Source organism: Leuciscus leuciscus (genome assembly GCF_965113295.1).
Source record: "Leuciscus leuciscus genome assembly, chromosome: 3".
Taxonomy (NCBI): domain Eukaryota; kingdom Metazoa; phylum Chordata; class Actinopteri; order Cypriniformes; family Leuciscidae; genus Leuciscus; species Leuciscus leuciscus.
Genome location: NC_138727.1, coordinates 56,067,544 through 56,128,491, shown reverse-complemented (window position 1 = coordinate 56,128,491; position 60,948 = coordinate 56,067,544). Strand labels below are relative to the sequence as shown.

General features: G+C 38.4%; 1 protein-coding gene and 1 long non-coding RNA gene across 2 annotated transcripts; both read right to left on the bottom strand.

Moving 5' to 3' along the window:
- Nucleotides 1–542: 542 nt before the first annotated feature.
- LOC309493679 (GTPase IMAP family member 8-like) lies at nt 543–43,649 on the bottom strand. Its single transcript, XM_082162875.1, has 3 exons — nt 43,321–43,649; nt 40,080–41,150; nt 543–1,963 (listed from the first exon to the last, which is right to left on the bottom strand). The coding sequence occupies exons 1-3, from the start codon at nt 43,484–43,486 to the stop codon at nt 1,125–1,127; spliced, it is 2,076 nt and encodes a 691-aa protein (XP_082019001.1). The 5' UTR covers nt 43,487–43,649; the 3' UTR covers nt 543–1,124.
- Nucleotides 43,650–56,924: 13,275 nt separating this feature from the next.
- LOC309493908 lies at nt 56,925–58,507 on the bottom strand. The gene is made up of 2 exons (XR_014204079.1): nt 57,979–58,507; nt 56,925–57,465 (listed from the first exon to the last, which is right to left on the bottom strand). It is a non-coding gene; the product is annotated as an uncharacterized lncRNA (long non-coding RNA).
- Nucleotides 58,508–60,948: the final 2,441 nt, after the last annotated feature.

Below are 60,948 nucleotides of genomic sequence, written 5' to 3'. Positions count from 1 at the left end.
TATAATCCTCTGAATGCACACACTAGAAGATTCGTCCAGACCGTAAGACCACACACCTGTTGATTGTAGTAACATTAGGCTTGTTTGAGATGCGCCTCACCTCACCTGAAATTCATCCGAGAGTAGGCGGCTGCAGTGAGAGGAGGAGTGAAAAAATATATTTTTAGAAATATGACAACAATCACATAACCCACAGAAAGATCCCACTGTCAGAGTTTGGGAATATTAATATATCATTTATACACATAAACACGTGATATCAGAGTGTTAAAATCAAAACATTTTAAAAGAGAACAATACATCATGGTCGTTTAAATCAATGAGCATTAAGCTGTGTCGTCAGCAAGTCGTTTCCCATCATGCTTTTGAGTAACGCAGTCGGTGGAGAGCAACTGCGCTCGACTGCATAATCTGACATGGCAGCTTCGCCGTTGCAAAAGTTATGTAGGACACATCAGCATGACATCAAAGCAAGACAGCCCACACTCATGCATCTCATGGTGACCAGTTCTGTGCAGATTAACTTTACATTTTGTTTGGCTGTTGTACCTGAGTTATAACAGCCAGATGAACAAAGAGAAAAGGTGATCTGATGGTGTTGGTTGTGTTTTAACATAATTATTATTTCACAATTATTAGACCTGAATCACTGAACTCATACAGAGCCCAATTTCTGAGTGAGGTTTACTTTATTAATTATAGCAGCACTGTCCTTGTACAGCATAATATTTTTTGCCTTTTCAATGAAATTTTCTCTTAAATGCTCGTGGCTGCCAAGTCTCAGTCATAGAAGCACACAACATCCGGCAGGTGAAGCTCGCTCGCTCGCGATTGGGAGCAGTAAAATAATCGTACCCCGATCTCTTGGGGTGCAAATCTGGCTCAAAACAGGGCTAAATATCTTCAAATGTGTGGCCAGACTACAGGTAAGTTTACATGACAAAGATGTACAAACTCAAAATATTTGTAATTTTTGCATTTTATGATCAAAACAACAATAATGATAATCATATAAATCTGTAAGTAATCCCTTAAATCAGAAAAAAACATGAAAATCACAGAAATACATAAGACATAAACAACATACCAAAGGAAATAAATATAAGTGATCATTATAATGAGAATTAATCATCATAACACATGGAACTTCCCCTCTTTACCTTTCCCTTGATGTGTTTAACCTGATCTGCAATGGCTTTAGCAGCACCTGTTCCTCCTGTTAGAACTGCTCCTCCTGCTATTAAAGCTACAGGCAGTGCCACTCCACCAGTGGCAGCGACCAGTACTGCACCTCCTGCTACTGCTGCTCCTACACCCGCTACACTCGCTCCTACTAAAGCTGCGTCTTGAGCCTTCTTCATCATGATCTTTTTCTGGGCTTCCTTGTACATCTCATTTGTGTAATACTCTCCACCATTCTCCTTCACCATTATCTCTATCTTCTTTAACAGTTCAGTGACCTGTGATCGATTTTTTTCTTTGTTATTGAAAACATGATAACCACCTTTACACTGTTTGACTAGCTCATTAATCTGTTTGTTTTCAGTCAGAAACTGCTTTATAGATTTATCTAACTGATCTCCTCTAGTGAACAGAACGATGGTGTAACGAGCAGCTTCTTCTCCAAAGTTCTTCTGAATCCATTTGACTGTGTTTTTCTCCTCCTCTGTGAATCTCACGTCCAGTCTGATGACCAGCAGAAACACATGAGGACCAGGAACAGACATCTCAACACACTTCACTATTTCCTCCTTCACTTGTTCTTCACTGAGCAAAGTATCAAACTTTCCTGGAGTGTCGATCACTGAGATGTTTCGACCATCCGTTATCCTCTGATGTTTTTGGCATTCCTTAGTCAAAGATTCAGCAGAAAACCCTTCTTCAAACATGTTTTGTCCCAGGATGGTGTTTCCTGTTGCGCTCTTTCCAGCTCCAGTTTTACCAACCATCACAATCCTGAGATCTGACAAGATTAAAACATATAAAAGGATAGTTGTAAACATGTACCAAATAAATATTTGCTCATACAGTTTTAAATTAACACCCCTCAGTGTAGGGGAGAGCCGGGACGGTTGAAACACTTTTCAGATAAATGCCGTTTTCTAACAGAGGTGAAAGTCCAGGGGTCAGAAAGTAAAAGTCCTGCCATATGTTTATTCCACCCATGAACTCACACAGCAAATACTCCAGTGTTACATTAACTCTCCTGGGAGTTTATTTGGCTCCAGACTCAATAATAATTTAGTGATTGATTGAGTGATGATTGAGCATAATTGAAGACACCTGATGTTAACAAGCAGAATCACTGAAGGAGAAAATCTATTTTTTTTTTAAGTTACCATTATGGTGATCCGTGTTTTCTTTAGTTGGGCTCTTGACCCTTAAACTAATAACGTTTGATTTTGTTTGCCTGTTGTATCTGAGTTGTAACTAGTGATGAGTCGTTCATGAACATGTTCATGCGTTCATTGCGTTTGTCACGTGACAAATGAACGAAAGACTCGGAAGGTAAAGTCATTATTTATGTTCCCTGTAAATTATTTTTGACTGCATTATAATGATTTCTTAATTCAGGATATGATCAAGATTGCGTAGGTGGATGTGTTCGGGGAATTTGCCTGTTAAAATTATAACTTTTAAAGCCCCTTAAATGAAAGAAATGACTCGAAAAAAGATTCGTTCATTTTGATGAACGAGATCGAACAAGAGAGTCAGTAAAATGATCCGAACTTCCCATCACTAGTTGTAACTCTCAGATGAACAAAGAGAAATGTTTTGACATAATCATAATTTGACCTGAATCACAAAACTCATTTAGAGAATTAGGTTTACCTTGTTGATTACAGTAGCCTGCGATTCTACAGTATACTATTTTCAGCATTTTCAATATAATCAAAAATATTTCTTAAAAGTCGATCTGATCAAAAGACTTTGAAAAAGTATATTATTTGGACACACAGACATCAATAATCAGCCTGTGATTCTCAACAATGGTGACAATAATAAAGCATGTTGCAGTGCATTCTGGGTGCCACCTATCAAAACTCATTCATGGCTCCCATCATGCATTGCGGTATGAATAAATTATGATCTGAATTGTCTTAGTAATTTCCTTTTCCTAATTCTTTTTGTCACCATTGTTGAGAATCATACACTGAATATTGATGTATGTGTGTGCCTTAATGAAATGTCTATCTGTCTATCTATCTATCTCAGAACATCTTATAAGAAATGATTTGGATTATATTGAAAAATCTGGATCTTATTCTGTTGAATCACTGTGATGCTGTAATGACCAAAATACATTTAAGTCAGAGATTAGGCTCTTAATGAGTTCAGTGTTTCAGGTCTAATGGTGATTATGTTAAAATATAACCAACACCACCTGATCACCTCTTCTCTTTGTTCATCTGGCTGTTATAACTCAGATACAGCAGCCAAACAAAATCTAAAGTTAAACATTTAAAGGTCAACTAGCCAACTAAATCAAACACCAATCACCATAATGGTGACCAAAATTGTGCTTTTTCTCATTCAGTCAGTGATTCTGCTTGTTAACATCAGGTGTCTTCAATAACGGTCAATCATCACTCAATCAATCACTTAATTATCTCATTAACTTTAACTCTCTTGAGTGTTAATTTAACACTCATATTTTAACACGTTAACACTCTTGAGCAGAGTTGTATAGTCCAGGGGCCAAAGAGTAAAAGTCCTGCCATATGTTTATTCCACCCATGAACTCAGCAGCTGATTTCACTAATTAGTTCTCTCTCCTGCTGAATTAGCAAATCCAGGAGATTGGAACAAAATACTGAGGAGGACTTTTACTTTCTGAACCTGGACTTTACACCTCTGCATAGCAATGCCACATGTCAGCCAAGAGCAAATAAATAAACCAGAACTGGACCTTATCTGAGCCACAAAATCTAAATATGGAGTAATTTCAGTCTTAGATGAAATCAACTGAAGAGAAAAGAAGACATTAAATCTGTGAAGATCTCAGCAGAGGAGGATTAAACAACTCCACAAACAGCATTACCAGCTTCACTTATTACTAACCAGACTGACTTTATTCCTGTCAGACGTCTACAAAAGTATTTATTGAGAATTGACAGAGGTTTAACTCTGTTTAATTTGAAGTCACCATAACAGTGATTAGTGCTTCCATTAGTTGGGCTCTTAACTCTTATTATATCTGTTGTCTTCTTTGGCTGCTGTGACAGTGTGTTTGTCAAACACATTTGCAGCAGCAAAGAAAACTAAAGTGAAATGAGATCAGGTGATGATGGTTACCTGATGATGGTTTTATAATAATCATGAAAGAGATTGATTAAGTGAGATATTTTAATCTAATCCCTGTGTTACTGCAGCATGAGATCCAGCAATACTATAACAATAAGTTAGAAGACTTCAACAAACATGAGCATGCAAAAGTCAGTTTATTATGACACACACAGACATCATCAATCAGCGTATGAATCTCAACAATGGTGACAATCAAAAGTACTTTGCTGCAATGAATGCTGGGTACCAGCATAGTACAAAACTCCCAGCATGCATTGCAACATGAATAAATTATGCAGCTGAATTGTCCTATTATTTTGTTTGATTCTAAATATTTGCTTTTATTTTTTGCTGTTGTTTTTGTTGTGAATTAGTAGCTTTTCAGTGATGTTCTGAATTAATCTGTTTATCTAAATATTTGTGATTGTCACCATTGTTGAGATTCATACGCTGATTGTTGATATCTGTGTGTGTCGGTTAAGATCAGTTTTTTTTGTTTTTTTTAATCCTTGTTATAAGATTTAAACCGATTGTTATATTGCTGGATCTCATGCTGCAGTAACACAAGGTTTGTGACGTGAATATATTAGTGGAACAACATAATTGTTAGATTATAAAAGCCTCAGTGAATCAGTCTATTTCATGATGATTATAAAACCATCAACAGGAAACCATCATCACCTGATCTCATTTCACTTTAGCTTTCTTTGCTGCTGAAAATGTGTTCGACAAACACACTGTCAAAACGGTCAAAAAAGGCAAAATATATAATAAGAGTTAAGAGCCCAACGAATGGAAACACTAATCACTGCTATGGTGACTTCAAATGAAACACATTAGAGTTAAATCCCTGTTAATTCTCAATAAAACTTTTGTAAATGTCTGCCTGAAATAAAGTCAGTCTGGTTAGTAATAAGTGAAGCTGGTAATGCTGTTTGTGGAGTTGTTTAATCCTCCTCTGCTGAGATCTTCACAGATTTAATGTCTTCTTTTCTCTTCAGTTGATTTCATCTGAGGCTGTGACTGAAATTACTCCATATTTAAAGGGATAGTTCACCCAAAAATGAAAATTCTATCATTGTTTACTCACCCTCAAGTTGTTCCAAACCTGTATGAGTTTCTTTGTTCTGCTGAACACAAAGGAAGATATTTGGAAGAATGTTTGTAATCAACAGATCTCGGTCCCCATTGACTTCCATAGTAGGAAAAAAAATATACTATGGTAGTCAATGGGACCGAGATCTGTTTGGTTACAAACATTCTTCCAAATATCTTCCTTTGTGTTCAGCAGAACAAAGAAACTCATACAGGTTTGGAACAACTTGAGGGTGAGTAAATGATGACAGAATTTTCATTTTTGGGTGAACTATCCCTTTAATATACACAGATTTTTTGCCTACGATAAGGTCCAGTTCGGGTTTATTTCTTTGCTCTTGGCTGACATGTGGCATTGCTATGCAGAGGTGTAAAGTCCAGGTTCAGAAAGTAAAAGTCCTCCTCAGTATTTTGTTCCAATCACCTGGATTTGCTAATTCAGCAGGAGAGAGAACTAATTAGTGAAATCAGCTGCTGAGTTCATGGGTGGAATAAACATATGGCAGGATTTCTACTCATTGGCCCCTGGATTTCCCACCTCTGCTCCCAGGAGAGTTCATTTAACGCTGGAGTTTTTGCTGTGCAGCTGATTTCACTAATTAGTTCTCTCTTCTGCTGAATTAGCAAATCCAGGTGATTGGAACAAAATACTGAGGAGGACTTTTACTTTCTGAACCTGGACTTTCCATCTCTGTTTTCTAAGATAAGGTTACAGATAGATTTTTTATTTTTTTGTGATCAACAATTCACATATGTGTTCTCTTAGTAGCTTGTGTTATTTGGTACAAACATCAACTACTAAACCAAAAAAAAAAAAAAAACTGATGAGATCTTGAGAGAGATTTATTGTCTTTTATTTGCAGTTTATTTCAGGCTGTGTGGCTTTAAGTCAGTTGTAATTGTTGTGTTTCATTTTCTGAGAGTGTAAACATGATGTTTCACACAAATTAAAAAAAAAAAATCGCTTTTTTTTATCAGTGTAAAAGAGACTCATAAATACTCTGTTGACTTTGATTTTCCATAGGAGTTTCATACATCAATCGATCCTGTTAAGTCTGTATTATATAAGTGTGTATACTCACAATAAAAACAAAGTGTTGTGCTTTTTGCCAAATAAAGAAAAATAAACACGAAGCGAGTTCTGCTTTCTCTCTGTCAGTTAAGTCCATTCTGAAACGCGTCTGAAAATGAACCATAACTCAGCGAATACTCAGTCAAACAGTCACACAGGCATGCAGCTTGAATTTTCTTCTTTTAAATGAAGTAATTTTTATAAAAAAACAAATATTCTCAGTTTATGCAATCTGTATGAAAAGAGAGAGATGTCAGTCGTTCTCATCTCAGCTAATTATTTTTAATGTGACCCTGCTCACGGAGAGCGTGCGCTATTCAAACGCAAATGACTGAGGCAATCCTGCAAACGCCCCCATATCAGCTCGAGAAAACACATCAAGCTTATTCAGATCATTGTACTTGTTTACACTGTCTCGCAGCGCTGTGAGGAATAATAATAATGGAAAATGTACCTCAAGTGCTGGTATTTCGAGGACAACGGATCCTGAGCTATGGAATACTGTAGTAAGTTTTTTTTTTTTCATTCTCAAGTGAATTGCGTTTCTGTGTGTGTGTGAATGAATGAACGGTAGAGATGCGCGCTGAAAGACAACATTTTGTTGATTAGTTTTGGATAGATTATACATTTTTACTGTAAAATATCTGCCACCTCAAATAAGCTTTTGTTTGCCAATTTTTGCTCATATGTTAAATATAGTATGTTTTGTCAAAAATAAAGTAATCAAATAATATGTTATAGGCTAGTGTTTATTCCAATGTAGCCTAGGCTATATTCAAGTAATGAATCCTTAACTTTGAAATATGTATGATAAAATGTATACTTTAGTTTTTACAAAGAAAGATTACACTTGAATTGTTGTTGTAATTGTAACCTTTTTAATAAAAAAATATATTTACAAGGTAGATGTAAACTTTTCTTTAAATATTTTTTATTGTGTTTTATTAGTGACAAATTTGGGGAGAGGATACATATTCCAAAACTGAAAATACAGTATGAGAATTAACTGCACAATTACTAGACATGGAAAAATAAAATCTGATAAAACTGTGAACCAATTTGGTAGAATATATATATATATATATATATATACACACTGTGGCAGGATTTGCGAATTTTAATAGGTATTTTGAACGTACAAACACACTTCCGGATACATATGCACGCACACACATACATGGAAGCCCAAAGCGCAGAGGACGGAAAGGACGCAAGAATGCCCATATACGGGAAACAGCAATGTTACCAAAAAACCCCTCAGAGACAATGGATGGTTGATGTCGCAAGACTCTGTCATGAGACTGAGTTCCTCTGGAAAAAACCCAAGAAACTGTATTGGAACAATGTAACCCAGTTCTGTATAAATATGACTGCATTTTTACTGTTAAGGGCTGCATTTCTGATTTTGATGTCGGATTGCATCCCTAGAGAGGAATCGAATCTCTTCTAGTATAATCCTGGCTGAATTTCTTTTGGTTTGAACTGCTCTGCTATAATATTGTAACTTGATAAATCTCGGATGGGAACGAGTTCATATTTACTCGAAATTGCTTGAACTGCTGATAAGGTAATTAGTCTTTGTAATATTCACTCATACAGGACTGCCCTGTTGAGATTGAATAAGCTGAAGTTGTATATCCTGTAACATTTACTTTTTGATTTGCTACAAGTATTAATTTTTGTACTACCAGTGTTTTAATCTTTTGTATAAATAAACTTTTATTTCTAAAGACAATCACTGTTAAGTCTTACTTCAGCTTTTACAAACAGTTCTAAGAGCAAAAGACAGAGCAATACATTAATCCTTATTAATCGAAGATAACAAGGGTTCCAAGAGCGATTCGGCTGGAAGGTAAGCATGAATTTAATTCATATGTCTGGTTAGTAATGTCTATTATTGTTTCCTTGGGAGTGTAGGGACTACACCTAGATTTACTGGTATAAATGATAAACAAGCAAGTTGAGGGAATAATTCCTATTCTGACCTGACAGCAAAAGATCACCTAGACACAGTGATACTAGGGGTTAATCAGGAACGTGAGAGCAATACCAGATCTCACCACATGGGGGCTCGTCCGGGATTGGGTCAATTTCTAATTGCCCAATAATACCCACAAGAACCTAAGGGAATAATAGTTTAAGTACTAAGACGACGGCTAAATCCAAATGCAAAATAATGTCTCCATAGTGTATTGAGGAAGTTACAGGAACAGATACTTCCTCCTAACCATAGAAAGTATCACGGGGACGCCTGAGATAAAGTTCTATGGTTAGGCACGACAGAGGTAACAAGAGATCTCGAGGGCAGCGCTGTGGGACCATAGAGTACCCATTTAGAAACCTCATATAAAGAGATAGTTACCAAAATCCTCAGAGGAGAAGCCAGATTCACACAGTCATGGAGAGAATAACTAATATAATTTTGCTCCCACAAGATAAACTAAACAAGAAAAAAAAAAAAAAAAAAAAAAAAAAAAAAACGCAGGGCAAGTAGGCAATAAAGAACTACTGGCTACTGACGATACTTTATACACTTCTAATGAAGCTGGATTAAGTAAATTAGTCCAAGTCGTTAGCGGTAAAAGTCGAAGTAAAAAGGTTACTGTAGAAATTGGGGACAGTGATACCACCGTACCAATTGTTAAAGGAATAGACATAAGAGTAACTAGAAACGGCGTTACTGATCAGGAAGCTCTGATCACAGTTGAATCCCCCACCCCTTCAGAGTACACTGAAATGGAAGGGGCCTCAGGATGTGACTATGGTCAAATAGATTAAAAAACTATGAAAAAATGCTCTTAGAAACGGGAACGATTCCTAAACACAAAGATGTCGTAACCGGGTTCAGATCCCTGATGACAGGGGAAATATCAGGGGAAATAAGAGAGACAGGGTTTAGATCGTACAAAGCTTCAACAGGGAGAGAGTTAAACGATAATAAACCCAAAGTGCAGATAGGTAGAGAGCCTGATCATAGTTTCGGCTCAGAAAGTACAGAAGACGAGAAAATACCTCGCAGAGATAGTGCTAACAAAATCTGGAAGCCCGTCTAAAGAATGGAAAAACAGCTCGCATAAAAGAGAAAATAATACCAGGGGCGGTAGAACATTTCTAACTTGCACTGGTCAAGTGCTTAATTCAGTGAATTCACATTCAACAGCACTCAAGGGGCCAGAGCAGAAGTAATGCAGTTTGTTTATGAACTTACTGCTAATGATATCCTAAATATGCCGGGAACCAGCAAAAAAGTAAAATGTCACATGTTAGCAGAACAGCTAGATCAAATGCAAAACACATTGTGTTATATTTTATTAGATATGTACCAATGATGAAAGGCTTGTGAAAATTATGGGAGGCCACGCATAGCAAGGTTTCCTCCCATCAATAAGGGTAGAGTTCCAAGAAAACCGTAGAAAGCACCTAAAAGGAAAAAAGGAAGTATCACCTTCCCCTTTTAGTAACAGAGATCTAGCAAGGAAAGAGTATAGACGAGAGGTTGAAAAAGGGAGGGGAACCTTCTGATTCTTCCTCCAGCTCATACACCTCAGACTCTGATAAAGAGAAAAGAAAGCAGGTGCTCTAAGAAGCCCTTGTCAGTTAAAAAGGAGAGGACACAGTCAGAATTTGAATATGAAGAAAAAGTGGTCTCTAAACCTAGGCGCGGTCCAGCTAGACAGATTAAGGAAGACCGTTTTACAGTCATCCAGCTCCTACAAAATATGAAATTCAAAGGGGCAAAAGATAACAATATGATTAAGGCAAAAATGGTGGCTGATCTGGGGAAAACCCTAGGTGCCTCAACTAGCCTGGTAAGACTGATGATTAAATATCATACAGGAATATCCATGAAACTAGAAAACCTTAATGCATACCACTCCAAAGGGATAGGTATAGATAAGGAGACTGAATTACGGAAAAAGACAGAAGTGGTTAAAACCAGAGGCTGATGGCCATGTCTTTCCGAGAAAGCCCCCCAAGGGTGGACAAATGGAGGAGATTTAGCTAGACTTAAAAGGCTAGCCACAGTTACCAACTGGTCAGAAATGTCTAGTTTAGCGGACCTATATGACAGGGAAACGGTTAGAAGTAATAGGACCAGAGAAAGCTTAGGCCAAAACATAAATAAACCAATAGAGGGGGATAGGATGAAACGGGAAACTGCCTATCAGAAAACTAAAAGTAAATCGAAGGATAAAAATGAGGCTAGGACAGTAAGGTATGAACATCCTGAAACTTTATATAAAAAGTTAAAACCCCAGGTTAGGCCAGCTAAGAAGACCGGAAAAGGAACTAAATTTATAGAGCCTAAAGAATGGGCAAAACTGACTGAAGAGCAGAAACAAGCCCACATAAACAAACGAAACAAAATAGCAGAACCGAAAACTAGAAGTAGGGAAGTATAATCCCACTGCCTCTGACATGGGGAGACAAAAAATAAGGATTACATGTCCAATAAAAGGGAATCAAATTTATGTTAGATAACCTAGAAAAGGTATCCAGTGTAACGAAAGTTCCTAACGGAGCGATAAAATTTGAAGGTGAATATAATGATTAAGGTTTCAGTAATAAAATGAAATCAGTGACCAGAGATAGATATTCCTGGGAAGGATTGCAGTGTATAGTTGACAGCACAACTTTAATGCGTCTAAATGACAACATTCTAATTAAATAAATTAAGGAAAAAGATACTGATAATGATGAAACAATCAGATGGCCTAAAAAAGTCGGCCTGGATTCAGGAAATAATAGGGTTATAAAACAAGACCCTATTGACAAAAACTAGTTAGAAAAATTACTTGAAAAATATAAGCAATAAAGATTGTGGAAAACTATCAGATAAATATGAATATACCGTAATGGGAGGAATTCAGGTTCTGCAAAATCAATATCTGATAAATAAATCCGTGTATGAAGAGATAAAAGAAACAATAAAGAGAATTATCTAGAAAAGGGGTAATATTTAATTAATAGAGGCTTTATTAAACAGATATTTAATTAATGCAAGAAACGCGACAAATGGTTTAAATGATGATAAGATTTTGGCTAAAATCAACTAAAGAGGATCTCATAAAAAAAACTAAAAAAAACAGATAACCAAAAAAGACAGGAAAATGTGTTACCTGTAGATATATTAGCTATGGTAGCTAGAAATTTGCTGATTATTAAATCATTGGCTGCAGAAAAATTAGTAATAGTCATTGCTAAACGTGAAGGAATAGAATTATTAGCAAAATAATTTAGTGAATGAAAATAAGCGCATTCACACTTTTACTTGGTCTAAATGGACTAAATGAGGCTGATCTGTGACAATCAGATAGAATTTAGACATGTTAAAACTCCTAAAAAGGAGAAAAAGACCATAATAAATCAAGCACATTTGTGCTACTTTACTGACGGAAGTTCAGATAAAGGACAAACATGGTGGGGCTTCCTTGTTAAGCAGAGAGGTCAAATTATCCACAGAGAAAAAGGAAGATGACAAAAGTGCACAGGAAGCTGAAGTCACAGCGGTAGCGAAGGCATTGTTATTTATTAAAGAAAATAACCACATGGACTGTTTGTTAATAACGGACAGTGGTTTTGTTTAGCTATGATTGGTTGAACACCTGGATAGTTTCTATAACGCTAAAGGCAAACCGTCAGGTGGAACTGTGGAGGAGCATAAGCGAAAATTACAAGGTTGTGAAACCGAAAGTATTGCATAAGTCTAGCCACAGAATACAGGACAACGCCTGCGGCAGTTGGGAACAAGGAATTTGACCAATACATCCGCATACGAGCGATCACTAAACAGAGCGAGGGGGACTTACTGCAGAAACTGCATGATAAACTGTTTCACCCTCCAACGACGTATGTTGCGAAATATTGTCAGCAGATGGGCTTACATATTTCAGAACTTAAAAACTAATGATCAGAAAATTAAGTTAAATTGCCCTGATTGTAGGAAGGTTATAACCAGTATTTATATTGATTATGGGAAAAATCAAAACTGAGAAATAGAACGTTGAAATTAGTTCAGATTTCGCTAGACTAGTTTAGTTCTAAAACAAAAAAGGAAAAAAACGCTTACTTCCTAGTTATTGTGGATAACTGCTCTACCTTTATAGAGATCTACCCATTTTAACAGGCGACAGGTAGGCTACTGTTGTCCTGAACAGCCTTAAGAGGTTGATAACATAGCAGGGTTCGCACGAATGAGTTCGAGGCGATAACAGACATAACTTAACTGGCCATGAAGTGGAGACCTTTTGCAAAAAAGCAGGGTATTATTTTAATTAAGGCGGTTGAAAACCGACCATCCGAGTAGCGGATAAATACAGGGTAGCGGATTGGTTGTACGTGCAATACCTTTGTTTAAGGACTGATTTTTTGAAAAATCTAAATCTAGGAGATTTAGGGATTTAGATTTATGAACTTATTTCCTTAATTGTAGGATTTCGAAGACTGATCAAATTCCTAAATCGACCGACAAAAGCAAAAGCCCTAAGTCGAAAGGGCAAAACAGGTTTTAGTTATATTAAAACAAAAACAAGTACGTTTTCGTGGTAAAACGAGAACCGAAAAAGTAGGCCTAGTTGAATTAACTTCAAGCACAACCGTTAGGCTTGAAGCGAATTTGGTCAATTAGGAATCTTGTGGGGAGCAAAGATTAATATTCACGATGAGTAAGGTATACAGACCAAAAGTAAGTTTCCAGTCAGACGCTAAGTGTCCAGCAGAGGGCACTGTTGTAGTGTGTAAAGACTTTAGTGACTCTTTCTTAGTGAAGATGTGACATAAGGATTGTGAAGCAGGAACTGCGACAATCCGTAGGAAACCTACTGACTGTGTGATCTGTGGCAAACAGGAGATTTGTCAGCTCCTCTCGGAGGGAAGGACCTAGGGAGGTCGGAGTCAGCATTGGCTTAGAAGCCAAATGACAATTATACCTGAGTGGTATTTTTCCGGCAGATCAATGGGATCGTGCGCGGGCGGAGATGTGAGCATTTGTGGATTGTGCCGGTTGTCCAGACAACGCTGGTCAGTCTGGCAATATGAATTAACCACGGGGAATTGTGGTTGTAAAGCTTGCATAGACTGTAAGATAAAGTACAGTCTTAGAGGTCAAGAGTGTAGATGCACTCTAGACAACCAAGGGCAACTAAGTAAGTGCTCTAGGTGTAAGTTAATGATCGGAAAACGATTGTTAATACTTACAAGTCTGAAAGAATTTTGGCATTCTAGAAAAACTGAAACAAGTCTAGGCTGCTTAATTGATGATAAAATTATGTGTAAATGGGACATAAATCCCCTGGTTTTAGTCTGTGATAGCGAGAAAGCCTTTCTGTGGGGAAGGCTGCTAAGCTCAGGTGGCCCGATGCCATTGGACTCTGATCCAATGTTGAGGGGCAGTGTTTTAGAGGAAACACTGAAAAGAGATACTGACTTGAACCTTTGGAAAAAGGTTGTAAGGGATCCATTTCATGACAATGATTACTCAATTCAGTTTAAAGAGGAAGGAATGTATAAAGAAATAAATATGAATGACTTACTGGTTGAATTGATAACAAAAATGTCTTTTCAGGAGTAATATCCGATATACATGGCTAGAGAATATAGTCATTTTGTACGGGAAACCTCACTGACTGTCAGAGCAAGGTCACAACAGACATTCTCAGGGACAGAAAGAATAAAAGTCAAGCTAGATTCACATAGGACCAGTGAATTATGGCAGGTGAAAGTTTCTATCACCATGACCCCTGATTACCTAAGTATAGGCAAATCAATAGAGGGGGTCAAAGTTGAAAGGACAATTATCAGAAAACCTAACAAACTGAGCAGAATGACCAACGCATTCTCATCCTTGGGCGTCATAATACTGACGCTTTTGACATTTCGTCTACATCGAACGCACATGGCACCCTTTAGCGTCAATATGAGACGCACAGAGCTTTGTTCGGTTATGGGTAGGTTTAGGTGTAGTGTAGGGATAGGGTTAGACCGCTAGGAGGCGCCTTCTGGCCCATTTCTATCTGCGTCTCATATTGACGCTAAAGGGTGCCATGTGCGTTCGATGTAGACGAAATGTCAAAAGCGTCAATATATGACGCCTTGGGATGAGAACGGGCTGGAATGACCGCATGGATTATAGATCAGATAGGGAAAGCTTAGGAGGTTTTTGTGCATCTATATCTTTTTGTGTTTTTCAGCAACAGGATGGTGAAAAGAGGAACCGGACTAAAGGGGAAGTATCAGGAATTGCCTCATGACCGGAGTGAAGTAGGACTGTTACTGTTGGCCCTAATGATGGTTCTGGTAGTCTGTCTCTTTATAGTTGGATTTGGCATCACAGTAGAGAATCAAACAAATGAGGTAGGAGTAGCCTCCTGTTCTGTTGTTGAGAAAGTTGTAAGAAAAATCTGTTATAAGCAGACGGTGAATTTTGATGGTACTAAATATGGACCAAAAATGATAAAGAATATGTTTAAAGGATTTATAAAGGATATAGATAAGTCATTTTGGAACTGCACAGGTACTAAACGTATTAGTGCCACAATGGTGCCTAGTATTTATGGAGACAAGATTGTTAACCCCCTGAGGTCGGCTGTATCGCCGGCGATACCAGCTCGCTTTTTTTTTATTAGTGTAAAAGAAACTCATAAATACTCTGTTGACTTTGATTTTCCATAGGAGTTTCATACATCAATCGATTCTGTTAAATGTGTATTATTTTTGTGTATACTCACAATAAAAACAAAGTGTTGTGCTTTTTGCCAAATAAAGAAAAATAAACACGAAGCGAGTTCTGCCTTCTCTCTGCCAGTGAAGTCCATTCTGAAACGCGTCCGAAAATTAACAATAACTCAGCGAATACTCAGTCAAACAGACATACAGACAGACAGGCATGAAGCTTGAATTCTCTTCTTTTAAATGAAGTCATTTATATAAAAAAACAATTATTCTCATCTTGTGAAATCTGTATTAAAAGAGAGCGATTCCAGTCGAGCTCATCTCATCTCATTACGTTATAATCGGCCCCGCCCACGGAGAGCGCGTGCTATTCAAACGCAAATGGCTGAGGCAATCCTGTGAACGCCCCCATCAGCTCGAGAAAACACACACGTTTATTTAGATCATTACTTGTTTACACCGTCTTGCAGCGCTGTGAGGAATAATACTAATCGAAAATGTCCCTCAGAAGTGCGGGTATATCGAGGAGCGAGCTGAGGAATACAAGTAAGTTTTTTCCTTCTCACGTGAATTTCTTCACGTGGGTTTCTGTTTATGAATGAATAAACGGCACAGATGCGCGCTGTTTACCACAGCTGGCAAAGACAGTTTAAATTTAAATCGCGTGTGTGAATGAATGATGATGTTTTAGCAAACTGTATTGCTATACTGAGATAAGTAAACATCGACTGAATGTTGAAATAAAATGTAGGCTATTTGTATAAGCAACGTATTAAACTGCAAATTAACAATATGCCCTAATATTTCATGAAAACAACGTTACAGTCAGACGAAATATGAAAGACAACATTTTGTTTAGTAGATTTGGGTACAGTTTTTACTGTAGAATATACTGCCACATCAAATAAGCTTTTGTTTAGCCATTTCTATATATAAAATACGATTTTTGTCAAAAATAAAGTCATCAACTAAGATGTTAGCTGTTCCAATGTTGGTTATATTCAAACTAATGAATACATAGATAAAATGTAGGGCCTATAATCTTTTTTTTTTTACAAAGAAAGAGTACACTTGAAATATTGTTGAAATTGTAATTATTGTTGTAATTGTAACCATTTTAATAAAATAGCAAAACATATTTACAAGATAGATGTAAGCAAAATCTTAAATGGTCAATATAAGTCTTCTTCTAAATATATCTTTTGTCCTTTCATTGTGGCTCAGTCAGTGTCACACCTGAGTGAATGGCTCATCATTATGCAGAGTGGGTGTATTCTAAGGTGTAAACCACTCCTCGTTCACGCCCCCTCGCATATTGGCTTTCCAAGCAAAACCTGTTTTACATCAATTTAAATCAATGTATGGTTTTATGTGAACGATAAAGCAAGACTATTTTCACATAATTTTGAAGAAAAAACTATAGGCGACGACATCCATAAGTCAAAAGTCTTATTGCCACATATTTAGTATGTGTTTTGTGGTCTTATTTCAAAAATTTTAATTTTTAGTTTTTTCGATAACCACGCATAAACATTATTCTCTCAAAAATGAAAACATGTACATACATGTGGCTCACATATTATTGTAGTCCTGTTTGTGCTATATAGAGTGAATTTACACCTTTGCCATTAATATGTTTATAAGCAACTGAAAAAAGCACAAATGTCAGGGCATGTCAGAACACCCCCAGGGCCCAAAAAAACGCTCAGACTCCAGAGGGTTAATAATAAAACTAGGTTACAATGGAATTACTTAAAAGGATATAATCGGACGCACGTCAAATTACAGGGCCTTAAGTATAATCTTTCGGATGTTTTTAATTTGACGTCTACTATGGTCATATATCGATTATGGAATACTCCATTGCTACGGATATCAAAAAATGAATGATTGGGATTGTTTAACTAAACAAATTGTCCCAATGGTATAGAGATCTTGGCTAGGCAAGGGTAGTTATTAAAAATCAATTGCCCTGTCAATAGACGATAAAAGAAAGAGCAGTAGGCAGAGTGGAAAATCTGCCTCGACAGGCTCGAAGTTTATAATTAGTAAGAATAAATGGGATAAACGGTGGATAACCGGAACCCATTGCAACTAAGTTATTGGCCTAAGGGCCTAAACCCATATGTATTGATAATAGGTGTATACAAAAATAGACCTAGACCAGCTTATGTGGAATTAGAATGGGTGACATGTGAAAAACTGATTATGCCCATTGGAATGTGTGAAAATCACGAGAAATGTCGAGACATTGACAAGCAATGTATGTCTGCTTATGAAACAGCATCCGCATGGGTGTGTTACTTGAATGATACCTCGATTTGGGATGATAAAATTTTCGAGGGGCATGGTGCTAATATTATTAAGCTATGGCATGAATGGATGGGATTACAGGACCCAGATAATGACATGGTGAAAGCAGAAGGCAAACGTACGACATGGACTATCAATGACACCTTGTGGGCCAACGGGGTAGGTGGAAGTAGACTTCATCAAATAACCTTAAGTTATGCACCCCGGCCAGGTTTGTCTTTGGAGCTAGCGAATCATTCAGGTATTATTGAATATGTTTAAAAAATATAACTGAACGGCAATGTAGATCGGCTATTGTTTTGTATTGTATGGGCTGGTCTAGTGTTGTCTGAGTTACCCATACTAATCAAGGCATCTGGAAGAACCATAGTGATGCGATTAGGGTTGGATAGAACCAGTAATCGTAAGATAACATGCAGGTTGTTTAATTTGAGTATAGAGCTAATGAGGATATATTCCAAATCTCAATCTCGTATAAGAAGAACTAAACTATGGGTCTAAATAGTCACAATTTAGCTCATGGATTTTAGAGTACCAAGTATTATCTACCAATGTTGAAACAATTGGAACAAAGGTATGGTAATTATAGGGTAATGATGGCCTCTTTAAAATTTAATGTTAGATCTTCTAGTCCATTTTCAAGAAACAGCTTGAGACCAGAGAATTTAGATAATGATCAAGAAAAGATTAAAGTCGAGTTGATGGAATTTTGGTTTGGGGCAGGTTTGATTCAGACGAGATGAGGAAATCAAATATTTGTGGTTTCCAACTGAGGAGCAATATTGAAGCTCTGAGATGTTTGACTTATGGAAAGTCCGAATATTACTTGGATGTATGATAAGGAACATGTATTTTGAAAAAAAAAAAATCTAAGGAGAATAGGATCAAAGAAGGTTGGCAGCAGTAAAGAATGGAGTGACATTAGTTCAATTACTAGTGATGCTCCATTAATGTTAATTGCAAAGAATCAAATTATGACAATATAAATGTTCTCTAATCAGGATAGTTGATAGCGAATCTGAATTGAAAGGATTTTTTCTTTCCGGTCAACAATTTTCTCAAAAGGAATTTCGGCGGCACCGACGTTAATTAACGTATCGGATTACAATTCGCAACTACTCAAACCAAATGTGTGGGATCTTTTTTACGTTAATTGGAGATACAGTAAAAGCTATTTTATGGGTCGTAGATAACGTGAGAGAGTTTGCGCTTTCTGTTTGGGACCTAATAGTATAATCATGGTATTTTCTAAAAATGGGTATAATCTGCCTAACAATTATCATAGCAATAATTGTAATAAAGGTAATGATTATTAAATCGTCCAAAATGTGGCTGGTTTGCAAGAAACTTTCGGATGTGTCTGGTTCAGTGATGAACAGGAAGGCCTCGCTTCCACTAACTGACAGTGAGTCAGAAACGGAGGTGTGACCTATTATAGCGACAGGGGCTATAAGGGGGTCACATGGCGTGGCAAGGTTACGGACATTTGAAGACGAAGTTGGTAATGGGGAAAGGATCGAAGTGTAATCCCTTGATAAACTTTGGACGCAACAACAGCTGAAGACGTTGGCAGGCAATGGCACCAATTCTACATGGCATTGCGATGAACCGCCAAAAGGAGATAGTGTGTATTATCTCTATAAATTTACGGTTGATTTCTTATTGGATATCTGGAATATCAACCATTCGCATGCCCGAACAAATCGTTTTTATGTGTTTAAGCCTTGGCCAGTATAATGTATTGAACGATTATTCGTTATTACTGAATTTAGTGTCTTAGCTGTTGAGGAGTGCGCAAATAAGATTATTTGGCGAATGAGAAATTATCGAAGTAATGATATTTTCCGTGGCCATCGCTGTGTATAATTTTGCACAGTGCTATATTAAAATGATTTGGCTCAAAAATGCTGGTTTGGAACTTGTGTTCCTTACCTAGATGTTTTTGATTATTCTAAATTATTGATGACATACAGCCTTAAGACCATTGGTGGAAACTTGGCAATGCTGTATTTCATTATCTTAATGATGGCGGGGACTTCCGTAAATGTGAATGAACCAAAGTTATTATTTCTTGCTATTTTTTCTGGATATAAATGATTATTCCTTTGAGTTTCAGATTTTTGATTTTTTTTTTCTGAAATAGATTATTGTATTATTAAAGTACGAAAAAGTAAACAGTGACAAAACAGTGGTCATATAGAATTTGAAGGGATTTATTTACTTTGTTCTATTTTGAAACAATTGATTGATCACTATTTTGTTTCATTTTTTGTATTTTTGTGATTGATTGTGGAGTCAAAAGAAAACGAAACATAATTATGATTTTGTTGGCATTTTATTATGATTGTCATGGACAAACTAAAAAAAAAAAAAAAAGAAGGGAAATATATATTGTCAATTGACATTTTTAATTTTTGATTTTTTATATATATATATTTTTTACCCCCTCTTTATTCACTTGTGATGTTGGGTTGTTTTTGTTTAATGTTGATTTAATTACAAATTTTTAAACCCAAGTTAACAACCAAGTTTTTATAAACGATCTTTCGGCATGAGATTTGATATGTCAAAGTCAATGACATTGTTGTAAGTCAGGAGGGCCCCCTGGCTTCCTACAATTGTCTAAATGACAGACACAGCCTTCCTATGGGAGGACATAGAAGGTTTGATAATTATTGTTTTATGTTCCCTTTCTCTATCTTACTATCTTTTTGATTTGTTTAAAATATATATATATATATATATATATATATTTGGAAGGAAAGGAAACAACAAACTGCTGCTAGTATGAAATTGATGATAATTTTTAATGTTTTGATTTATTATAGTTTATTTTCTTTTATTTCTTTTTGAATAACAAGAAAATGAGATTTGACTTAGGAATTACAGTTGATGGCAATTTTTGTTTTTGGGAACTTTTGGTTACTGTATTTGCCTGTTATAACATAAGTTGATGTGTTATTGTAATAGGGTCCGGATGGGCGGAGAATTGCCAACGGACATGGAATATATAAAATGTGTGATGACTGTCTGAAGGTTAAATGTTACCCGTTGAAAACTGAAGCACAAACGGGGTTGCTTTGAGTTTAAAAACTTATGTCAATCTTGTATACTTTCCAAGGGTTATTACATGGCCGAAATGAAGACTTTTTGCCTTTTATGATCGAGGGGCTAATTTTACGGATCCAGGCTGCACTCATTACTTAACCTATGAAGCAATGAAATTTATCATTGCAATGAAATGGCTGATCATCAATTTAGATGAAGCAGTTGAATTACTAATTGGGCACAGGGAACGTGTGACCAGGACTACGTGCTGTGTTGACATTCGAACCTATCTATGGAATAATAAAGTTGTTCCGGGGTTCTGTACTAAACAGGCGCGTTATAACGGCCAGATTGTTTATGTACTTGATCTACTAGATCTGTCTGTGGCGCCTGACACAAGCCCGGTGGGAGCTGAGGGTGTTGGACGAGAGCTTGGCGGACAGTGGTTCCGAGCTGGCTCTTTACCCAGAGGATCTGGTAAAATTGGATCAGGCCCCGAGACATCGGGACTCGTTCAGGTGGAAACCTGTGTCCCAGCGGTGGTTCCGCAGGAGCATCGAGAGTCTGTTGACCCAGCACGGAAGAGTGACGATGGGTTTCTCCCATCGGGAAAATGAATGAATGTATGGGTTTCATTAGTGTTGCATGGATTTCGTAATGCCTTTACGGTATATGTTTTTTAAGGTTAAAATTGATAAACTGGATGTGATTTACCCAAGGGATTTTATTAGAAAGCAACGTGTTGGGAATGACAGGAGAATTGTAAATGAAAGTGCTTTTGAACGTCCAGGAGGGGGTGTGGCAGGATTTGCGAATTTTAATAGGTATTTTGAACGTACAAACACACTTCCGGATACATATGCACGCACACACATACATGGAAGCCCAAAGCGCAGAGGACGGAAAGGACGCAAGAATGCCCATATACGGGAAACAGCAATGTTACCAAAAAACCCCTCAGAGACAATGGATGGTTGATGTCGCAAGACTCTGTCATGAGACTGAGTTCCTCTGGAAAAAACCCAAGAAACTGTATTGGAACAATGTAACCCAGTTCTGTATAAATATGACTGCATTTTTACTGTTAAGGGCTGCATTTTTGATTTTGATGTCGGATTGCATCCCTAGAGAGGAATCGAATCTCTTCTAGTATAATCCTGGCTGAATTTCTTTTGGTTTGAACTGCTCTGCTATAATATTGTAACTTGATAAATCTCGGATGGGAACGAGTTCATATTTACTCGAAATTGCTTGAACTGCTGATAAGGTAATTAGTCTTTGTAATATTCACTCATACAGGACTGCCCTGTTGAGATTGAATAAGCTGAAGTTTTATATCCTGTAACATTTACTTTTTGATTTGCTACAAGTATTAATTTTTGTACTACCAGTGTTTTAATCTTTTGTATAAATAAACTTTTATTTCTAAAGACAATCACTGTTAAGTCTTACTTCAGCTTTTACAAACAGTTCTAAGAGCAAAAGACAGAGCAATACATTAATCCTTATTAATCGAAGATAACAAGGGTTCCAAGAGCGATTCGGCTGGAAGGTAAGCATGAATTTAATTCATATGTCTGGTTAGTAATGTCTATTATTGTTTCCTTGGGAGTGTAGGGACTACACCTAGATTTACTGGTATAAATGATAAACAAGCAAGTTGAGGGAATAATTCCTATTCTGACCTGACAGCAAAAGATCACCTAGACACAGTGATACTAGGGGTTAATCAGGAACGTGAGAGCAATACCAGATCTCACCACAACACACATATTGCTCTTGCATTCTTTCTTGTGGCTCAGTGACACACCTGAATGAATGGCTCATTAAGTATGCGGGCCCCATTGTCTCCTCAGGTGTGAACCACTAAATATGCATGATCGTTGACGCCCACTCGCATATGGCCTTTCCAAACATAAAGTGTCTTGCAAAATTTTAATCAATGTATTGTTTTATGTGAATGATTAGGTAGGATGATTTTCACATCATTTTGAAGAAAAAACTCTAGGCGACAAAATGCATTATTCAGAAGTCTTATTGACACATATTTAGTATATGTTTTGTGGCCTTATTTCAGAAACTTTAGTTTTTAGTTTTTTCAATAACCATGCATAAACATTATTCTCTCAAAAATACAAACATGTACATACATGTTGCTCACATATTATGATAGCCCTGTTTGTGCTAAATAGAGTGTAATTACACCTTTGCCATTAATATGTTTATAAGCAACTGAAAAAAGCACAAATGTCAGGGCATGTCAGAACATCTCAAGGATCCCAAAAACACCTTAGACCACAGAGGGTTAACATTATTTTGATGGTTGCTGTCTATCTGGGACCCTAATCAAACACACCTGAACCTGCTAATCAATGTCTTCAGGATTACTAGAAAGCTACAGACAGGAGAGTTTATCAGGGTTGGAGGTAAACTCTGCAGGACAGTGGCCCTCCAGGACCGAGTTTTCCCATCCCTGCTGTACACTATTATTGCTCCTTTATGCCCAGCCTTTCTGAAACACGTCAATTTTTACAAAGCTCATCGGTCTGAAAAGCGTGGTGTGATCTGATTGGTCAGCGATCCAGTACATTTTGATTGGCCCAAAAACCTTAAGCGTGTGATGAAAATGTCACGTCTGTTACCATAGTTGGAAAATTAGCTCCCAAAGCAATAATGGCAGGTGATAATGTCAATTTTTGATTGTCACCATTGTTGAGATTCATGTGATGATTGTTGATGTCTGTGAGTGTCATCATAGCTTAATTTTTCATGCTCAAGTTTGTTAAAATCTTCTAACTGATTGTTATAATATTGCTGGATCTCATGCTGCAGTAACACAGGGTTTGTGATGTGAATACAAATACACTTCCTGCTCAGCTACTGTTCGGACGCTCTTGCTCACTGCTCCGTGCTTTGCTCTATCGCTTTTATATTTTATCTTCTATATTTTTATATTTTAGCTCCTTTTATCACCTAATTTTAACTTCAGCAAATCAGTGCTCAAACGGCAAAGTTTGGATTACTACAAAAACACAGAATTCTTCTACCCGACCAGCTTACATTCCGGGGAAAGGAAAACACAACTGCCTACAAGGATAAGAGAGAAAATGCCTCTTCTGGAATCTACTTGCTGCACTAACTGCCACAGACTTTTACAAAGGATTGCAGTTCTTGAAACAAAGTTACTTACGGGACCACCAAACCAGACGGAACACACAACAGAGCTTCGTCATGGACACCCTCAGCATATAGCCGGTGAGTCCCATGAAACTAGTGCTCCTCGACAGGTAGAGAAACAAGCCGATCGACTTACAAATCGATGGCACAAACAGGGAGCGAAACCCAAAGGTACTCGAGACATCAGATTGTCACGAGCATCACATATTGCCGCAGTAGCATCCTCTACCCCAGATACAGCTCTGACAAGGATTGCAAACACTGGTCTCCTACCAACACCTATACATCTTGAGAACAGATTTGAAGTACTAATGAATGTAAATGAGGAATCCCCAAACGTGATGAATGTGATCGAACACAGACTGTATCAGCCAGTAACACTGATGCTAACTGGAGCTCAAGGTCGAGCAGACAGCGGCACTCAGCTCAGAGCGCAGCCTAGCCCAGGACTCTGATAATGGGGGACTCCATAATCAGAAACATTAGCAGCAGGGATACAACTACGTGCTGCCTTCCACAAGCAACAACTTCAGATATAAACAGGGAACTTCAGAACATTCTGATGAAACATAAGACTGCAAATCGACTCATCATTCATGTGGGGAAGAATGATATTCATAAAGAGCAGTCAGAACTCCTTAAGAAGGATTTCAATGAACTTTTTGAAACACTTAAAAGACTGAAAGTTCAGACATTCATCAGTGGACCACTCCCAGCAAGAGGAACAAACAGGTTTTCACGGTTGCTTGGGCTTAATACATGGCTGCAAAAAAACTGCAATATAAAAGGAGTGAACTTTATTGACAACTTCAATCTCTTCTGGAGTCAGAGACAACTGTTTCATCAGGATGGCCGCCATCCAAACAAACTTGGCTCAAGAGTGCTAAAGGACAATATTAGGGCTGGGCGATATATATCGTGAGATTGTTATGCGCATCTCATCAGTAAAGCCGGTTCCTTGATTAGTAGTAAATCGCCATCACCTGCTTTCAGATGGAGCGGCATTTACTACAAAGAGCCGTAGTTAACTGACAAGCTGAGCCATATCGCATTAATATCGCGGACGTATCGCCAGCGATAATGAATGCGATATGGCTCAGCTTGTCAGTTAACTACGGCTCTTTGTACACAGCAAAAACTCCAGTGTTAAATTAACACTCCTGGGAGTGTATGAGTCCACACTCAAGAGTGTTTAAGTTAATGATATAATTAAGTGATTAATTTAGTGATGATTGAACATTATTGAAGATACCTGATGTTAACAAGCAGAATCACTGAAGGAGAAAATCTCAAATTGTAAGTTACCGTTATGACGATCAATGGTTGCTTTAGTTGGACTCTTGACCCATATATTATTAACTTTAGATTTTGTTTGTCTGTTGTTTCTGAATTATAATCACTAGTTGAACAAAGAAAAAAGTGATCTGATGGTGTTGGTTATGTTATGACAATCATCATTTGAACTTGATCACTAAACTCATTAAAATCCTTCTTTCTGACTTCGATTTATGTTGTTGGTTAGTGAGTCTGCATAAATGCCCAAGATTTTTGATATAATATAAAGGATTTCTTAAAAGTTGTTTAAAAAAAAAATCTTTCTTTTAGGCACACACAGACGTCAAGATTCAGTATATGCATCTCAACAATGGTGAGGAGCAGAATATTCAATTAGGAAAAGTAAATTACATACAATTCAGATCATAATTTATTCATACCACAATGCATGATGGGAGCCATTAATGAGTTGTGATTGGTGGCAGCCACTGCAACATGCTTTATTATTGTCACCATTGTTGAGATTCACAGGCTGATTATTGATGTCTGTGTTTTAAATGAATTTATTTGAATGTCTTTTGATCAGAACAATGTTTATTAAATATAGAATTATAAGTAAAATACTGATAATCATAGGCTGAAGAATCACTAAACTGCTGCTAACAAGTTAAACCAAACTATCTCAATAAGTTTCCCTTTTCAGATCACAGCATGATTATGTCAAAAAATAACCAACAGTATAAGATAACATTTTACTTTGTTCTTTTAACTGTTATAAATCAATAACAGCAGACAAACAACAGTAAATATTAAAGTAAACATATAATGGTCTAGAGCCCAACTAAAGCAAACACCCATCACCTTAATGGTAACTTACAATTTGAGATTTTCTCCTTCAGTGATTCTGCTTGTTAACATCAGGTGTCTTCAATAATGCTCAATTATCACTAAATGAATCACTTAATTATCTCCTCAGCCCTAAATGCCGCTCCATCTGAAAGCAGGTGATGGTGATTTACTACTAATCAAGGAACCGGCTTTACTGACGAGATGCGCATAACAATCTCACGATATATATCGCACAGCCCTAGACAATATCTACTTCTCCCTCAATCATCCTTCTGCAGTGTGTGCCAATCCACTCAATCTGAACGGCACACACACACCTGGACACAGTATGAATGACCACAGGACTTCACTTCAGCAGCAAACTGGACATGATGTTGACATATCACACAAGGACAATGATAACACCACTGAGCCACAACAACCTCTGCTCACGGACACAATCTCAGCTAAGCCCTGCCCACAGAGCTCATCACAGACAGACATATTAGAACTGCTCCAAGATTCAGCACCCAAGGACGACTTCCTGGAAAACAGCCAGGGAAGCCAGGACAGCATATCACAGCCTCCGATAACACCTGAGCAACAGCCCCTTTCACCAGATACTTTTCCCCTCTCTCCAGCAACTCCACTTCTGTGCTTCTCACAGAAAATGGAAGAACTGGTGTATGCTGGAACCAAACTATCCCACTCTTTTGCTGCAAGCCCCCAGATATCAACCAAAAAACGTCAGGCACCGCTTCCACCAAAGCCTGCGGGCCGAGCTCACCCTCCCCCTGCCTCTGTGAGAGCTCTTCGGCCTCTGCCATAACGCCAGGGCCCACACCCTCCTCCATCTGCTCGAGGTGAACCAAAAACAACTGATACCAGCTCTCAGTGATATGTGTTGGGTCCCCGCTATGATAACATTAACTTTCTCAAATGTTTACAGAACAAGCGGGAACCCAGTGTGCCTGTATCTTTCTCTATTGCTGTTCTATTACAAGATAGAAAGTCTAAGGCCTTCAATAGCCATACAGCAAACTCAACTAATCTGGTGCCTATTGCACGTCTAACTAAGATTGGTGTAGGGAAAAAAGTAAGACTGTTAAGTTAGCACTTTTAAACATCCACTCACTTAAAAATAAATCACTTCTAGTCAATGACTTAACCCTCTGGGGTCGGCAAACGCGCCCCCGCGTTTTGCTGGTTTTTCTTCACATTGTAGCAAAATAAACTTAAATTACTCCGTCATTTATGGTCATACAGAAAAAAGAAATATAAAAAAAGAATCTGTGATATTTCTACTTTTGTATGTGTCCACTTACAATCAAATCAAAACATTGTGCTTTTGTAAAATAAAGAAAATAAACAGGGTGTGCGTTCTGCCTCTCCGTCGCGGTGAACTTTTTTTTCTTGAGCACGTCTATAAACTGAAACAAAACTCAGCGAATACTTCTCACACATTTATGAGCCATACACCTTTATAAACATTTAAGTGTGTACTTTTAAATGATCGGATTCAAACTGCAAACAAATATTCTCTGTTTAAGTAATTTGTATAGTAAGTAAGTAAGTAAAGTTTATTTTTAAAGCGCTTTTCACAGATAAAATCACAAAGTGCTGTACACGAGAAAGGTAAAACAAAACAATATAAAATGTATATACATATTTAAAATCAAAGTGACACTAGTGAAAACCCATCAACCAAAAGCTTTCTTAAATAAACAAGTCTTCAGATCTTTTTTAAAAGAGTCAACAGAGTTTTCCAGATGCAGAGACAGGGGCAGGGCGTTCCACAGTCTGGGGGCAACAGACTGAATAACGAGTTTTGGGGACCATAAGCAGGTTCTGGCCAGAGGACCGAAGAGTGCGGCTAGAGGAGTACGGGCTCAAAAGGTCCTTGATGTACTGTGGGGCCTGACTGTTTAAGGCCCTGAAAGTCAGCACTACAATATTAAAACCAATCCTGAATTTGTCTGTAACATAGGTCTTTCGTTTTTATTATAAGGAATATAAATGTTAATTTGCAGTTTAATACGTTGCTTATACAAATACATTTTATTTCAACATATTTCAGTCGATTTTTACTCAGTATAGCAAAAAAGTTTGCTAAAAGCAGATCATTCATTCACACACAGAAACGCAATTCAAATTTAAACCGTCTTTTTGCGAGTTGTGGTAAACAGCGCATCTCTGCCATTCATCATTCACACACAGAAACGCGATTTACTTGAGAATGAAAAAAAAAACTTACTACAGTATTCCATCCGTTGCTCCTCGAAATACCAGCACTTCTGAGGTACATTTTCCATTATTATTATTCCTCACAGTGCTGCGAGACAGTGTAAACAAGTACAATGATCTGAATAAACTTGATGTGTTTTCTCGAGCTGATATGTGGGCGTTCATAGTTTGTATGGGATCGTCTCAGTCATTTGCGTTTGAATAGCGCGCGCTCTCCGTGGGCGGGGCAGATTAAAACGTAATGAGCTGAGATGAGAACGACTGACATCTCTCTCTTTTCATAAAGATTACATAAACAGAGAATTTTTTTTTTTTTTATAAAAAATACTTCATTTAAAAGAAGAGAATTCAAGCTTTATGCCTGTGTGTCTGTATGCCTGTTTGACTGAGTATTCGCTGAGTTACAGTTCATTTTCGGACGCGTTTCAGAATTGACTTCACTGATAGAGAGGAGGCAGAACTCGCATCATGTTTATTTTTCTTTATTTGGCGAAAAGCACAACACTTTGTTTTTATTGTGAGTATACACACAAATAATACACATTTAACAGAATCGATTGATGTATGAAACTTGTTTGTAATATCAAAGTCAACAGAGCAAAATGAATCTCTTTTGAACTGATAAAAAAAAAAAAACGAGCTGGTATCGCCGGCGATACCGCCGACCCCAGGGGGTTAACCCTCTGGGGACCAAGCTGTTTTTGGGGCCCTTGAGATGTTCTGACATGCTCTGACATTTGTGCTTTTTTCAGTTATTTATAAACATGTTAATGGCAAAGGTGTAAATTCACTCTATATAGCACAAACAGGCCTACCATAATATGCGAGCAACATGTATGTAGATGTTTGTATTTTTAAGAGAATAATGTTTATGCGTGGTTATTTAAAAAAATAAAAATGAAAGTTGCTGAAATAAGACCACAAAACTCACACAAAATATGTGCCCACAAGACTTTTGACTAATGGATGTTGTCCCTTTCAGTTCTAGCTTCAAAATTATGTGAAAATAGTCTTGCTTTATCGTTCACAAAAAAAAATACATTGATTTAAATGGTGTAAAACAGGTTTTGCTTGGAAAGCCAATATGCGAGGGGGAGGAGTAGTTTACACCTTAGTCCCACCCACTCTGCATAATGACTCTGCATAATTAGCCATTCATTCAGGTGTGACACTGACTGAGCCACAATGCAAGGACAAAATATATATTTTGAAGAAGACTTATATTGACCATTTAAGATTTTGCTTACATCTATCTTGTAAATATGTTTTGCTATTTTATTAAAAAGGTTACAATTACAACAATAATTACAATTTCAGCAATATTTCTGCAAAAAAGTACTCTTTCTTTGTAAAAAAAAAAAAAAAAAAGATTATAGGCCTACATTTTATCATATGTATTCATTAGTTTGAATATAGCCAACATTGGAACATCTTAGTCTATGACTTTATTTTTGACAAAATAGTATTTTATATATATGAGCAGAAAAGCTTATTTGATGTGACAGTATATTCTACAGTAAAAACTGTACCCAAATCTAGTCAACAAAATGTTGTCTTTCATACTTCGCCTGACTGTAACGCAGTAACTGTAACTGTAAAAGCAGTTTATTCTTTCACACACAGAAACGCGATTCATATTTAGGCTAAACACTCTTTACAAATATGTACCCTTCATTCATCTCACAGAAACGCGATTCATTTTAGGCTAAACAGTCTTTACAAATATGTACCCTTCATTCATCTCACAGAAACGCGATTCATATTTAGGCTAAACAGTCTTTACAAATATGTACCCTTCATTCATCTCACAGAAACGCGATTCATTTTAGGCTAAACAGTCTTTACAAATATGTACCCTTCATTCATCTCACAGAAACGCGATTCATATTTAGGCTAAACAGTCTTTACAAATATGTACCCTTCATTCATCTCACAGAAACGCGATTCATATTATAGAAACGCGATTCATCTTTTTGTTTACATAAGCCTACAACGTTATTCCATAACGTTATTCCACATTAACACTTGAGAAAGGATAACTTAGCCTACCTCACTCCTCAGCGGGATCTGCTCCTCATATCAGCACGGAAAATTTTCTCCATAAGGTAGGCTATATTATGCCTCTTTGTTTACAGCTGATGTGGGGGCGTTTCACAGACTGAAATGGTTCTCAGAATTTGCGTTTGAATAGCACGCGCTCTCCGGGGCGTGGTCAAATTACTTTTGAATGGCTCGTAATGAGCTCGACTGGAGTCGCTCTCTTTTTATACAGATTACAGAAGCTGATAATATTTGTTTTTTATATAAATTACTTCATTTAAAAGCTGCGATCTCAAGCTTTATGCCCGTGGGTCTGTTTGCCTGTTTGACTGAATTTTCGCAGAGTTATAGATAATTTTCGAACGCGTTTCAAACGGGAGTTCACTGACAGAGAGAAGGCAGAAATCGCATCATGTTAAAGTTTCTTTATTTGTCAAAAAGCAAAACACTTTATTTTTATTGTGAATATACAGAAAAAAAATAGAAACTGAACAGGATCGATTGATGTATTACACGAAAATGAAAGATCAAAATTAACAGAGCATTTAGTGTTTATTTTCATTGCTAAAAAAAAAAAAAACGAGCAAAACGCGGGGGCGCGTTTTTGGTCCCCAGAGGGTTAATTCAGACGTGTCAGCGTCAACAATTTGGGAAGCATGCAAAGCTTATTTACGTGGAGAGATAATTTCTTTCTCTGCCTTTCGGAAAAAAAAACACTGTTGAAAGGAGTATCTCTATCTCTAGGGAATTGGCTGACCTGCAGTCCAGATGCGAGGATGCACCTGAACCCGAACTTATAAAAGAATTGCTTACTAAAAAGTCTGAATTTGATATATTGGCTTCCGACGGTGCAATAGAAGCATTACTTAAGTCTCGTCATAGCTATTATGAATCTGGTGATAAGCCAGGCAAAATATTGGCTCACCAAATTCGACAATCTGCCTCGGCTCAACATATCTTAAAAATTAATACTGTCAATGGCACAACTATTAATCCTCAAACTATTAATGACCAATTCAGGAATTTGTATGCCTTGTTATACACTTCTGAGTGTTCATCTGATGAGGCTCAGTTGGATAGTTTCCTTGGGCCCCTAAACATTCCTTCCATTGACCCCGAGACATCTAATAGGATGGATGAGCTTTTTACGGTTGACGAAATTAAAGATGCGTTACACTCCATGCAGAATGGGAAATGTCCGGGGCCTGATGGTTTTCCTATTGAATTTTTTTAAGCATTTACAGATAAACTTTCCCCACTACTGCTAAATATGTTTAACGAATCTTTACAATGCGGCATACTCCCTCCTACTTTAAGACAGGCCACCATTTCACTTTTATTGAAGAAAGGCAAGGATCCCCTTCTCTGTAGTAACTATCGCCCTATTTCTTTATTATGTGCGGATGTTAAAATATTAGCTAAAATGCTGGCAAGGCGTCTTGAGGCTGTTTTGCCTTCAATCATTTCTACAGACCAAACAGGGTTTGTCAAGGGAAGGCACTCTTTTCACAATGTCAGGCGTCTATTTGACATATTGTACTCTCCCTCAACTTCTACCACCCCTGAGTTGGTTATTTCGATGGATGCAGAAAAGGCATTTGATCGTGTGGAGTGGCCTTATTTGTTCCATACATTAAAAAAGTTTGGATTTGGCTGTAAATTTATCTCGTGGATTAAACTTCTTTATGCTTCCCCTTTGGCTCGTGTCCGCACAAACAATGATTATTCTGATTATTTTCCCCTTGGACGTGGTACTCGGCAGGGCTGTCCCCTTTCCCCCTTATTGTTCGCCATCGCTATTGAACCATTGGCAGTGGCCCTTAGATCTAGTCAAATGATGGGCATTATAAGAGGGGGCACTGTGCACAAACTGTCTTTATATGCTGACGACCTTTTACTTTTCGTCTCTGAGCCAGACAGATCTATACCCCACGTTTTAGATTTACTGAAGGAATTTGGGCAGGTTTCGGGGTATAAACTGAATCTTCATAAGAGTGAACTCTTGCCTATAAATTCCGCAGCCATAGCTTATCCTCTTTCGAAATTGACATTTAAGACATCATTAAATCAATTCAACTATTTGGGCGTCTGCGTAACTAAGAACTACTCTGACCTGTTTAACTGTAATTTCTCTCCTCTGCTGGATCGACTGACCGAAGATCTTCATCGTTGGTCTCTATTGCCTCTTTCTCTTGCGGGTAGGATAAATTGTATAAAAATGAATGTACTGCCTAAATTTCTGTATCTTTTTCAATGCATACCGGTTTTTATTCCAAAGCGTTTCTTTCACTCTTTAGATAGCACTATTTCTCAATTTATTTGGAATGGAAAAACTCCAAGAATACAGAAAGGCATTTTACAAAAAACTAAGGAGCTGGGGGGTTTAGCACTACCTAACTTCTTGTTTTATTACTGGGCTGCAAATGTTCGCAATATGTTAATCTGGTGCTGTTCCAACGATCAGCCTCCACCCTGGTTAAGGATCGAGGAGGCTGCTTGTGGCAGCACTTCACTTACGTCTCTTTTGTGTCTTCCTCTCTCGTTATCACCTTTAACCTTCTCCAGTAATGTTATAGTTAAAAATTGTCTTAAGATCTGGCGTCAACTCAGGCGGCATTTTACTTTACAGTCAACACCTCTTCTATGCCCTGTACATTCTAACCCCCTCTTTCCTCCCTCTCTCATTGATAAGGCTTTTGCGGCCTGGGTGGACCACGGGATCATTTCCATTAAACATCTTTACATTGACGGAACATTCGCTTCTTTTGAACAATTGACTCAAGTTTTTAACTTACCAAGGTTCCACTTTTTCAGATACTTGCAAGTTCGTGACTTTGTCCGTAAGCATTTTCTGGGATTCCCCTCGATCCCACCCTCCACCATTGTCGATACCATATCAAATATCAATCCTTATCAAAGAGGGGCCATCTCTACGATTTATAATACCTTTTTCACATGTTGCCCTTTGGATTCTGATAGTCTGCGGATTACCTGGGCTAGGGATCTTAATATAGAGATAGAGACAGAAACATGGCATTCGATTTTGAAACGTGTTCACACATCATCTGTTTGTGCTCGCCACGGGGTTTTACAGTGTAAAGTGGTCCACAAGGTACATTGGTCTAAAAGTAAATTAGCCCGTATGTTCCCTGACATTGATCCAAGCTGCGACAAGTGTCATCTAGAACCGGCTAATCTAACTCATATGTTCTGGTCTTGTCCTGCTTTATCTCTTTTCTGGGAGTCGGTTTTTGACTCACTTTCCGCTATTACTTCTGTCAATATCCATCCCTCTCCACTAATTGGCTTGTTTGGAGTTTTACCTCCTAATTACTCACTGCCGTCTCATTTCGCTGAGTTGGTAGCTTTTCTTACACTACTAGCGAGACGTTGCATTTTGATGAACTGGAAGGGTCCTCGAGTCCCTTCTCATACTCGGTGGATAAAAGATGCCTTATTTTTTGTTAAATTGGAAAAAATTAAACACTGCCTTCGTGGTTCCATGATTAAATTTTCAAGAATTTGGTTACCCTTTTTTGAGCATGTTAAATCTCTGCAGCTGGATGCAGTCTCAATTGACTGACTGACCGCCCAACCCTGCACTTTCAGTGGTTTTTCAGTTTTCAACTGGTATTATCGTTAGCAGCACACATTATTTTCTAAGTTTTGAGGTTACTCAACTTTACTTGCTGGACCTAGTTAAGGCTGACCTTGTCCTATTTCTGTATTATGACATAAAGCTCTGTTATATATTATATACTATACTAAACCTGTTAGTACTGTGAGGGATTTTGTGTTGGTGTTTTTGTATTATTATTATTTATTTTATTTATTTATTTTTGTCTGTTTTTTTTGTGCTTTTTTATTATATTATTATTATTATTATTCATTTTTGTTTTTATATTGATTGTTTGTCTTTGGTGTTGTGAAAAATTCAATAAATAAATCATATATAAAATTGTATTGAAGTAATAGTACTTTCCTTGAGTACAATATTTTATTACTCTTTCCACCTCTGTCATTATGGAGATCAGTGTTTGCTTTAGTTGGGCTCTTGACCGTTGACTTTAACATTAGTTCTCTTTCATAGGTTCACTCAACGCTGCGTAGCTTTAAGACGCAGTGGGAACGCCCTCTGGGTTCGGATGTAGAGTTCGAGGAGTTGGAGCATGAGCAGACGGGACTCGCCCTTTCTCTCCCTCCCTCTCCCGAGTACGCACGTGGCATGCCAGTCGAGTTCGCGCATGATTATTTATGCCTCAGCCCGGGAGCACGCAAGACGGTTTCTTTCGGGCTGGAAGACGTAATTTATACTGCAGCTTCCGACTCCGAGGATTTCGGGCCTGCTTTAACCGGCGACGTTATCCCACCTAGCAGCCAGGAAACACGGCCTACTGCGGCTTACACGGAACTTATGGACGCGCTACGGAGAAGCTCGCTATCAACTGGCCTGACGAGCCCTGCGAGTCACAGTCGTCTAAACGCGATGAGAGATTTCTTAGTGGCCCTAATTCTAGGCCAGAGCGAAGAAAGCTGCCCTTTTTCAGTGATCTGCATCACGAGATTTCCAGATCCTGGAAGCAGCCTTTCTCCGCTCGTCTGACAAATGCGGCAGCCGCTGACTTCACCAACCTTGTGGGTTCTGTGGAGCAGGGTTATTCCACCATTCCAGCGGTCGTGGACACGTTAGCTAATCACCTCGCTCCATTGTCTGCGTCGTCATGGAAGTCACGTCCCCTCCTTCCTTCTAAAGCTTGTAGGACTACTTCCTCCCTTCGTAAAGCTTCGTAAAGCCACGGATCTGGCCCTAAGAGCCACCAAGCACACAGCACGCGCTGTAGGCTGTTCTATGGCAGGTGCGGTTGCCGCAGAGTGCCATCTATGGCTTAATCTCACGGAGATCCGCGACAAAGAGAAAGTTTTTCTCCTAGACGCCCCTATTTCACAGTCTGGTCTGTTTGGGGAGGCGGTCAACACGGTGGTTGAGAAATTCCGAGCTGCTAAGTCTCAGTCGGCTGCGTTTAACCCATTTAAGGGTTTCATTTTCCTTTTGTAAGTATTTTTCTAGATGTTATCCTTGTTCTATGCCTCAATGACATGCAAGCAAACAACCAAATAAAGGAATTCGAGAAAAAAAAAAAAAAAATATATTCACTTCCTGTCACATGAGGCTGTCAACTTCCTACCCCTACTTCCAGGAAGCATGGCGAGGGCAAATACTCCCAAAGAAAGGTCATTTTCATGTTACTAATAAGTATTTTTTATTGACATATATATATCTACATAATCATGAAGTTCTCTAGAATCATCCAAACAAAACAAATCTTACAAGAGATATATAGTTTGTTTTATACTTAGTCAAAAGTCCAAATGGCAACTATAGTTGCCGGTGGGCAAATGCCATGTAAGTACATATCTCAGAGACCCCAGGCATCAAAATGTAATTTTGTAACAAATATATATATATATATATATATATATATATATATATATATATATATTAAACAAATGTAATTTTACTCCGTTTATTAATGTTTTTACTCCATCAAATTTATCAAAAAAAAAAAATATATATATATATATTTCCAGACGGAGCCCGTCTCCTACTTATAGCCCCATTCTGGCCGTCCCAGCTGTGGTTCTCGGAGCTGGTTCCTCTTCTGGAATTTCCCCCCTGGGAGATTCCGGTCAGGGAGGATCTACTATCCCTTCTTCAGGGCAGGATATGGCATCCTCGCCCCGACATTTGGAAGCTATGTGTATGGCCCATCAGAGGCCACTAGCTTTGAGCTTTGGTCTTCCCGCTGACGTCCAGGAGACCATTGCGAGTGCGAGAGCCCTTTCCACGAGAAGGCTTTATTCCTCTAAGTGGAGGGTTTTTGAGTCATGGTGTTCAGCACACGCTAGGGACCCAGTCAGCTGCCCAGTGGGTTCAGTGCTGGAATTCCTACAGGAGAAGTTTGCTTCTGGAGCGGCCGCTACCACTCGTCCTCGAGGGCTTAACGGAGGCTCCCTTTGAGCCCTTGGAGTCAGCTCCGGAGCGGATCCTGACTCTCAAGGTTACTCTTTTGCTAGCTTTGACTTTGTTGAAGCGGGTGGGGGATTTGCAAGCTCTTTCTGTCAGCGAGTCATGTATGGACTTCGCTCCTGGTCTGGTCAGGGTGACTTTGAGACCGAGACCAGGATATGTGCCCAAAGTATTGTCCAAAGTATTTCGGTCCCAGGTTATTAACCTTCACTCTTTCCATCCTCCTCCTTTTTTGGAGGAGGAGGACAGGAAACTTAATTTGCTCTGCCCAGCATTGAAGTTCTATGTGGATCGCTCTGGCAGTTGGAGAAAATCTAACCAGCTCTTGGTATGTTTTGGTGCTGCCACCAAATGAGGTGTGCAGTCTGCCTTCACCTCTTAGCATCAGGGCACATTCCACCAGAAGTGTGGCTTCCTCTCAAGCACTTTTTAGAGGGGCCCTCCTAGAAGACATTTGTGTGGCGGCAGGTCGGTCCTCTCCACACACTTTTGTCAGATTTTACAGTTTGGATCTCGACATGACTCCAGGTTCTCAAATTTTATCTGCTTGAACCAGTCGTGTGAGTTATCTGGTCATTGTACTAGTTATGGCAGCGCTTAGCTTGGCGAGTTTGGTATTTAGTTCCCACTGTGTCTTAAAGCTACGCAGCGTTGAGTGAACCTATGAAAGAGAACGTCTCTGGTTACTGATGTAACCTATGTTCTCTGAATAGGGAAAGAGACGCTGCGTTCGCTGACAAGCTTCTTTTTCGGCAGAGAAATCTGAGGAGCAGATGGCGTGCACGCCAGGGGCGTGTCTAGAAGGGGGGCACGGGGTGGCACTGGCCCCCCTTGTAATATGATTGCCCCCCCCTGGTGCCCCCCCAACATCATTGGGCTAGATTTACTGTCAACATGACAATGCCCAACGCCATTGGATCAGAGCGCTGTCAATCACTGCTTGATTTGCGATTCGCAAAGCAGAATCACTGGTCTGCGTTTTTCAAACAGGAGAGAGAGACACCTCGACACGTCACTGTTTATGGTAACTTATACACACTCAATTACAGTATATATTTTGAAATATTGCACTGTATGTTAGTGTGCAAGGACCTTAACGTTAGATTAGCTAACGTAACTTCGTCAGACTAACGTTACTGAATAGAGAGGACTTGTCAGTGTTATTCAGCGGCAGCGCACTCCACCACATAAATATAAAAGAGATATACTACTTTATGTTGTTTTAAAGACTTAAGGCACAATAATATTTGTGGCATGGTAAACATTAAAATGTGAGAATGTTAACTAACACCATAACTACACACTCAAAAAAAATGTTTTGTCTAAAAATAAGATTTATGTATTTGAATTGCATAACAAATTTCCATGCATTTGGATTACATAGTTTTAACATAAACCAATCAATAATCTGAATGTGATTCATATTTTTAAGTCATATCTAAATGAAACAGATAAGATTTATGTAATTGTATTAATAAACTGAATGTGATTTATATTTGTCAGTCGTATGTAAATGAAACAGGTAAGATTTATGTAATAGTACACAGAAAAACGCCCATGTTAAATCAACATTGCTCAGTGTTCATATGTGTGCACACTACAGAGGTAAAGCAGTCTTGAAGTTAATGAGATAATTAACTGATGATTGAGCATTAATTATGAACACCTGCTGTTAACAAGCAGAATCACTGAAGGAAAGAGAAACACAAGAACTGACTTCAGCCACAGCCTTAGATTGACATCAACTGAAGAGAAAAGAAGACATTAAATCTGTGAAGATCTCAGCAGAGGAGGATTAAACAACTCCACAAACAGCATTACCAGCTTCACTTATTACTAACCAGACTGACTTTATTTAATTTCCGTTTGAATTAAAACAATAGGTGTATTTTTAAGTCACCATGATGGTGGTTAGCGTTTGCTTTAGTTGGACTCTTGACCCTTGACTCTTTAATATAAAAATTCTCTGGCTGCTATAATTATGTGTTTATAAAACACGTTTGTTGCAGCAAAAAAGCCAAGAGAAAAAGAGATCAGGTGATGTTGGATGTTTATTGATGATGATGACAAAGTCATCATCATGTAATTGCCTGATTCGCTAATCTTGTTCAGTGTCTAATGCTTTGATTATATAGGACTTGTGTTTTTTTATTTTGTTTTATCCATAACAGAAGCCATTTGATTTTACAGCATGAAATCTATCAAACAATATACTTTTTTTTTTTTTATAGTTAGTGCACAAAAACCTTTCATCTATGGCAATACTAAAACTCACACAGACATCAAGAAACAGCATATGAATCTCAACAATGGTGACAAAAGCTACAAAAATCCTGATGCATAATTTATTAATGCCGCAATGCATGCTGGGAGATATGGGTGAGTTTTGATTGGTTGTACCCAGCATGCACTGCAGCATGAAGCATTTCATTGATTGTCACCATTGTTGAGAGTCATACACTGATTCTTGATGTCCAAGTAATAATGTAGAAAGTTTAATGCACTAAATGTTTTTAAAATTCTTTATATTATTTGATTAACTGTTGGATCTAATGCTGTCAGGTCACACAGCTACTATAACAAATAAAACAAAATCACATAACCCCGATAATCAAAGCATTAGACACTGAAAGAGATAAGTGATTCAGGCCACAATATGATGATTACACCTTCATCATAAACAGCCGACATCAGCTGATCTCATGTTCTCTTGGCTTTTTCGCTGCAACAAATGTGTTTTATAGACACAATATTATAGAAACCAGGAAAAAATTACATTACAGAGTCAAGGGTCAAGAGTCAAACTAAAGCAAACGCTAACCACCATCATGGTGACTTTAAAATATAACTATTGATTTCATTCAAACGGAAATGAAATAAAGTCAGTCTGGTTAGTAATAAGTGAAGCTGGTAATGCTGTTTGTGGAGTTGTTTAATCCTCCTCTGCTGAGATCTTCACAGATTTAGTGTCTTCCTTTAGCTGTGGCTGAAGTCAGTTGTAGTTCTTGTGTTTCTCTTTCCTTCAGTGATTCTGCTTGTTAACAGCAGGTGTTCATAATTAATGCTCAATTATCAGTTAACTATCTCATTAACTTCAACACCGCTTTAACTCTGTAGTGTGCACACATATGAACACTGAGCAGTGTTGATTGAACATGGGCGTTTTTCTGTGTACTATTACATAAATCTTACCTGTTTCATTTACATACGACTGACAAATATAAATCACATTCAGTTTATTAATACAATTACATAAATCTTATCTGTTTCATTTAGATTTGACTTAAAAATATGAATCACATTCAGATTATTGATTGGTTTATGTTAAAACTATGTAATCCAAATGCATGGAAATTTGTTATGCAATTCAAATACATAAATCTTATTTTTAGACAAAAACATTTTTTTGAGTGCATGCAACTCTGTGTAATTTCGATACTTAATGTTTTTTTAATTTATTTTTAGGCAGAATTGGGGAGAGTTGAGAATGAAAAGATATATATATATTTTTATTAGAACAAAACTGTGTGGTCCAAAACATGCAGTGCCACATTTAATACCATCTATATTAGGGCACAGGGCATTGCAAATATTTTTGAAATCGTGCTTAATGTTTTCTAAACAAGTATTTATTTCCAGTTGAATTTTCTTATTTCCCATGGGCCCCCCCTCACTGGTTATTGGTCCCCCCTGTTCCCCCCCATTTATAAAATCCTGGAATCGCCCCTGGTGCACGCCTGTATAATGTGACGACGTAAGAGCGTTGGGGCGGCGCTCGCACCATCAGCCAATAAATTGGCATGATTCTATAAGGGCTTCAGACAATCGGCACACCCAGAGGGCGTTCCCACTGCGTCTTAAAGCTACTCAGCGTCTCGTTCCCTATTCAGAGAACATAGGTTACATCAGTAACCAGAGACGTTTTTCTGGGGGTTTTGCAGTGTAGTGAATTCACTATTGATGTTTGGTTTTTGTGTTTAGAGTTTTGTGTAAAGTTCTTACCTTTCGATATTATCTGGTATTTCTTCTTATGGCTCATTTCCCATATTTTTTCTGATGTCTTGCCTAAATTTTTGTCTCCCATTTTTTCATTAGAGAATTCCTCGAATCTGTCTAATGACTCATTATCCAGGTTTTCATACATGGGAGTTGTTTTCATTCTTTGTCTGAGATAAGAAACAAAATTGTCCGTTAATTCTTCAGTCACAGTATGTGTTGTTCTCTCTTCCATTGCACTTTCCATTTCAAAAGTCTCTGACTTTGATTTTGCTCGTTCTTGTCTCTCCTCTTTTTCTTCCTCATCTAGTGTCTTTTCTCTAGTGATTTCCTTTACTTGTTCAATCACAGCATGTGTTCTCTCTTCTATTACTCTGTGGGTTGTGAAAGTCTCAAATGCTGTTTTAGTTTGCATTTGTTTAATTTCTTGCTCTTTTCTTTTGTATGTCTGTTTTTCCTCTTGTTTTTTCCTTATTCTTATGTTCTTTGTTCGAGACACTGAGAAAATCCCACTATTGTAATGCTGGTGATTATTCTGTTTGACGAATTCATCAATCTTCTCTAAAAGCTCCATGATGTGAGTTTGATTCATCTCATTTTTACTGTTGATCCCATGATAATTATCTCTGCAGTGACTGACCAGCTCTTGACATTTTGTATCAAGTATAAAGAGCATCCATTCTCTCTTTGACATGTTTTCTCTTCCAGTAAACAGAACCAGAGTGAACTTAAACACCTGAGCTCCAAAGTTCTCCTGAATTTGCTCCACTACATTCCTCTTGTCCTCTTCAAAGTTCTCCAGGTTGATGATGAGCAGGAAGACGTGAGGACCAGGATCAGAGAGATCCAGACTCTTCATCATCTGCTTCTTCATCTCTTCATCAGTCAGTTGAGTGTTGAAGAATCCTGGAGTGTCGATGATGGAGATGTTTCTGTCTTCTACTCTTCCTCTCTGTATCTCACTCTCTCTGGTTCTGCTCTCTTTAAATGCCTCTCGACCCAGTATTGCATTTCCTGTTGAACTCTTTCCAGCTCCAGAGACTCCCAGTAACACAATCCTCAGATCATGTGCATCACCTGTCAAACAGTTCATGTTATTAGCTTGAGATATTGTTGATGTGTATGTTTGTTTTGTGATATTATTTTCCAACCCATTATTAACATAAACACAGGCTTTAAACAGATTATGCCGTTTGGATGTATTGGCATTATTATTGGCCTATTAAAACATTTCAGTGTTTTAATGCAAGATAAACAGCACCGGGGTTCACTCCTGTTGAACCAGATACTGATGCAGTCCTGTGTCATCAATCACTTTGACAAAAACTCATCAGGTCCTAATGCTTCATTTTTTAAATATGTTTATTTATTCATTGGCACAAGATTTAGAGCTTTGAATGTCACATCACAAATGTCTCTGTGCTGATCCGGCATCTTATTAACCTTGGACCCATTAAAGGTCCCATGACATGAAATTTCCACTTTCTGAGTTTTTTTAACATTAATATGAGTTCCCCTAGCCTGTATATGGTCCCCAAGTTTCAAAAAATTTTAATCGGTGTAAATCTAGCTTTTGCTATTTTTCTCTGCCTTTGAGAAAATGGAGGCTCAACCGGGCTGATCTTGAATCTCCTCCTTATGACGTCATAAGGAGAAATGTTACCTCCCCTTTCTCTGCTTTGCCCGCCCAGAGAATATTTCTCACCCATGAGAAAATGAGCTAGGAAGTAGAACACGCACGCGCAATTTTAGTTTGTCCACGAGAGATATCATGGTTTTTGAGCGAGCGAAGCATAATAATTGCTCAATAATTGGATGTACAAATGAACATCGAATGGTCAATACAGAGCTGGGCTTGCTGAACGTCGGACAAGTAAGTCAACAAATTATATATAAGTGTGTTGCTTTACTGTTTATGGTTACCTAGCTTCTTACACGTAGGCTGTGTCTCCCTGTCACATTAGCTAAGTAACTATGCAGTTACTTACGCTAATGTAAAGGTAGACAGCATCAAGTTACACATACTGTAACGCGAGTGTTGTACATTTCTTTGTTATTTGGATAACCGTTTTCCTGTTGGTTATATGGCACGCGCGATATCCGCATTTCAAGATCGCAGAGCTTGATGTAGTTGTAATATGATAAATTACAGACGTTACAGATCTCTCATGAAAAGGCAACAGTAGGTTCGCGTTAGCTACATGATGATAACTGTAAACCATCCGAAGAAAGTACCGTATCCAGACTTAATATTTTAAACTAACCATTCGGAAACGTCCTGCTGGAGCCGCTGAGTTGCAACTTCTTCATCCGTTGCTTCTCGATCTGGATCAGATTCTGGGTCAAACTGAAATGCTTGAACGACTGCGTGTCTTCGTGCCATTGCAATATATCCAACATAAACAAACATGCATGGTACCGTTGCGCAAGATGGTCAAGGCCACACCCACCCTCCACCTTTCGCTGCCTTTCTCCTCCTCATTAGTATTTAAAGCTACAGACACCGAAACGGCCCGTCTGAAGGAAGCTCATTCTGGGACTGGCTTGTAGTGGCTATAATTCTGCACCGAGGCTGAATTTTTGGAAAGAGATTTCAGATACAGTACTAAGGACCACTAAGGACTATATTAAAGCCTACAAAAAGTAGCATGTCATGGGACCTTTAATATAAAGAGTCAGCTGTGAGTAAACCTTTAACTTATATAGCCTAAACTAGATCATTTGAATGACACGCAATAAAGTAATAAGTAATAAAGTAATTATCAGAACAGGGAAGTATAATCTTCTTCCTTGTAAGGCCACCTTCCAAATACCTGAACCAGTTTTTATTATTACTTGAAAATCACAGACAATGAGTTTTAATCAGAGTTGAGACTAAAATCTGCAGGAGCAGCGACAGCATATCAAACTCCTTCTCAGATCCTCGTCTCAGATCATGATGTAAGAGACTGAAAACTGTCAGTCTGCAGATGTGCTCTCTGTTACGTCTCATTTTTATAACAACCAAATAGAATTTTACATAAGACAATGATTCTGTTAAAACTAATGCATGATGAAACAGCTTTAAATCAGCTGTAAATCAGAAGCTTTGTAATATGACCAACTTATCCGATTTAATTCAGTTTTTACTCGCTGTTTTACGTTTCAGTTTTGTCAATACCACAAACAAAAATCCCAGCATATAATTCAGTTCTGAGTATTGATTTAAGCTGGCTGTATCATATTATGTTAATTAATTTACACTGACCTTCATGTTCTGATTCCATTATGTCTCTTGCAGTTTTTATGTCATTCAGAGTCTTTCTGTTTTTGTCTGACTGTCGATCTGAATAAGAGAATCTAGAAGTGTCTATATTGAACTTTGCCCCTTTTAGTATCATCTCAACGCTGTTCATTGGCTGTATATTAGACATTATGCAGCAGTGTGTTTTTGGGCTGCAGGACCCTGAACAGAGAGAAGACTGTATAAAGATGAGCTATAAATCATGTTATTCTTTGTTTTATTTCTATGGTAAAAATGACAGCATTATCTGTCAGTGTGTTTTATAATACCCACGTTTTTTAATAACATTTATATCAGCATTAAAAAAAAAAAAAAAATTATATATATAAAAGTGGCAATGATCATTTTTTGTATTTGGTTGTGTATAAATACATATTTTCTGTAATTGCTGGCATTGAAATGGTAATAACAAACACTTGACGATCAGAACCATGAGCAAAGAACAAGCGAAGCCAAACTTCAAATAAAAAACAACACAAAACACTATAGCGAGAGAAACAGAAAGTCCTGCTGTCAGTGCACATAAACTATTGCTCAGGTTAGCATGATGGAGTCAATAGCCCCGTTTACATGTAGCATTGTATTCCGATTATAACCAGTTTAAAAGTCCAATCAGAATGAAAATGCTCCATGTCAACACCTCAATCGGAATAAAAATGCTCAAACCGATTGAAATTTCAGTCGGATTGAAGGGGGTGGAATAAACCTTTTCATGAACCGATCAAACGAAAGATTACTCCATGTAAACGAGCTGATCCGATTACTTTGAGCGTACGTCTTTCTGCGCATGCCTGGTTTTGCGCCAGATAATTCTGTCAGCTAACATAATGCCTTCTGTTTGTGATCCGATGTGGATTCTGATCACTGTATAAGGTAGGAATATTTATACCTGATGCAAAAAACTATGCACGCTAACCATTACCATAGTAAACATGGTAAATATGAATGCTTGAAGAAATCAGACAAATCATATAAGTTATCATAATCCTGTTTTATCTGTCAGTAGCCTATGTCTCGGACTATCCTCTTTTTCTTTGACTGAAAATCTGTATCCTTCTGGGAGAGAGTGCTAAAGCTCCTCAGGTAATTTTTTGGTGGCATATTTGTAGAAATTATCATTCTTTTGTAACGGAGAGCAGATCACCAAGTTTGCATGGTGATTAAATTAAATTAATTAATGCAGTCTAAATCTACAAACACCCCTGTCTCGCTCTGACTCAAGCTATTCTGACATTCCAAAGCACTCTCATTTACGACACCTCTGTTGTCTTGAGATTGCTCTGCGCAAGACGTGCAGCCCAAATGGCGCAGAAGAATGGTGTAAATCACTGATTACCTCTCTCTCTACATGATCTCTTACGTCTAAATCAACAAAGACCGTCTGTTTATCCCACATGGAAAGAACCTATATAAACATATATGTTTTAATATATGTTTTTAATATATGTGACATATATAAAATTGGCCGTTTTCCTATATTATATGTACATATATGCACATATATGCACCTACATGTTCACCTATATATGCTCACCTATATGTTCACATATATGCACCTATATGTTCACCTATATATGCACCTATATGTTTACCTACTATATATTAGTAAAATTATTAAAATCCATAGCTACTAGGCCTACACTGTAAAAAAAAAAAAATCCCGTATACAAACGGTAAATCTCTGGCAGCAAAGTTTCCAGACGGATTCCGTTAAATTACAGCAAATAACCATTTCACAAAATTACAGGCAAAAACAGTGAAAATACAGAATTGACTTTACAGTCAAAATTTATTAAATTACAGTACATTACTGTTGATAATGGCTTATTAAACCGTGGAAAAACGGATAAATGATGTCAAATTACATTTAAAAAAAAAACATTTAACTTTCAAGTTAAACTGTAAATTTAGGGTTTTATAAAGTTATTTTATAATAATGCTGTCTATCTACAGTAATTATCTTTTAATATATAGTTTTTCCTGTGTATAATAACTATGAAGTTATGTATAAAAATGCATTAAATACATAAATTCAAATTCAAAGTTTGTATATTTACAGTTAAGGCATTTCCAATTTCACAACTTTGACCAATCTCTAATTAAGTACTTAATAATAGCAAATGTACAGTCAATTTCTGTTAAATTAATTAAACGTATAAGTACAAAATACCTGCACATTTACAATATTACTCATTAAACAAACACTGAACATCAAGATATGTGAATGATAGGAAATACAATCTTAGTATATAATTTAGAACATGTAAAAATATCTACATTAAAAGGCAATTACTGTATACCTTTATACTCTAATATAACTTATTTTACACATTTACAATTACATTTTATCCAAAGTGACTTAAAAATTAAGAGAACAATAGAAGCAACAAGTGCAGTGACAAATCCCAGTTAGTGTAGCACAGTACACAAGTTTATTTATTTATTATTAAAACAAAGATTTAGTATTATTGGGTCAAGTGTTTATGAAAAGATGGATCTTTAGCAGTTTCTTGAAAATGTGTTAAGTTGGGCAGGTCATCCCACCAGCAGGGAACAGTCCAGGTAAAGGTCAGTGAAAGTGGTTTTGTGTCTCTTTGGGATGATGGCACCACAAGGCGCCGTTCACTTGCAGAACACAAGCTTCTGGAGACACATAGATCTGAAGCAGTGAGTTTAGGTCTTGCTGCAGCATCTGGATCAGTTGCAGAGGTTTGACTGATGCTGGAAGGCCTGCCAGGAGAGCATTACAATAGTCCAGTCTGGATAGAACAAGAGCTTAGACACGGAGTTGTGTGACTCCGACAGGAAGGGCCGGATCTTTCTGGTGTTGTATAAGGCAAATCAGCAGGATCGCATGGTTTGGCTGAAAGTGAAACCATAAGCAGTTTTGTCTTGGCAAGGTTGAATTGAAGGTGAAGGTCATTCATCCAGCAAGAATTTTCCATCAGGTAGGCTGAGATGCGAGCAGCAACCGTCAGTTCCTCTGGCTGGAATGAAAGGTAGAGATATGTGTCATTAAGTGATAGGAAAAGTCATGTTTCTAAATGACAGAGCCTAGTTACAATACAAAAAAATAATAATAATAGATGGGTGGAATCTAACACAATCGTGGTCTTACTGAAGCAAAACCAAACCTTGTGCAGCTCCAGTGGCCTCACAAGGATCAAATGAATATTCACATGGGAAAATATAGTATAAAACAAATTAAATTTTCTGCCACTTTTAGTGCAATCATATGGAATCAGAAGACTCGGCCATTACAATATTTTAAATTACTTCTTCCCATACCTTGTTTGCCATGATCATTCTGCTTTCCACTTGACCTGAAATCACAAATATATATATATATATATATTTTTTTTTTACAACTCAGTATTACATTTGCATATGTCAGAATATGTTCCACTGGGACAATGCAAAACCTCAACTGACGTGTTGGCAAGCATGCAGCCAGAATATGGAATTTGTGGTGTTCATATTCTAGTCATGTGTTTTCCTGTATCAACAACAAGTATTTGCTGAATTCGTTTTCTTAACGGTCTTGATAACCACATTAACCCTTATGAAAATTAACTATGGTTTAACCAAAAAAAAAAAAAAACCTTGGTAACGTTAGGCCTATTTGTAGTATAACTGTGGTTATTAAAAATGGTAATAAAAATCCGCCAAAAACGTGGTTACTATTTTTTAAGAGAAGAGTTTTCAGCTTCCAGACAGTGTTTAAAAATGTCCCGCCATTTAAGAGATTGATTTACTGACAGATACTATCGCGTATTAACAAAGATTTTATACACAATTAAACGGACTTTATGTATAACAAGTCTACGAAAGCTTGTTTTAGGTATTTTTTGAGGTGTGGGTTCAACTGATCTTTCTTAAAACAGATGGAAAATGTAAAGATGCATGCTACATTTTCAGTGTTTTGCCTCCAGCTCATCATTTAAAATGCTAATGTTAGCTTGAAAACTGTAACGTAAACTTAACACAAATGTAATATAAAATATCGTTCACATGCAGACTCTTACCTCAGCCGGTGATCGGTTGGCATGATGTCCGCTGTGACGAACCAGGCTCACTGAAAAGGGTGTTATTTCCGAAGAATCCAAACTGACAACAGCTAGGGCTCCTGCTCACGGCTGCTCTCGACGAACACGATTGCTTTGAATTATGAGGTGTCATATTGAACCCCTGTTAATCTCACAATCCACTTCAGGAGAGTAGACTGAATTCAAATCTCCCACTTGCACTTGATTAAGATCCAAAGTCGACTGATCAGCTGACCGTTGTGGGCGGGACTAAACAGCGGAAACGTAATGGCGGCGAATTTGAATCTGCGTCATCGCGTGCGCGCGCGCGCACACACACACACACACACACACACACACACACACAAAGCCCTGAATGTGCAGCAACGGAGATTTAGAAAAATATTAATAAAATATACATGAAATTATGGGAGAATAAGACAATGAAATAATGATCAAAATGAGCATCTATTTGCAAGACAAGATTAAAAGACTATAGCCTAAAAACAATTCAATACAGGTCTACTGTAGCCTATGTAGGGTAGGCTGTATGTACAAATACTATTATTTAACCTTAAAAAAAACCTCACTTTAACCCCCACATGCTTAATAATCTGTAAGGACAACATATTGAATAGATGCAGATTTCTGCAGTTATACCTTCTTTTCTTTGTTTTCTAATTTCACAGAAAAAAATCTGTAAAATATTACTTTGTAAAAATACAGACAAGTTCCTTAAAAAACGTAAATTGATGTAAAACCAAAATACAAGCAATTACCTGTAAATTTAATAGTGGACCTTTAAATTACAGCAAATATCTGTAAAATAACAGGCATTCACTATAATGACAAAACGGTAAAATTCTGTTAAAAAAATACAGACCATTACCTGTAAAAGTACACTTTTTTTTACAGTGTAGGAAACATAAATAAAACCCCAAAATGTAGAAATTTACATTATTTATTTACTTAAGAACAATCAAATAGTACAAGAACAAAAATAAGACAAAAAACTGAACAGAATAAAAAAAAAAAAAATTATTTTTATCTTTTTGATCTCAGCTCCGTGAGCTAGGCATCATGTATGACAGTTTCCAAAGTGAGATATGAGCTACAAAATGACCATCCTGCCATGAGCTATAGGAGACATATCTTGTATGTAGGCTACATATAGGGCTTATATGTATATATAAAGAAGCAATACAGGAGACCTATATGGCCTGTATATGCACATATATGCACCTCAATTATGCCTATATGTGGCATATATACGCATATATGCAGCATATATATTATCATATATGTGCATATATGCTGTATATATGCAGCATATATGTGCATATAAACTGCATATAGGTTTCATATATGCGCATATATCCTCATATAGATTCTTTCCATGTGGGATGGCCTAGAGAGCCTAACGTTGAGCAATGAGAGCGATCCCGAAAGCACCCCCCCCCAGGGAGTCTCTCGGACACTGATTTACACGTAGACACTAATTAACTCTTCACAACAATAAAACAGTGTTGTAAGACCAGATGCCAAAACATGTGGTCTCTGCTGAGTACATCAATCCAAGGAGTCAAACGAACGCACACACATAACCCCCAACCCGCGACGCAGGGACAAGAGTTCAGCGTGCGGTTGTGAACTTTCAAGACGCATTCACACACACACACACACAGAAACACACGCAGATCCCACCACGTGTGACCCAAAATCCTTGTATAAAATGTTTTAAATGTATTTTCTTGATGTGTGTATGATCCCCTGTCCCAACTATTATGCCTATGTAGTTTATTGGTCTGTAATCAATCTATTGTGCCAAAATCACAAGAAATTATGTATCTCCTTGATTTTAGATCTTAGAACTGTCATTCGCGGTATTGCCGTGGTCCACAAACCCCAACGATGCTGAATCTTTAACACAAAATATCAGAGAATGCATTGTTTATTAAATACCAGTGTTATTAAGTTATGGACGAATTCATCGTTTCAAAACCCCGCGGAAAGGGGGCGTATAGACCTCGAAACGTCAGGAGGTGGGCCCGATACGTTGTTAAAGACGATTGGCCCACGTACGTGAGGGAGGCGTGAGTTTAGCCCTTTAAAATTTCGCGCCCCTCTCCTCTCAGTGCAGTCCGCCAGAGAGAGAAAGACGACACGCCTCCTTCCCTCAAGGAAGCTTCGCTCGCTTTTATTTTCCCTTTTATTTTCCTTTATTTCCAAGTCTTTTCTTAGAACTACTATTACTTAAGTTGATAGTCTTCTGAAACCAACCCACGAAACCAACTTAAGGCTAAGATAATCTTTGCTGAGTCTTCGCTCGCTTCAAGTCGCCATAGCAACCAGAACGCTGTGACCACATGATCCAGGTGCCTTTATCCAACACAGACGAACACACACAGAAGGCCGATCTTCCAAACAGAGTAACGTAGATCTTTTAAATTTGCAATCTGAAGGAAATGCTGTTTAAAGTTGTCTAAATATTACTAAGAAACGTTGGGGTTTTGTGGTGAATGACTAAAACTGTTTCTATCTCTCTCTCTAAATTCTCTTTCACACACACACAAACATACACATTCACACACACACATACTCTCACCCACGTGTGCCGAGACAAACACACTACCACGTGCTCACGGAGCCGCCGGCAAACCCACCTCTCCTTACAAAACGCTATCCTCTCAACATCTCACACGCTCACCTAAAATCATTCTTATCTCCACTATTAGTTTCCTCTCGCTGATTCTCTCTCTCTCTCTCTCTCTCTCCCAATCTCTCTCCCTTCCTCTCTCTCAAACCTTTTTATTTTGTTGTATTTCTGTATTACGATCGTTATATTGCCTGTTTTGTTTATGCATTTTTACTCCTGCGTGATTTAAAGTAATTGTGTAATCGCTAGCGTGTTTAAATAAACTTTGTTAAATCATTTGAATTAAGTTTGCCTGTTTTGTTTCAAATTCTGAGTCCCTGAGGAGTGCAGATTTGACCTTATAAGCTCTACGATTGGTTTTATTCTTAAAACAAACCTAAAATTGTCTAAAACACGAAGATAATTATCTTCTTTGTGGCCACAAGAAAGTGTTATATATCAGTGTTAAAGACGCCCGATTTCTGTTCATAAATTATACATTCTGTCCGCCGGACGGCCCGTCTGCATGATAAATGAACATTCTTCAACTTCTACCTCAAATTCCCCCTAATTGAGTAAATTCTACCCGTCTCTATCAGTGATTATTACAAGTAATTGTGTAATCGCTGATACAAGCCGAGGTTTTGACCTATTCCCTATTTTGAATAAATTAATTTATGGAAGCAACAGATGCATATTCACATTGATGAATATTACCGCTAATTTGAGCTAATTAATTCCCCAACACAAAGTCATTGTTGTTACACTTTCTAAATGTGATGTAAATATGTCCTGTAACTAGGCTACCAAATAAACAGAAACAGACGCGACTGAATAAGTTGTGTGTCCTCTTTCTTTTTGTGAACGTTCACAAACGTCATAAACGGTAAACCACTTTATTTCTGTGTGACTAATGTGCAATTTTGACACAAATTAATTCATTATGATCAATGTATCACTTTTTATTGTAAACCTGTGGTAAAATATCTATTCTTGGGTTTTAAATATTCAATTAAAAATGCCAGCAAACGGTCGCTCTTGTTTTGCGATCACGCTGTTTCCAGTGATTTCTTTCTGATCAGTTTTCTGATAAAACTTCGCTGCGTCGAGGCGCGGTGGGAACGCCCTGCGTGATTGCGTCGTGAAGCACGTGTATAATCAGTCCAATGGAAAGACGAGACGTCATAGGCGGGTGACGTCATCGACCAGGAAACTATAAGGCAGCCCCGCTGACACAGATCGTGTTAGCTTCTGAAAAGCCGAAGCAAGTCGATCACAGGCATGCAGGGAGTATGGCAAGGCGACGCAGCGTCTCGTTCCCTCTCAGGGAACCAGGGTTATATACGTAACCTGAGACGTTCCCTTTCAAGGGAACTTCGAGCTGCGTCGAGACGCGGTGGGAACCCTATACCCACGACGCCATATGACAAATGCCTGTTCTGTATGAAGACCATGCGCATACTAGGAAACAAGCACCCTAGACCCTGGAGTGGAGCCTAGGTCCAAGTCATAAAATCTAACAAATGTATGCGGTGAGGACCTGCCTGCCGCATTACAGATGTCATAGAGTGAAACTCCTGATAATAAAGCCTTAGAGGCAGCCATACTCCTGGTAGAATGGGCCGGGACAGCCAAAGGTGAAGGCTGTCCGGCCGCTTCATAAGCAAGTGAGATAGCCTCAACTACTTACTTGCTCATTATCTGTTTAGATGCAGGGCAACCTATCTTAGGTAACCCGAAGCAGACAAATAACTGCTCTTATATATACGCCACAGGGCAGCTCTGTGGACATAAGCATCCAAAGCCCAGACAGGGCATAACAGATTAAGTTTTTCCTGATCTGGAGGTGGAGGACAGAAGGCCTGCAGCACAAATGACCCGCAAATTTAGTAGGGAACTAGGAATACAACCCGGCAAGGGGTGAAGAAAGACTATCACCATACGAGGTGCAAATCCAAGTATGTGCAGGCCTCAGCCTCATGTACCACGGAGAAGACGAAATAAGAATCTCTCCTCAGAGATAACCCAGCAAAGAAACATTCATTGCAGAAATCAAGTACTGTACCATAGGGCAGATAGCAAGATTCAGATATTCAGTCTTCTCGTGGAGGGAGCTCTAGACTGGAGTATGGTCTCCACGACCTCAGTCGAGAGACCTGAATCTATGAGCTGGGCCCCCTCAGAGGCCGAGCCCATAGTATCCATAACTTCGGATGATAGTAACTCCCGGGAGCAAAGATATCGGGAAATGCGTACAGGTGTAGCCTCAACCACACCTAATACGCTTAGTTTTGACCCAAGTTCTCCCAAAGGAGCTCCACCACCTTGGGGTGAAGTCTCCATTCCCCGGGCCTCAGCCCCTGCCTCAACAGGATATCTGCTCTGATATACGAGACCATCAGTGTGTTGTCCGGAAGGACAAGCACATGGTGACCTCTCAGGTCTGGCAGGAAGTATTTGAGAGCTTGAAATACCGCCATCATTTCTAGCCGATTTATGTGCCAAGAACGTTGATGGTCCTGCAAAAGACCTTTCGCCGAGCGGCCACTCATGACCGCCCTCCATCCCGTGAGGGAAGCATCCGTCGAAAGCGTTACGCGTCGACAAGAAGCCCCCAGCACTGGGCCCTGGGCGAGGAACCAAGGTTTCTTCCACATGACCAAGGCACGAAGGCATCGCCGCGTGACCTTGATCGTGCGAAATGGATTTCCCCTCGGAGAAAACCCCTTGATCCTGAGCCACCACTGCAAAGGTCTCATGTACAAAAGGCCAAAAGTGATTATGTTGGACGCAGCTGCCATGAGCCCCAACAGTCTCTGAAACTCTGAGAATCGCAGCGTGCAGGAGACAGACGTGCTTGCATTATTGTCGAATCCCATAAAACACCCAGAAAAGTGGTCCTCTGAGCTGGAAGGAGCACACTCTTCTTGGCGTTGAGCCACTACCCCAACATCTTTAAATGAGACAGAACGACATCTCGATGCCGAACTGCCATCTGCTCAGATTGAGCTAGGATCAACCAATCGTCGATAAAGTATAATACGCAAATGCCCTGGAGTCTCAGAGGAGCCAGAGCTGCATCCACGCATATTGTAAAGGTGCGGGGTGATAAAAAAGGCCGAATGGAAGAACCCGATACTGGTATGCGTCGCCCCCGAAAGCAAACCTCAGGAACCTCCTGTGATGAGGATGGATAGATAAGTAAGCGTCCTTCAAGTCTATTGTGACAAACCAGTCCTCGGACTGAATCTGTGACACAATCATTTTAGCGTAAACCTACTTTGAACTTGAGATTCTGAAACCTGCTGTTTAATTGACGCAGGTCTAGAATAGGACGCAACCCCTCATCCTCTTTCGGAACAATGAAGTAACGGCTGTAAAACCCTGACTGTCTGCTGGGAGGAGAAACCCCTTCTATAGCTCCTTTTGCAGAAGTGTCAGTATCATGTCCTCGGAGGATCGTTGGAAAAAGCAGGCACCTCAGCGCCCTGAAATGGCGAACCGACAGGGAAACCGAACTGACTGCTCTACGTCCCTCCTCAGAGGATCGTTTGGGGACGCTGACACCTCGGTGTCCTGAAACGGTGAACCGGCAGGAAAACCGAACAGCCAGCGTTGCGACCCTCCTCAGAGAGTCACACCCCAGAGGGCGCCGAGGAGAAACGATTTCTCAAAACCGTCCCTACCCCGGAGGGGACCACCCTCAGAAGCCTGCAGCCTCGGCGTCAGGGCTTCTTCCATTCTTAGCTATTTTAGAGATAAAACAGTCCTCAGATCTTGCATATCTCTAACTGGCTAGACTGTGACCGCCACCCAGGTCCCCATCGATTGTGGATGAGCCCGAATGGCGAATCCTTGTTTTGCCGCACTCTATGCTGCGAGGAGCTTAAGTATGCTGAGACTGCTCCCGCCCAGCAGTCTCAGGAACGTTAGATCGGTGAGGAAGAAACCTTTGGAACGCCGCTGAAGAGTTTATTTCTTCGTTTTTTTGAAAGTGGAGCGTCCAGAAGGAAAGACATATTTTATCTTTACATCAGAAAAACTATATATATATATATATATATAAATATATCACTCCGTGGCCACCAGCAGGAAACAACCGAACTGGCAGCGCTGCGACCCTCCTCAGAGAGTCGCCACCCAGAGGACGCAGAGGAGAAACGATTTCTCGAAACCGTCCCTCCCCGGTATAGTTTATCTGTTGCGTGACGCAATTCTCGAATAGCGTCAGTGTTGTTACATTCATCCATGCTTATATACTTTACCTACCAGTGCTGCCTAATAATATTGATCTATTATTTATAGTGGCTGGTGGGTAACGTCGGGGTTATGATGACGCCAACACGGGAGAGAGATAGCTCGCAAGCGTCTCTTTAACCCGAGGCACTGTCATGATACTTAATACCCATAACATTACTATAGTAGAAGTTTAGGGATAAAACACATAAACAGAAACCGGTTTATTCCACGATCTCGACACCTCAGTGTGGAGATAGGGAAAAAAACGGCACTCCCCGACGAGGAGGCTGAGATATAGAGTTTTCCTTATATTTTCACTCTCATATATGTTCGGCTGGCCAGTAATATTTAACTTAGCAACAGCACTATATAAAACCTCCTTTTATAAGCTCCTCTTTATTCAACAGAGTTATGAGCTGACTTATTTATTTATTTATTGAAAACTCATAAACATCTGCCTTATTTTGATATTTTTTCTTTTATTTATTTTTTAAACAAAAACACTATAACGATACCAATTCCTCGGAACTGGAAATCGCAGCATGAGTGCCTCATCCCGGGGAGGAGAAACCGCAGAGCGTGCTTCTCCCTGAGATAAGGCACTGGATCGAACAGGTGTTTGTTTTAGAACCATTTGCGATCCCCAAGATGCGCGTCGACGCCGTGCCTCGGCAGCAGCGGGACCCGCGCCTCGGGGCGCGCGCACCGAACCGTCCTCCTCGAAGAACGGCCGGCGGGAGCGGAGCGTCCTCACGGACAGCTTCTCGCAATGCTCACAGTCAGCCCCCTCGAGAACTGACTGTTGGCATGCTCCACTCCCAAACAAGCAACACAAAGCTGAAGTGTGTGTCCCCACCCGTGATATAACGTGGGGAGGGAACAACACAATGCTTGCTTGCTCTCTTTTGACATAATATATATATATATTGCAACTTGACAGACAACAATAAATATGACAAGGACAGAATACACAGATCGCTTGCTGAAGGCACAGAAGCTAACGCGATCTGTGTCAGCTGGGCTGCCTTATAGTTTCCTGGTTGATGACGTCACCCGCCTATGACGTCTCGTCTTTCCATTGGACTGATTATACACGTGCTTCACGACGCAATTACGCAGGGCGTTCCCACCGCGTCTCGAGCAGCTCGAAGTTCCCTTGAAAGGGAACAGCTTGTTTTCCCTTCCATTCAAATGTGGGCATTTACAACATGGTATAATGAATGATCTGTGGGGTGTTTTGAGCTAAAAACTTCACAGAAACATTCTGGGGACACCTAAAACTTGTATTGCATCTTGTAAAAAGGGGCATATAGGTCCCCTTTAAAGTTGAGTTTAGATTGTAACTGTGGCATGCAAAATGTAAATATAATTTTAATGTAAATTCATGAGTTACTCCATTCAAATTACATCAGTTGTACAAACTCAAGGTGCCTCAGCCAAAAACATACTTCTGCGTGATTTTAATACCAGCAGGTCAAATATGCAGCCAATGAGCGACGTTCACTGTATTTTTTTGTATGAGGCAGTTCAGACACGTCTATTTCCTCTTATTCAGGTTCACACAGTCAGAAAAAGACAGAGACGGCAAAAAAAAAAAATTATTACATTAGCATATAAAGGTCAGTATAAAATAACCAAATATGACTCTCATAGACCAGTTTAATACAACACAGAAAAATGGATCATATATTGTCTTTTTTTCTCTGCATTTGACATAGGCCTAATGAAACAGTAAAACAGAAAGTAAAAAATGAAGGTAATCTGCATAAGTGATCAAGTTACAACATGATACAACATGAAATACAACATGATTTACATTTACATTTTACATTTACATTTATTCATTTAGCTGACGCTTCTATCCAAAGCGACTTACAATTGCTATATATGTCAGAGGTCGCACGCCTCTGGAGCAACTAGGGGTTAAGTGTCTTGCTCAGGGACACATTGGTGTCTCACAGTGGATTCGAACCCGGGTCTCTCACACCAAAGGCATGTGTCTTATCCATTGCGCCACTACCACCCCGCAAATGTAATGATTTAAAGCTCTCTACTACATAGAATTTGATATATTTGAAATGTATCAATGAAATGAGTTAGCTTAACTTGTTGGGTTTCACAGTGTGTGAGTATCAGAGAATGAGAATGCTGTGATGTCACTGTGATCATCACATGAGTCGCTCGAATGGCGGAAGCCATGTTGCGCCTCCATCTTGTAAATGCATTAGACAAAGAGGGACGTACCTGGAAATTCAAGCTTCGCCTTTCGCGTTTTTACACTCAGTGGCACCGTGACAAATGCAGAGGTGTAAAGTCCAGGTTCAGAAAGTAAAAGTCCTCCTCAGTATTTTGTTCCAATCACCTGGATTTGCTAAATAAGCCAGGAGATAGAAGTAATTAGTGAAATCAGCTGACTGAGTTAATGGGTGGAATAAACATATGGCAGTACTTCTACTTTCTGACCCTTGGACTATACACCTCTGGACGAATGCGAGGGGGAGATTACTCGCGACTGCCGGCAGATTTGAAATAATATGGCCAGTGTAGGAGTTAAAACGCCCTCGGAATGGGAGGGGCTAGAAAGTAATATTCAGTTGGTAGTCATATACAATTTCACCGCTAGATGGGAAAAAATCCTACACAGTGTAGCTTTAAGATTAGTTGATTGCTAAAAAAAAAGAAAAGGGAAAAATTAAATAATAGTCAAATTCTTAAAAGGCAAATTCTTAATAGACTTTTCACTCATTATCTCCACTTCTGCAGTTATCTTTCTCTAGTTGCATCCACTCATTTCTGACTTAATAAATTGATGTTGATTTGTTTATAATGTTTTTGATTGAACTCGTGGTTATGGTGATCAGTGTTCCATTTGGTTGAGCAGTCGGAGCTTCACTTATAATATTGTACCTGTCTTCCTATTGATGTAGCAAGAAATCACATTCATTTGGTTTCAAACGCAGGGAAGTAATAAGTAGAATTCTTTTAATAGGTGACCTAACTAAATCATTAACCAGTCTATTGTTCATGTAAAACAATGATCATTTAAATAACACTGTCTTAATGATTCATTCATAATGACACTTAAGACGTCCTGATGTTGATTGTAGTTTGTAGTTCTGTTGTGTTTGTGTTGATGATGTTGGGGATCTGAAACTCGTCCTGAACGGCGCAGCGTCTCCACAAATCCATTCAGTCCACACAGATTATTCACTTGGGACAAAAACAGATTCAGTACTGAATTAAATGTGTATTATGCCTCCAAATGCACTGGAAAAAAGTTAAGCATTGTTTTCATGTAGAAATATTTTAACATTCATAAAACATTACAATCTTAAAAAATGACTTATTTTTTTCTGAAAGAATCTTGTTTATTTTTCTTAATCAGATTTAAATCAATGTAATGAAGTGCAATTGTTTATGCCATATTTTTATACAATCTAAAACAACGTAATGTAATGGTTTGCAACTTTGCATCAATCTTTTTGAGTTATGAAAACTTCAAATGACATTATGTTCATCCAACAAACTACACTGAGTTCAGAGCAACTACATAATGTGTAGCAAACAAATTTTCAAGTTGATTACTCAAAAAAAAAAAACTGCTCCAACTACTTTTTCTTCATCAGATTTAAATAATCAATTCAATTAAATGTAATGTAATGTAATTATGTATATGGCATATTTTTATATAGAGAGAGTGAATATTACTTAAATGTAACTCACTTGTCTGACATAACTCAGTCTCCTCCACAGTCTCCTCCACAGTCTCCTCCATAGTCTCCCGCTCCACAGTCTCCTCCATAGTCTCCCGCTCCACCACAGTCTCCCGCATTGAAGTCTCCAGAGAAATCTCCAAAATCACCCAAGTCTCTAGAAGATTTAGAAACTTTGACGCGTTTGCCATTTTTAACATCACGGCTTCTGCATTTACAATTGTTCTTCTTGCACTTCTTACATCCTGCTTTGCTGTTACCTGAACCCATTGCTTTTATAGAAGGTTTAAGGGATCAGTTTGAATCATCGGGCTCCTAAACTTGTGAATGCAGTTTGTATTTATGGACTTTGTAAGGAATGATTTTCCTGCTTAGACAAAGCTCACCCTGCAATAAAGCAATAAAGCCATAAAACGCACCCTGGACAGAAGATAATAAAGACAGAGCACAGGACAGACCTGCATTATTGAGTGTGACCTAGCCTGTCCAAACGTTTCTTCTTCCTTATCTCTGCATCTCTGCATGCTACCCCCTGGGGTACATGACCCAGATAGCAATATTGTTTCGGCCCAGATCCGGCCCACATCTGGCACTTGTGGAATGCGGATCTGGCCCACATGCAGCATGGAATGACGGCCCTTGGGTGGCCCACTCCTGTTTGCCAGATCTGGGCCACAAGCAGGCCATAGCAATGCCACATGTCAGCCAAGAGCAAAGAAATAAACCAGAACTGGACCTTATCTGAGCCACACAATCTGTGTATATTAAATATAGAGTCATCTCATCCTTAATAAGCCTGTTAACAAGCAGAATCCCTAAAGGAAAGAAGAGAACAGAAAAAGAGACAAGCAGAAACACAAGAACTACAACTAACTTCAGCCACAGTCTAAGATGATCAACTGAAGAGAAAAGAAGACATTAAATCTGTGAAGATCTCAGCAGAGGAGGATTAACCCTCTGAGGTCTGAGCTGTTTTCTGGGCTCTGGAGGTGTTCTGACATGCTCTGACATTTGTGTTTTTTTCTGTTACTAGTGACATTTTCATGGCTAAAGTCTAATTACACTGTATTCAGCACAAACTCTGCTACAATAATATATCAGCAGCATGTATGTAAAAGTTTGTAGTTTTGAGATAATGACATTTATGCGTGGTTTGTGAAAATACAAAAAAAAATTCTCACTGAAATAAGGCCATGAAACCCATACTGATTATTTCTTCACAAGACTTTTGAAAATTGTATGACGTAGCCTAGAATATTTGCTCCAAAACTATGTGAAAATCACCCTGACTGCTCATTCAGATAAGACAATATATTGATTTAAAATTTCTAAGACGTGTTTTGTGTGACAAAGCCATATTCGAAGAGGCGTGATCATCTCATGAATATGTAAGCTTTTAACACCTGAGAAAGACAAAGACACTCCCCTAACTGCCCTATTAGGAGCGATCAGGCCCTGTCATTCAGAGCAACCTTGCACAAAGAATGAGGAGATTTAAAAAAGAATGGCTTTTAGATTGTTTGGATTTATTTACAACACAACACAATTCAAAAATACAAATGACAAAAGAGCACATTGAAAACAATGATCCAAAGACAGAGACCTTTGTGCCATTCCTAAAAACATTGTACATACCTTTAATTTCCAAGGTGTTTGATTTTCACTTTACCATGTTCATGTACAGAGACTCATGTGAATGTTGAAGTCAGCAGGACTCAGTTGCATCTGGTCCCTGAAAGAAAAAAAAAATGAAAAAACTGTGAACATACTGATATCAAGAGAAACTATAGGGCTGCACGATTTTGGGAATAGATTTTAGATTTTTCTGGTTAAAATTTCTTTTTAAAATTCACAGAATACACACACACACGTTTCCAACAATATAAAATGAACACCAGGTTTGTTGTGCCTTGTAGGCATAGGCTACGCAGTGCTGCATAAAATAATAATTACAATAAATTAAATCTTCCAAAAGATTTCAAGAACAACTACGCTAGAGAAAAATATATTGATTATCATATGTTACTTCAAATGTTTCCATTCGGTTCCATTATGGTTATACATATCTATGTTTGAGCAGATATCCACAAACAGTATTTAACAGTAAACACGGGTCTAAATAGTATAATAGTCACCATATATCTAGCAACAGTTCAACTGCAATGTGAAGTTTATGTAACAATACCATAAACTAATAAGTAAGAATTTCTTACCTTACATCTTTCTTGTCTTCAAATCGCATTCTTCTTCTTCTGAGGTAAATCCATGTAAGCTCACAGCGTGTCTTCCAAACTCGACGAAAAGCAGAGACTTGTGAAGTGTTTTGGTGTTTTGTGTTTGAGGTAAGGAGGGCGTTCGCGTTCCATGTGGAGATTTGCATGTGAATCTCTTTTGCGCGAGTGGGCGTGTCGAATTAAAAAGTAATTAGCAAGCGTTTGAGAAACTGGACATCCTGTTGGTTTTATACAAATTACTTAAACAGAGAATATTTGTTTTCAGTTTGAATCCGATCATTTAAAAGTACACACTTAAATGTGTATAAAGGTATATGGCTCATAAATGTGTGAGAAGTATTCGCTGAGTTATGTTTCAGTTTATAGACGTGCTCAAGAAAAAAAAGTTCACCGCGACGGAGAGGCAGAACGCACACCCTGTCACATACAAAAGTAGAAATATCACAGATTATTTTTTTATATTTCTTTTTTCTGTATAACCATAAATGACGGAGTAATTTAAGTTTATGTTGCTGCTATGTGAAAAAAATCCAGCAAAACGCGTCGGCGCGTTTCTCGACCTCAGAGGGTTAAACAACTCCACAAACAGCATTACCAGCTTCACTTATTACTAACCAGACTGACTTTATTTCTGTCAGACGTCTACACAAGTTTTTATTGAGAATTAACAGAGGTTTAACTCTAATATGTTTCATTTGTAGTCACCATAACAGTGATTAGTGTTTCCATTAGTTGGGCTCTTAACT

Coding starts and splice junctions, on each gene's coding strand:
- LOC309493679 (XM_082162875.1), bottom strand. CDS start 43,486: ATGTCTAATATACAGCCAATGAACAGCGTTGAGATGATACTAAAAGGG. Junction 41,151..43,320: donor AATGGAATCAGAACATGAAG/GTCAGTGTAAAT, acceptor ACTGTTTGACAG/GTGATGCACATGATCTGAGG. Junction 1,964..40,079: donor ATACCAGATAATATCGAAAG/GTAAGAACTTTA, acceptor TAATCTTGTCAG/ATCTCAGGATTGTGATGGTT.